We start from the raw sequence: 72,089 nt of genomic DNA on the forward strand, positions 1-72,089 counted from the left end.
CAGCTATACCCAGTGAAAGAACTCTGGGAGATGACTAAGAACCATTACATCGAATGCCCAATCCCTCTATTTTTGTCCACCTGCATTTTTGATTTCCTTCACAGGCTAATTGTACACTATTTCAGAGTCCGATTCTTTTTGTATAGCAAAATAACTGTTTGGATATGTATACTTATTTTGAATTTCATTTATACTTTAACATATTTAATATGTATTGGTCAACCTGCCATCTAGGGGAGGGGTGGGGGGAAGGAGGGCAAACATTGGAACAAAAGTTTGGCAATTGTCAATGCTGTAAAATTACCCATGCATATAGCTTGTAAATAAAAAGCTATAATAAAAAGAAAAAAGAAAAAAACAGTTAATTCACAGTATTTTCTATATTACTTGGAATAGTCCCATTTTATGCCAGGTGGAAAAAGAGTTAAAAATGTTATTAAACAGATCTGTTTAATAATTAATAAATGTTCTGTATTCTGAAAAAATAAATAAACAAAAGAAAAAAAAAGAATTTCCTTCCGGTTCTAGTTATATGTTCCTTGAAAACACATTGTCTTACAAGTTTTTATGGATGAAGAGATTTGTCCACAGGTCAAAGGACACAAATAAAGTTTAAAGTGGAGAGAAATCAATCTGTCATTGGTGTGTCTTAGTCACTCACAGCCTACAATGTACAGCCTGTCTCCTACAAGCCTTCGATAGGGCTCCATCAAAGTATATATTTCTTATGAAAGCTCCTGTGGTCTTTATATATGGCTGTTGTATACTATAGTTCATTCCATCAGAAGGTGCTCTCCCCAGGAGATGTTGTTCTTTGTCCTGCTGTTGTTATATTATCTATTGGGGCTTCTAGTAAAACTCTCCCTGAATTGTTCCCAAGTAGTTGAGTCTCTCATGAAGGTGTTGCAATATTCCCAGAATTCCTTCCTTTCCTGTGTCTATTTTGGATTTTAAACCAACAGGAACCCTATTCTGGTTTTTGTCTCTGCACTTTGTGTGTTCATGTATATGTTGGGAGGTGGGGAGGATTCCAGTACTCCTTCACAATCTCCTCCTTTCCTTCTTAGTGGATTTTAGCTGATCATACCTTCATAGTTTCTGTCTTACTCCTTCCTGCTTTTCTTTTCCCTTGGAAATTGTTTAGATATCTCTGGTGGATACCTTGCTCTTAGGAAATTCATACATAGTGCATTCTTGCCTCGATTTCCATATCTACGATAGGGGAAGGGACCCTTTTTTTTAACTGAAGATTTTCAGTTTTTATTAGATTTAATGTAAGGTAAATATACTGTTGCTGTGGAAAACCACAACTTATTTCTATGTCATATGAACTTATTTGCCATCATTTATACAACTTTTGAATTACAATCAACTTTTCATCAAAAACAAAGATAAATATAAAAAAAAACATTTTGGGAGGTTAGAATATAGAAAGAAATTTGCTTTACACAATATTTTACTTTAAAATTCTGAATGACATGAGTAGAATTTGTAATTTAACCTTTTTTATGCAGAGAATGAGGTCAGAATTTAAGAAAAGTGGGAGAGGAAAAAAGAGGAGGAAAAATAAATGTTTCACCTCTATGGAAGGATAACTTTAATTAGACACATAACATGAAAATTAGCCAACGTGACAAAATATTGAAACAGAAAAGACAAATACCACATTTGTAAATAACTGTATGACCAAACATGCTAATGTTGCTATAAGGAAATGATGGGTAATTTTTATTTGACTCAGAAAAGACATTGCTACTGCATAGATCTCAGAGGGACAAAATATTTTTTTTCAAAGATCTATTTTAAGGTAGACAAATGTTACCTAAATAGAACCAACATTAAGCTGATCATTTAGTTGGTATATCACCTCAAATTTTTATTTCCCTTCTTTTCTGACCCAATCTATGATAGCCAAGACAAGAATTAAATTTAACTTCTTGATAAAACTCCATTTAGAAGTTTGAAGTGAGAGTATGTTGAAGAAATGGTAAACATGAAGTTTTTACGTTATCTAGAAATTCAAATGATCTCTACCATCTCTCTTTGTCCCTTTCCCTCCCCACCCCCCACCTTACCAAGGATAATTGGACATTCTCTTTACTTATCTTTTTAAAAAAATACAAATAACTTTAGACTGGAAAAACAAACTACTTAAGAATTAAAGTTGAATTTTCTTCAATATATAGAATACAACACTTAAAATACTAGTTGATTGTAAACAAGGAAGTAACGGCTCTAAATGGCTCTTTGAATTATGTACCATGTCGTCCAACTAGCATGACCTTCACTTAAGCTAAAGAACTTCTATTTCCCCTTTTACATATGGGTAGTGATGTGGTACAGCAATAACCAGTTGATATCCTGAAATATGACCTGACATCTGTGGATTATTAGCCATGCAGGTGAAATCATGATTTCTCATCCCATCCCATGTAACACGCTTTGAAATATGTTATGAAGATCACTAATCATGGACTGAATCCATTTCAGTAGATTGAAAGATGTATGAAAGTCAAAATGCTTTGGCTAACTGTGCCATTCATAACTCTACAGATATATTCTCTGCCAATTACATTTTGAATATATATACCCTTAAGTTCATCCTTATATCGGTTTCAGCTAGTTAATCAAATTATTTGGAAATGATAACCCTTTCTTTACTTTAAAAAATGAGAAATTTTAGCTTATAGAGTTGTCCTAATAACAGTTGAGTTAAAAATTAGTCTTTAGCATCAAATCATCCTTCATATTTATATCTTTTTTCTCTACATATTTATAACTATATCCCCCCCCCTTCTCTCTCTCTCTCTCTCTCTCTCTCTCTCTCTCTCTCTCTCTCTCTCCCTTTCTCACACACACACACACACACACACATAAATGTCTATGTACCTAAAACACAAGCACATACACAAAATGCATATAACATGAAACTTATTGGGAAGAGAAAATGAAAGGAAAAAAGTCCATTTTATGACCCATTTTAGTCAACAGTTCTGACGTTAAGGTTCTTAGATAAAGGCTCATCTGGAATATAGCTATATAACCAAGCAATCCCAATAAAAGTTTCAATGATCTTTTGGGTATTTTGATGACATAGCAACTATAGCAACCTGTTATATTAAAATTTTTCTTCTCAGAAAATATAAATGCTTTCACAATTTAATAATAATGCCTTATCCACTGGGACTGGCTTTGATGCCAGGTTCGAAGATATCACTAGGTTATAGAAATTTTAAGTGTTCCATGATATTTTATTACTACCTTGAAGTTATTTTTATCTACATGATTGTAGGCAATAGAGAAGATTGAATCATATGCATGTACACATGCACATTCACACACAATTATTTCACTTTAGTTGATGAAAAGTGGCTCCTTTACTCTTTGGGCAAAAGGAGGATGGCGGGCATCCACTCTAGGCTAGACTTGCTTGGAACAGCATCACTCACATCACTGGAATAAAGAGAGAGCTTGATGACTGGATGCTGTTTGCTTTTGCTCCCTTGACCTTCTGGATTTTCTAGTTTTCTTTCCTCGCTTAGTGATTCCTTTCCTTTACCAAGTCCAAGTCTTTCAAGCCAGAATGATGTGTTACATCTGTGAGGAATCCTGCTTCCTTTTCATAGCTTCTTGAATATGTCAAATAAAACCAGCTAGATATGACTGTGGAAGGAATGATCTCTTAAGAGGGATCATTTTCGTTAGCTTTTATTTAAATTTTTAAAAGTTTCTTTTTTTTAGTTTTTATTTAAGTTTTATTTAAGAGATCTGAGAGGCACAAAAGTTCAAAGGTTTCAATCGATGCATATACACAACCATCCTTAATTAAAAACATTTTAACAAGAGACATTGTGCTCATCAGTTCAATAAGATGAGACTAGATTTCTATTCTCTCTCACAAATTCTATATCCTTTCTCAAAGGGGCTGGATTCCAGATCTTTACATCTAGCACAGATCTTTTTACTCTGAACTCCAGAGTCAGGAACTTATCTATAGGTCTTTTCCACCTAAATGTCTCACTTGAAACTGTCCCAAACTGAGTTTATGATGTTTTTCCTAAACCCATTCCTAATTTTGATATCAGTATTTCTATTAGTGACTGCACTATTCATCTAACCTCATGTCTGAAACCAGTGTAATGACCTTTGGTCAGAGGATCTTGTTCAAATCGTCCCTGAGTCTCTCATTATCTATACGACTTAAGAGAAGTCACTTAACCTATCTAGACTTTAGTATCCTCATTTGTAAGAAGAGGAGCATTGGGCTGGATAGACCAATTCTAGTTCTATGATTTTGAGATCTTATGACTTTCTTTCTCCCTCACTGTTCACATCTAAACAGTTAGCAAGTCCTCCTGAATCTTGCATGATAATAACTCTCATTCATCCCTTATTCTCCATACCCATGGACATTGCCCTAACACGGCATGTGTGTTATTATCCACATAGACAGTTGAAAATGGTTCTATCCTTTGTCCTCTCTAATTAATCCTTCATATCACTAGATCTGGTCCTATCATTTCTCTGACCAAATAGCTTGTGTGTACATACATACACATAAAAATTCATGCGTGCACACACTTATATAAAATGTATAATTATAGTAATAATATCTAGTAAATCTACCTATCTATATACCTACCTCTCTGTCCATCCATCCATTTATTCATCTGCCTACCTATCTATTTAACCATCCATCCAATTATCAGTCTATCTATCTATCCATTCATCTTTTTCTTTCTTTCTTTCTTTCTTTCTTTCTTTCTTTCTTTCTTTCTTTCTTTCTTTCTTTCTTTCTTTCTTTCTTTCTTTCTTTCTTTCTTTCCTTCCTTCCTTCCTTCCTTCCTTCCTTCCTCCCTCCCATCCATCTATCTATCATCTACCTGCCCATCTATCCATCTAATTATCAGTCTATCTAAATATCTATCCATCCGTCCATCCATCCATCCATCCATCCTTCCTTCCTTCCATCTATCTATGTAGCTATCCATCCATCTAGCCTTCCTTCCTTCCTTCCATACATGAAATAAAATCATTTAATCTCAGAATTGTAAGCAGTATCAGAGACATCTAGTCTGGCCCAAACCTGAACAAGAATCTCTTATCCATCACATCTTGTGGCCATCCAGTCTTTGTTTGATATAATATATACAGAGATAATTGGAATCCAAGATAAATGCACTAATCAGGTTTTCCCAAAAGGCAATATGTGAGGAGGCAGTGACAAGAGCCCTTTCTTTTTACAAGTTTTTAAGAAAGTACTTTCTGCCCAAGCCTGGCTCTGCAAATTGTATCCATTGCTATTAGTGCTGTCTCCTGGGACTAGGCAGATTGGAATCCATCTTTCATAGAAAAGTGTTTTGAGTCCTTTAGGATACTTCTCACATCCCCTGAATCTTCCCTTCTCCTAGCTAAACATCCCCAGTTACTTGAATTGATTCTCATTTGACATAGACTGGAGATCCTTTGCCGTCTTGGTTATGTTCTCCTGGATATGTTTCTCAACCACTTCCTTAAAACTGTGTCACCCAGAGCCAAGTATAGTACTCCATGTGTTATCTGAACAAGTTATTGTACAAGATGACTATCCCCTCCTTAGTCCTGGACATTCTGCCTCTTTCCATCTAGCCCAAGAGTACATTAGTTTTCTTGGATGCCACGTCATACTCATATTAACTCATAGGGAGTTTGCGCTCCATGGAAATTCCTAGATTTTTGCACTGAAGTATGACTCATGCCTCCTTCATCTTGTACTTTTAAAATATATTTTTTGACCCCAAGGGTAAGACATTTACCCCTATCAAATTTCCTCATTAAATTTGGCTCATTGTTCTAACCCTTCAAAATCTTTTTGGATTCTGCAGACCATTTGCTGTATTAATTATATACTCTAGATTTGGGTTACCTGCAAATCTGATAAACAAGCCATCTATAACTTTATCCAAGCTATCAAAAATAAACTACTGAATGATAAGAAATTATTTATCTTGAAGTACTAAATTATGTGGTTCCCACATTAAATATTGAAGGAATTCAAAGAAAGCAAAGCTCCCTGGAGAATCGAATAGTCAAATATGGCTTTGTGGAGTAAGTGATTTAACGTAGCCCTGGAAGGATGGGTAACATGAAATAGGAAAAGAATAAGGAGGTGATCATCCCAGAAAGGGGGATTGATCTAAGTCATACCCAAATAATGAGAGAGGAAGGACCAGAATAACTGGATTCATCTTTTGGAATAAATACACTTCCCCTCTTCCTAGAAAACAGTTTTTATCTGAAAGCAACCATGGAGAAGATATTAAATATATTTGGAACAAAGGAGTTGGAGAGAAGTCACAACAATTGTCTTCTGGATAAATTTTTAAGAAGAGAGAGAAAATAACTGATGGACAGACTTGATTGTCACCTTGGAGCAAATCAAGAAAAATTATGCAACTCCTCTCTGGGGAGCCAAGCTCTGGGGGGCTGGGGGAAAACAAAGTTTTTTTCTTCCATACCTCCCACTCTCTTGTGTACCATTCAAACATATGTTGTTTAGGAAACTAAAAGAATATAATTTTGCTGGCAAGAGTTCCTACACACACACACACACACACACACACACACACACACACACACACATCCATGAATTGTCTGCTGAATTAATGATCAGTGACTTTAACTGCCTCAAAGATTTTTGTATACATTAACCCAGGCTTAGAATTTTTTCTGCTTTTTCATATTGAGGATTCAAAAAGTAACTTTTCCAAGACTTTTAAGAGCTTGAAAAGATATTCTAAACATGAAGTCAACTCAATTCAACAAATATCTATTATGTGCAAAGTTTGGTATTAAATCCAAGGGATACAAAGAGAAAACAGAAGAGAAAAATGATTCCCTATCTTCAAAGAGATTGTAGACTATTGAGGGGATTTAAGGAAAGCTAGAAAGTCAGCAAGCATTTATTAAGCACCTATTAGGTGCCAGGCATCATGTGAAGCAGCATAAGAACTAAACCTGGTTCTTTCATTGACTTGAGGAACTCTCAGGTGAGGAAACTCAGTACAATTTGGCACTTTGTCTGAAATTTATAGTCTTTTCTTTTTTTAATTGAAGTTTTAAATTTTAAACTGTACTTTTCCCTTAATCCAGTTGCACATTGATTTAATAATTTATTTTTTCATTTTTATTGTTTGTTAAACTGAGTTTATTTTTTCCTTTGTAGCAATATATTCTAGTCTTTCCTTGCCCCTTAAGATACATTTTTACTCTGTAGTGATGGCACTCATCTAAAAACACTCGTGGGAGAAACGAAACACAGCCTGAGGATTATTTGCATTACCATGTGATTATCAGTATATCAAGTTGTCTTAAATAGTATTTTAGAGGACAACGGAGGTGACACAGAGAGGATCCCATCATAATGAGAGTCCTAGAAATTCTAAAAAGAAAAAAACAAGATAAGAGTTGGGGGAAATGCTTCTTATCATGAACAAAGTACAGACAAAATACTAGATGAACTTGAGATTTTACAGAAAGAGCTTAGTCAGACATTAAAGATACCACCGTTATCCCCCCTATCCCAGGCCATCCCCAGTCATCCTGACTGTTGTGTTGTTTTGATCTCTTTGGAAGAGAAATTGAGAGAGAAGAGTTTGTGCAATTCTGGGTATCAGGTGCTAAATTCCAGGCACATAAAAAGAAAGAAAGAAAAAAGAAATAACACTAGCTGGCAAGGATCTGACATTCTATAAGGCTAAATAGTAAAAGCTAGACTGGCAAGACACAGGCCCACTGACTTGAAAGTTGATGTCAGTTTAATGTTGATAAAGAAGAAGAAGAATTCTTTCTATCCAGTTTTACTTTCAGCTCATTCCTAAAGAAGAATTATCTTCAAATAAAAAAGAGAGCAAGAAACATTTTAAAGAAGAAACTGAAATCCAAGTCGGGAGATTAGATTCACAGACATCTACATGCTTTAAAGAAATTCAAGACTCTAGGCCCAGGTTTTTTAAGATGCCAAAAAAGCCATCCAGATATCATTTTAGAACCTCTATGATTATTTGAGACATCATTTAGAATATAAATAGGCTAGAAGCCAGAAGGACAAATGCCTAGATTTTTGTTTAATAAAGCTTTTTATTTTCAAAACAGACACGTGGATAATTTTTCAACATTGACCCTTGCACAACCTTGTGTTTCAATTTTCTCCTTACCCCCACGCCCTCCCCTAGATGATAAGCAATCCAATATATGTTAAACATGTTGAAATATATGTTAAATTCAATGTGTATAAACATATTTATACAATTTTCTTGCTGCACAAGAGAAATCAGATCAAAAAAAAAAAAAGAAAGTAAATGAGTAAAAAAACAAAATGCAAGAGAACAACAACAGAAAGAGTGAGAATGCTCTGTTGTGGTCCACACTCAGTTCCCCCAGTCCTCTCTCTGGTGTATATGGTTCTCTTCATTACTGAACAATTGGAACTGGCCTGAATCACCTCATTGCTGGAAAGAGCCACGTCCATGGAACTGATCATTATATAATCTTGTTGTTTACATGTACAATGATCTCCTGGTCCTGCTCACTTCACTCAGCATCAGTTCATGTAGATCTCTCCAGGCCTCTCTAAAATCCTCCTGCTGGTCATCTCCTACAGAACAATAATGTTCCATAACATTCATATACCACAACTTATTCAGCCATTCTCCAACTGATGGGCATCCACTCAGTTTCCAGTTTCTAGTCACTACAAAGAGGGCTGCCACAAACATTCTTGCACATACACTTCCTTTCCCTTCTTTAAGAAATCTCTGGGATATAAGCCCAGAAGTAGCACTTCTGGATCAAAGGGTATGCACAGTTTGATAACTTTTTGAGCATCGTTCCAAATTGCTCTCCAGAATGGCTGGATGTATTCACTGTTCCACCAACAATGTATCAGGGTCCCAGTTTTCCCACGTCCCCTCCAATATTCATTGTTTATCTTTTCCTGTCTGGAAGGTGTATATCTCAGAGTTGTCTTAATTTGCATTTCTCTGATCAAAAGTGATTTAGAGCATTTTTTCATATAACTAGAAATAGCTTTAATTTCTTTATCTTAAAATTATCTGTTCATATCCTTTGACCATTTATCAATTGGAGAATAATGCCTAGATTTTTAAAAAGAGAAACTGGTGGTTTATTGAAGGTCTACCTTAGTGAGCTTCATAGAATTTCCCACAAAAATGTTGCCTGAGTTAATATATTTTTTGATCACTTAGACAAGAAAGTGGTACTCTAGAACCCAGCAGAGGTTCACTTAGAACAAATCACGCTAAACTAACCTCATTTCCTTTATAAAAATGAGGATGTTGGTAATACTTTGCATCGTGTTGTGTTTTACCAATTACAAAGCATCTCATTGGGTTATTAGACAGGATTAGCAAAAAGCGTACGTAGCATGCTGTGCTGGGAGCAGTTTCCTAGGGTCCTATTTCTTGAAGGTTGATGTTGTTTTCTTTTAAAATTTTTGACATTGTCCTTGAGATTGAATTGATTCAGAGGGGCCAGGCTCTGATCAGTGGCAGGTAGATTACAAGAGACAGATCAGACATGAGGAGCTGGCTTCTGACCTCAAAGCAGCTGAATGACCTACGTTAGCCTAGCCCAGGTGCCCTCAGGCGAGTCGAGTCTGGACTTTATGGAATATTCTTTCCTGGCTTGTTTTGTTGGTTTGTTGATGCTATAGACAGAGTGAAAGGCCTGGAATCAGGAAGACCTGAGACATTACTAACTGCATGATAAATATGGAAATATGTTTAGGAGAATTACACATATTTAACCTTATTGGAATCCTTGCTTTCTTGAAGGAGGAAAAAAAACTGGGAACACAAGGTTTTGCAAGGGCGAATGTTAAAAACTGTCTTTGCATGTATTTTGAAAAATAAAAAGCTATGATTATTTTCTAAAAAATGAAAAATGGCAGAACAGAATGAGGTACGTGAAAGTAATGGAATAGTTTTTTTGCTATTAGAAATGGCAAATATGATGAATGCATAGAAATTTGAGAAGAATTGTATCAATTGATGGGGAGATAAAAATCAAGGAATCATATACACAATTACCACAATAATGTAAATAATGCAAATGAAAACAGCATCATATAGCAACTGAACTCAAAGGCAGTGGCCAATACTGTTTCCTGAGGACGGATAATGACACTTCTCTGTGTGTTAGATCTGGCTGAGGCGGTCAAACCCCATCACTGTGAGAATTGGTTTTCCTTTATTATTTTTCTTAGTAACAAAGGAAGTTTCCGAGACAGAGATGGGTTACCTGGGAATGGCTGTGGTTTGAAGGAAATCCAAGAAGTTATTTATAAATCTTTGGAGAGAAAAAAATGTTTGAGTTGGAGTCAGCCGAAATTTGGGTTTGATTTGTGCCCTAATACTTCCTAGCTGTGAGATATCACTCAACTTCTTTTGTGTGTGTTATCAATCAAGTGATTCCAGTCACTTCTTTGTGACATCATCTGGGGTTTTCTTGGCAGAGATGCTAGGATGGTTTACCATTTCCTTCTCCAGCTCGTTTTTACTGAAGAGGTAACTGAGGCAAACAGAGTAATATGACTTGCCCAGGGTCACACAGCTAGGCTGGATTTGAACTCAGATTTTCTTGACTCTAGTCCCAGAGTTCTAACTAGTATACTAAAGTGTTTGGCAAACTTTGTAAGCATTTAGAAACAGAAACTGTAATGATTGAGTCAAATTGGATTCATTAATCAGGAAAAAAAAGTCATACAAGATTAATCTTATTTTCTTTTTGGGATAGTTATTTTAATTAAATCAAGGGAATGTTATGGCATACATACTTAGGTTTCAGCAAACCATTGAAAAATTCTTTTCCAATATCCTGGTGGAAAAAATGGAAAAGTTTATATTAATGTATACTATAATTAGAAGGATTCAGAAATGATGGAATGGCTAGACCCCAAATGACTATAATTAATGAAAAACATTAATGTGGGGGAAGATCCCTGGTAGAATACACAGAGATCTCTTTGCCCTTTTATTTTCCCTTCTTTTTCTCAATATTTTTATCAAAGATTTGGATAAAGGCTTGCCAAATACATGGATGACAAGAGTCAAGTCAGACCAACAAGCATTTATTAAGCTCCTACTATGTGCCAGGACCATGAGGTAGGAAGAATAGCTAAAAATGCTGAATGCTAGAATAATGACTCTCTGTCTGCCCACCCTCTCAAGCACCTCCTCCCCAAATATTGACAAGTTATACCAATGGCCTGGCTCAGAAGAAATCTAATAAAGATAACACTCAAATTCTTCACTTAGATGAAAAAAAATTTTTTTTCTGGAAATACAGGGGGAGTGTGTGTGTGTGTGTGTGTGTGTATGTGAAGTAATTATTTCACATAAAATAAGTGTCCCCCCAGTAGTTTAAGGGATTGGAAGCTTAATTTAATATTCATTGAAATGGGGGAGAAAGTGAGTATAAAGTTAAGATTCATTAAAAGGGATATTGTGCTAAGAAGGGAGTTTGGAATATCACTGTACTCTGTTCTGGCTAGACTATATCCGCCATGTTTTAGGAAGATTATTGACAAGTTACATCTAATCAGGAGAAGAACAAATGAGGGATTTCACACTATAACCTGCAAGGATTGTTAAGCCTCCAGAAGAGAAGCCGAAGCTTAAGGGAGAGGCAATGGCTTTCTTTTAGTATTTGAAGGCTTATTAGGTCCTGCTTGGATGCAGAGGGCAAGCGCAGTGAGTAGAAGTTTCTGAGAGACATATCAGTTCAATAGAGAATTTTGAATTTACTCGTCCAAGGTCAAGGAAGTAATAAGGATTATAGTTGGGATTTGAGGTTCTTTAACTCCTGGAAAAAAATGCTCTTTCCACCATAGCAGACTGACATATACTCCAAGGGACGGAGGTCATTAAGGCTATTCCACAGGAGTCTGTCCCTGGTTTTCTCTGGTTCAACATTTTTGTTTATCAGCAACTTAGATGAAGATATAGCTGGCATCCTTATTAAATTGCCGTAGACCCCAAAGTTAGGCAGGTTATTTAATACAGTGAAGGATGGAATCAGGATTCAATCAATGCTCTTGATTTACTAGAAAGATTGGACTAAAACCAACAAGATAAAATTACAGTTTCAGGCATAAAATGTAAAGACAGATTTAGGTTTAAAAAAAAAAAAAGGCAAACAAAGTTAATTCTTTTACTTAACTAGGTACAGGAAGAGGGAGATCAGGTTTTATAGAAGTTCGTGCAAAAAGGGCCCCGTCAGTTTGGGGCAATCACAAAATCAACAAGAGCCCACGGTGTGGAGACTTTTTTTTTTTTAATTAAAACTAATACAATCTCAGGCTATATTAATTTTGTTGTTGTGATTTGTTGTTCAGTCATGTCAAATTCTTTGTGACTCCAAAGGGGAGTTTTCTTGGCAGAGATATTAATATAAGTTCATTAGAAAGATCACAAGGAACATGTATTGGTCTACCTGCCATCTGGGGGAGGGGAAGGGGGGAAGGAGGGGAAAAATTGGAATAAAAAGTTTGGCAATTGTCAATGCTGAAAAAAATTACCCATGCATATATTTTGTAAATAAAAGCTATATTTAAAAAAGAAAGAAAGAAAGAGAGAGAGAAAGAGAGAGAAAAGAAAGAAAGAAAAAAAGAAAGAAAGAGAAAGAAAGAAAGAGAGAAAAGAGAGGAAAGAAAGAAAGAAAGAAAGGAAGGAAGAAAGGAAGGAAGAAAGAAAGGAAGAAAGGAAGAAAGGAAGAAAGGAAGAAAGGAAGAAAGAAAGGAAGAAAGGAAGAAAGGAAGAAAGGAAGAAAGGAAGAAAGGAAGAAAGGAAGAAAGGAAGAAAGGAAGAAAGGAAGAAAGAAAGAAAGGAAGAAAGGAAGAAAGGAAGAAAGGAAGAAAGGAAGAAAGGAAGAAAGGAAGAAAGAAAGGAAGAAAGGAAGAAAGGAAGAAAGGAAGAAAGGAAGAAAGGAAGAAAGGAAGAAAGGAAGAAAGAAAGAAAGAAAGAAAGAAAGAAAGAAAGAAAGAAAGAAAGAAAGAAAGAAAGAAAGAAAGGAAGAAAGGAAGAAAGGAAGAAAGGAAGAAAGGAAGAAAGAAAGAAAGAAAAAGATAGATCATGAGGCAGTTGGTAATTCAGCGGATTAGGGCCTGAAATCAAATCAGCCTCAGACACTTAACCCTGGGCAAGTCACTTAACTCTGTTTGCCTCACTTTCCTCATCTGTAAAATGGAACCCCTGCCTCACAAGGTTGTGAAGCTCCAATAAGTTAATATACATAAAGCACTTTGCAAGTCCATGTACTATATACATGCCAGCTATTATTTCTTTTATTATTATTATTTAGAGCTGGGCAGGGACCTTAAAGATAATCTAATCTAATCATCTCATTTCATAGGTGAGGAAATTGAGGTCCCCATGGGAAGTGACTTGTTTAAGGCATCAAGGAGGAGATTTGCTATCTGGACCTGGACTTAGCCCAATTCCACCACAATGGTGTTTCTTGAGCCACAGGGACAGCAGATGTTGGGAACTGGTGAAAGCTACAGGAAAGCAGATTTCAGCTTCATGGAAAGAGAAACTTTCTAACAAATAGAACTGACCCTCAGTTTCACAGTTTCCCGCAAGAATAGTGGTATTATTATGGGAATTGTACATTCTGGGTATTATATGTTATGGGAAATATCTGAGCAAACATTGGCTAACCTTGCATCGGGGACATTGGCGGAGGGACCTAGACTAGCTGACTACCAATCCCCATTTCAAGATTATAGGTATTAGGAACAGGAAGGAAAATGATAATATGCTTCCGGAGCATTTTAAGGTTTACAAAGTATTTGCTGAGTTAAGTAGAACAAATACTATTGTTCTTGGCGTACAGATGTGGAAGCTGAGACTCAGAGGAGTGTATCATTCGGGCCGGGTCACATTGCCAGGAAACTCCAGAGCCAAGATGCAAAGCCAGGTCTCTTAGACCCTGCTCTGTCTCCATTCCCCAAGCTGCCCCTTTAAAGTCAGTCCAGTATCATGGGCACCATGTTCCCCTTGGACTTTATCAGTCCGGTATCACAGGCTCCATGTTTCCCTGGGACTTAAAAGTCAGCGATCAGTCCAATATCTCGGGCACCATGTTCCCCTTGGACATTTTGCTGCATGTGGGGGCTGGCAGGTGGGAGGCAATGGGACTCTCTGCCCCAATTTTCTGGCCTTTTGTGATGTCATTTCCACAGCCCTGCTGGTTTCAAAGCCAGGAGCAGGCAGGGAGCAGAGGCCATCTGCAATCGTTAAGGGCCTGCCGGGGACCACGGCCTTAAATCTCTCACCAGAGAGCCCTGACTTACGGCTGTTAGTGACGGCTCCTTTGGGATAAACCTAGACAAAGGAAGTCTGGGACTTGGCCACGCTTGGAAGTGGCCGGGCTCACCTGGCCCGGGAGGTCCGGCCCTCACACCGGTGGGAGGAGGGGGAGAGGCCAGGTGGGGGAGGCTGGGGGCCTTGGGGCGACCCTCACCGGCCTGCTCCCAGCCCAGAGGCTTCACGGGGGGCTTTTACCAACACGGTAAATGAGCCCGGGACTCCGAGCCAGGATCTTACTCTGCCGCCAGGATCTGACCTCGGGATGGGAAGGCGGCGTTTGGGGGTTTGGGCCCAGTTCTGGGGAAAGAGAAACTGAACACTTGTGACCGACATTGGGGACCAGTGACCGACACCGGGGAGCGGAGCTTTCTTTGCTATGGAGCACTGTGTGTGTGTGTGTGTGTGTGTGTGTGTGTGTGTGTGTGTGTGTGTTTCTATATGTGTGTGTGTTTATGTGTGTCTGCGTGTATATGAGTGTGTGTATCTACATGTGTGTGTATGAGTGTATCTGTGTGTGGGTGTGTATGAGTGTTTCTTCCCTAACTAGGGCCACGGCACCCAAACCTTGTGGCTCTCACTACCATGGGGCACTATTGCCCCGGCCACCTCCGCTGGGGTGGGAGATGGGGGTCCTCCGCCGGCTCTTTTTTCCCGGGCACCCATTGCGGCCCGGGGACAGCTCATCTCCCTTTCTGCTCTGCTTACTCCCGCGGTCCCCCGGAGCTTGGGGAGGCCCGCTTAGCTGAATTAGCCCCGGTCACCAGTTCCCAATTGTCGTTGGGGAGAGGTCAGAGAGGGAGGTCTGGCTGCCAGGCCAGGGGCTAAATGCTAGTTCTTCTAAAGACCCAGATTGTGATCCAAGATTTCATGGCATGGCCTCGGACACTTAACACTTGCTGGCTGCGTGACCCTGGGCAAGTCACTTAACCCCAACTGCCTCAGGAGGAAAAAAAACAGATAGCAGTGGCAGAAGGGAGATAATGGAGCTTCAAGAATTCCGAGGCTGCTGACCCAAGTTCTAGTCCCAGATCTCCTACAAAATATGTGTTCTTAGTCAAGTCACTACTCAGGTCTGAGTCTCCGATTTCTTACTGATACAGCAAAAGGTTTCAATCAATCAACATTTATGAAGCCCTTCAAGGTGTTCCAGACTCTGCGCTAAGGGCAGGGGATGCATTGACTTGGTTTCTCCCAGCGAATCTAAAATCACGTAGCACTTCCCACTTTTGAAAGACAGTGTGAAAATTTAAAAAAAAAAAATCTGTAGTCGATTCATCAAATAAGATATTATCAAATATTGGTTAATAATTGAGTTAGGCTTGTAATTCAAGCCTTGTTTGTAAAAGACTGAGAAAGTTCCTTCCTATTTGATGCTAATTTCCTATGCAACATGGTCTAGCGGTGGGTGTGGGCCTAGGGGTTGGAAGCCCTGGGTTCAAATCCAATCAAAAATACTAGATGTATGCAAATCATGTAGCCGCTCTCTGCAGCAGTTCCTTGACAAGAAAATTTGGACTCTCACCGTTGGTTTTTTCAAGTTCTAAATTTACGTCTCTTGTCTCTCTTGGATACCTCCACACTCCAGATGTCGGAGAGCAAGACATTTCCATTTCCATGGCCTAAAAATTGTTGGAAGGTTGAGGAATAAATGGAGAAGCCATGGTCTTGTCTCTGTTTGCCTCAGTTTCCTCATCTGCAAAATGAGCTGGAAAAGGAAATGACAAATTACTTGGCTCCCCAAAACCCCATAGATGGAATCACCAAGAATGGGACAGGACTAAATGACTTGCCAGCAACATTTATTGTACAACTGAGTGGAATACTGTGTAATAACATTATGTAAGAGCCGTTGAGCCTCTTGGATAAATTTCCCTCCCACAAGAAAAAAAAAAAAAAAAAGCCCAAAGCAAATCACCTGCAGCTAATAGGAAGGGCAGGAGGGTAGTCATGAGTAGAAGTGGGAGGAGGGCAGCTGGGGCTTGGAGGAAGCCATCGGGGTTGGGGTCTCACCCACTGCCTCTCTTTCCTGGCTGCTGCCTTAGTGGGAGCTGTTAATCTTAGCCTTTTCCCTAAGTACTAAATCTTTTTTTTAAGTCACACCCTCCCCCAAACTCCTCTTTTTAGAGGCCTTTCAAGTAGAGCAGAAATGAAATAAACAATAGTGATACTAGCCAGGCTGTCCAGATGTGAATGATGTAGCTGATAAGGGCAGGGCTCACCCAGATGTGAATGATGGAGGTGATAAGGGCAGGGAGGCTGGAGTGGGAGTGGGGAGAGAGAAGGGAGAAGACAAAGAAGGCTGGAGCAACCTCTCCCTCCCCCTTTTTTTTTTTCTTTTTTTCCCCCTTTTTCCTGGTTCCCTTTCTAGGACGTTCAAGGAGATGAATTCTGCCCGGTAAGTTACTGAACCGCATCTCCATCGGTTTTAACTTACGGTTCGTGTGTTCGTGTCTCCGTTTCCCCTTTCAATTACAAAACTATATATCCAGCTGATAGACTGACCACACTGGCTCACTTGGGGAACAGGCCTGCTTGGCAGGTGGGCCAAAGGATAATGAGATTATTAACAGAGATAGCAGCATTTTAGCTATTTCTTCTCAAAACTAGGCGTGGGACAGGAGTGGGACCAATAGTCTTGGGTTACATTTCTCAGACTCAGTCTGGATGATACCCAAAAGCCTCCTAGATCAGCCAACAGTCAACAGTGCAGAAGACAGGGATGTGGTCGGTGCATGAGACCCAGTACTGCCTGGGGATGATGAGGTGCTTCTGGATGAAGTAAGAACTACTAAGAGGCAAGGGGCTGCTAAGAATACAAACAGTGTCTTCCTGGGTGCCCTTCTGAAGTCATCCAGGGTCTGCCACCCCCATTTTTTTTTGCAAAAGTTATTGAATCCTTTTATGAATATTTATATTTTAAAAAAGATTTCCATAGATGAATTGTGAATGTATTTGCCTTATTAATCTAAGAATAATAAATATACAATGGGATCTGATGCCGTATGGCTCAGTCATAGTGAGAATGTTTTTGTATTGCTGTGGAGCACATTCCCCTCCCCTCTTTTTCAGGACTAGGGACTTCCTTGGAATTTAAATCAATGACTTGACAAATATTTATTGAGTACCTACTATGTGCCACAGCCAACTGGGCCTTCTAAGAAGCATGTACAAGCAAATACAATAACGTCTGTCCATGATATTTGCTCAAGGAGCAAATTTGACTCCCTGGATCCTTATAACTTGATGTTCCAAGTCCTCAATGACCTATCCCCCTTCTAGCTTTCCAGTTTTTTTTTAATCCCTTACTCCCTTCCCATTCTCCTCCTCCTTCCCACATACACTAATCCAGCCTCCTAGCTAGTCCTCCAACCAGATGCTAAGAATTCCTAGTATCCTTCTTCTCAGTGTCCTAAATCCCAGTCTCTGACTTGTTTTTCTGGCTTCCTTCAAGTCCAGATAAAATCCTGCCTTCTGCATGAAATCTTTCCCCGATTCCCCTTTAATGCTAGACCATTCCCCTCTGTCTGTCCAATGTATACTGTCTCAGTCTTGTTTGGACATAGTTGTTCTATGTCTATCTTGTCTCCTTGAATAGACTGTGATCTCTTTGAGAGCAGGAATTATCTTTTGCCTTTTGTTGTATATTCTTCCTGCTTGGTATATATTTGGTGTTCAATAAATGCTCATTGACTGGCTGAATATAATAATCCTAAACAATAGTTACTACAAGTGTTATTAATCCCATTTTACAGATGAGGAAACGCAGATTTGGGATATTTAAATGACTTGCCCCAAATTACACGGGCAATGAGTGACAAAGTCAAGAATTGGACGTGGGGTTCCCAACGTGCTTCCTCATGAGTGATAGACACCAGAAAGAGTTCAGAGAGGAACCATCTGTCTCTTCCTTACTGAAAACAAAATAAAAAAAGCCCTTCCCTTCAGAGCCTTTTAAGTAGGGATCATTAAAGAAGTCCACTTGTCAGGCTTTGCACACCCTGACCCCACCCCCAAACCCACCAAGCTATCTGGCTCCTGGGCTCTTGCCCACAGTCCTTTGTTCAGGCCATTTCCAGAAAGTGTGAATTCTGTCCATGGCTTCCCTTAGAAGCTGCTCTTCTATCTGCCCCCTGCCAAATTAAGAATTTTAAGCACACACAGACGCTTCGAACCGAGAGAACATTTCTGAGAATATCACTTATGAGGGGCCGATTATGATCTGTGGAGGGCTACGCCATGCACTCATTCAGAACGAGAAGAAAATTGCTCGAAGCCTCTCTGGGAGAGTTCAGAACTCTCCCAGTGATTGGCAGGCCTCCCGCTTTGAGCTCCCCTCTCCTTAGCTTTGTTCTTCCTAAGTGTTCCAGAGCTAGTCCCTGTCACTAATGGGGTGGGAGGAAAGACTGGTAGTTTCCTTTTAAATTCCATCATCACAGGCCTCTGAGTCCCAAAGAAAGGCAGTAAAGGGAAAAATAATAGCTTCTGAAACCTAAGTTCTAAACCATGGATGCCACTGAAAAGCAAAAGAAAAATCTTTTACGCTGTGAAATTCTAAGTGCTTACATGATCTGAATGTTATCTCAAGTACACAAATGTCCCAGCTATCCTTTCTTTGTTAACTTGAGTCCCCGTCCAGAGTTCATTATTGATTTCAAGCATTTCTGTTCATGAAGCATTATAATTTTCTTTTACTTTTATTAGTCCTTAACTCACGGAAAGCACTATATAAAACCCAGGAGTAAAGCCTGAGACTTCACCATCCATATGTTTTTATGAAATACTTTTGAAGTGACTTGAGTACCTACTTGAGCTATGAAATGAAATATGTCTGAAAACACTTTGTGGTCATGTAAAATAGTATATATATGCTGGCATATATTTCAACTAAGAGCTAGAGACTGATTTTTCTTTTCATTGGAATTCATGAAGTCTACCCGTAGGACCAAAGTGGTTTTGAATTGATTTATATTCGTTTGTCTTTCCAGTGATAAATAAAACCAAATAAATAATTCAATAAAAATAAATTAAAGTATTTATTATTTATTTAATAATAATATTTTAATTTTTGAGAAAAGAAAAGACATCTGGCTATTCAATTCTATTTAATGAGCATTTGCTAAGTAGCTACCATGTGCCAGAAACTGTACTAGGTTCTAGGGATACAAGTGAGAGTTTATTCTCATTTTACTCTTCCACTCTTTGGAGATGGAGATCAACATTTAATTTTGTGAATTCAATAATAATAGCTCATATTGATTTAGCACTTTAAGGTTTGCAAAGTACTTTACAAATATCTCGTTTAAATCTCACAACAGCCCTGGAAGGTAGTTGCTATTATTATTATTATTATTATTTGTATTTTACAGATGGGGCAACTGAGTCACAGGTTAAGTGACTAAATACAGACTTTCTTTGGTTTTCCTCTTTTCCTCTGGTTTATCTCTCATGTAATTTACTGATATCCTAGGATAATAGTTTATAGCCAGCCCAGAAGGAACATCAGTGATTATTATCTTTCCATTCCTTCCTTTTCGAGTCCCTCCTCCCCTTATCTTGTCCTGAACTCTTCCTTAGGTGGAGTTCTGGATTGACCAGCCTCTCCCCACTTAAAACAAACATTAACTTTGCTTAAAGCAGAGGAGCAGGTGTAAAACAGATTAGGGAGGGGGCAGGGAAGAGTAGGGAAAATAATGCTGTGTCCCATGGGGATTGGGGACTAGTTCCATATCTGTCACTAGTCAGCAAAGGGCTTTGGGGCCTCTTCTCTCTGTGCTTTTCTTTCATTATTTAGAAAATAGGAATAATAATGCCTGTCCAGCATGACTTACATGCTTATTGAAATGCTAAAATGCAGCTGGTTTTCAAGTGAATTGGGAAAAGTATTAAATATTTGAAGCAATATCTGAGATAGCACTGATAAGTTACAGATCTCTCTGCTCTCACAACAAGGAATTTAGCCAAATAACAGGGAATTTAATCTGATGTGGTTAGCTCATTTTGTAGCTTTTTTTTTCCGAGACTCCTGGCCCAATGCTTCCTGCTAGGAATAGTGTTTAGCTTTATGTGAAAAGTATGCATTTTCATATACACCAGGTAGGTTGAAAAGGCCACTAAATGAACACACTACAAATGTTAAATACCTACTCCTATTCCCCCCCTTTCCTCCTTGTTACTCTCTTCACTTATGCACAGTCTCTCCTTAAGGACCAGTGGCTCTGGAGATTCTAGAATGGGGGGGGGGGGGTGTCATTGGTCATTCCTTCTGATTGGGGGGTAAAGAGCTCCTCTGAGATCCTCCATTTAAGGATGGCCCCCAGGCAAACGACTTCTTCCAGTTCTGAGATTTCCTGATTCTATACTGTGGATATTTCTTCCCTTTTTCATCTCTTCCCTGTTTCCGGGGTTCTAAAATCTAATTCAATCAGCAGTAATGTTGAAAGCAGCTGTTTTTTTCCCCCTCACATGCTCAAAAATATGTTTTTGCTAAGATGGGTAAAATCATAGTCAACTAAGAAGTCATCAGTTGAGGAAAAAACTGTTATAGCTAGTTTCTCTGATAAAGACCTCATTTCTCAAATATATATAGGCAACGGAACCAAATACATGAAAATAAGAACCAGTTCCTAATTGATACATAGTCCAAGGATATGAATAGATAGTTTTTAGGAGAAACCAAAGCTATCAATAAGCATATAAAAATGCTCTTAATCACTAATAATTAGAGAAATGCAAATTAAAACAATTCTGAGATAGCACTTCATACTTATCAGCTTGGCTAATATGACAGAAAAGTAACATGACAAATGCTAGAAAGAATAAGTTAAAATAGGTACCCTAATGTGCTGTTGATTGGGTTGTCAAATAATCCAAACATTCCATAGACTAATTGGCACTATGTCCAAAGGGTCATAAAACAGAGCATACTCTTTGACCTAGAAATATGGCTACTACTTCTGTATCCTAGAGAGATTAAAAAACAAAACAAAGGAAAAGACTTATGCAAAAATATTTATCACTTGGGGTGTGGCAAAAAATTGGAATTTGAGGTGAATGATTGTGTTGGAATACTATTGTGCTATAAGAAATGATGAGCAGAATGATTTCAGAAAAACCTGGGAAAATATATATAAACTGATTCAAAATACTTCTATGGTTTTCTGAAACAGAACCAAAAGAATATTGTTGAAAGGAATAGCACTATTGGAAGGATGACTAACTGTGAAAGACTTAAATATTCCAGTCACTATAGTGATCCAAGACAATTGCAAAGGATTCATGATGGTGCTATCCACCTCCAGAAAGAGAAGCAGAATGCAGATAAATGCATAATAATTTTTTATACTTTTCTTTTTTTCTTTTTCTTTTTCTTTTTTTTTTTTTTTTTTTTTACTAAGGAGATATGCTTTCCATGACTTCACACATATAATTTACATATAACTATATATATTTCTTGCCTTCTTAGTAGGTGGGGAGGGGTGGGAAGAGAGAATTTAGAACTCAAAATTAAAAAAAAAAAAGAATGTTAAAAGAAATAAAAATATTTTAAAAAATATAAATCATTGGTTAGGGTGAAGAAGACATCAAAGGACTGCAGTAATATAAAGGAAAACATGGAGAAACTTCAGAATCCTGATCAGCGCAGTGTAATCTAATTAGGGAATAGTAGGTTATTGGAGCAGAATGAGATATACGTTTTAGATATGACCAATATGTTGATTTGTTTTGCTTGATTGAATTTATTTGTTATAAGAAAGAGTCTGGGTGGGAATAGGAATGATAAAAGATAGGGAGAAGGATGGGGTAAGGCAAGAAGTCCTCAGGAAATGACAATGATGTAAAAAACAAAAGAGTGTAAACAAAACATCTTACTCCCCCCAAAAAAAATTGATTAAAGAACTAAAATGAGAACAGAAATTTCTATTTAGTGGGGGGTTCGGGATGACGGTCTACAGGGTTTATGCTAGAAATTCTTTAATGTGACCTTAAGCAGCAAATAATTACCCAATTATGTTATAAATATATATTCTTCTGTGACAATAAGCACATATAGGTTTGAAGCATATAAATTTGTTTTTGTAATTTAAAACCATCATGCTAGGCATGTAATAATTTTGGTGTTTGTGCTATCATTACAGCAAACTCTGGCCATTTCTCACTAACTTCCACGGGTTCTTGCAGTTTCTCAATCTGTCATTATATTGTTTCCAAACTACCACAAGGTTTGACATTTGAACTTAACTTGATTCCCAAATGATCGTCAGATACACACATATATCCCCATTTGTATTCTGTACATCGAGCCAGAATAGCTCCCTCATTTCCCTCTGTTATCTCATAATTGTACACGTATAATGATGTGATCAAGGTGTTAAGAATGTTTGCGTTCTTGTAACACAAATGTCAGGCTCTTTGGAAACCGCCATTATGGGGGATATGTATAACAGGCCATCTTGAAACGATCACAGATGATTACAAATGTTCTTCAGAAATAAAATTTGCAGTATTGAATTTCTAGTTTGAACTTATCTTTTACTTTTGTTACTATTCTTCTACCTGGTAGATTGCCAAATGAACTGATCGGTAACAGTCATCAGTCAGTTCAATAGAGTTTTTGTGAGAATAGAGTTGGGGAACCAGCGCTGAAAGATCAGAAAGTCATGTCTGAAATGATTCCTTAGAAACCTTAGAAAGGTTAGTTTATGTATAAGCATTATTAAAAATGAAGTAACATATGATGTTGAACTCTAAGTTCACTTATCATTTAATACTGCGCTCATCTTTAGCTGGTAGAAAAGCAAATGTTCTATATTATTACTAACTATTCATTTTAGTGAACCTAATGGTGGCTAAAAATAATAAAATAAAATAAATTTTCATCTTATAGCCAATGAGTTTGTAAAATTCCCCTACCATATTCCCCTCGATATTTATGTGTAAGCATTTTTACTTTATTATTTGTTCTAATTAAAATAAAGAAATAAACTTGATGTGGAACTATATTTAAACCTAAATTTGGATAGTATTGGACTAAATATTGTAAACTTTGTTCAAATTAAAAAGTCAAATATTGAAAATTAAGTTTATATGTAATTATATTTTGTTAAACAACTTCAAGTTGTAATTTTTTTTGTTAAATAAAATATCATTTGTATTTAATAAAATTTACAAAAGGAAGATATGAAATATGAAATCTTACAGATAATAATGAGTATACAAGGTCCTATGGTATTTCTCTTTTAATTCCTCCTTTAAATCATATAGAATGTTTCACATGACTTAGTCACAATTATTTTATGCTTAGAGTTTTATAATTTTATAATTTGCTTTTCATAATTGTAATTAAAATAAAATTTATATTTTATAATTATACAACATAAATTTAATTAGGAGCTTTTGGGGACAAAATCATCGTCATGATTAGAAAGATTTATTGAATAAATCTAGAATCTTATGAGTTTGTTCAGTTTTTTCAATTGTATCCAACTCTTTGTGACCACACTTGGGGTTTTCCTGGCAAAGATACTGGATTAGCTTGCCATTGCTATTGCCTTCTCCAGCTCATTTTTCAGATGAGGAAACTAAGGCAAACAGTTTCCAGGGTCATATAACTAGTAGGTGTCTATGGTTGGATTTGAACTCAGGAGAAGTCTTTTTGATTCCAGGCCCGGAGCTCTATACATTGTGCCAAGTAATATTTTAAATTACTCTAGTAATTTATGACTCACAATACAATGCTTTTAATCAAAAGAAATTCAGAAACAAAAACATGGGGAACCACTGGCCTAGTAGATGACTTCTGTGGTCCCTTTTAACTTTGAAGAGCCTATGATTATAAAGAGTTTCATTGTGGGAATTTCTTGTAAAGTAGTAATATCAGTCTATCTTCAAAATAGAAATAAAAATTTGCTAATTTTATTAAAAATGTCATTTAAAAATTTTGTTTATTTGGCATTTGCCTTTCACTGACTATTTGTGATTGGAATTTAATGAATGCTTCCATTTTGATTTTTCTAGATTTTTTTCTGGATTTTCTCCAAATTCCATTCAAAAATCAAGGACAAAAGGCTACAAAAACTCAGAAACTCAAGGCTCGGCGAAGGTCGGTAAGTTTGTCAATAAAGCCAAGTCTGGGATTATGTCGGTTTCAGCCATAAAACTGATCATTCTGAGATGAATGTCATACCAGGTTTTATGTCAGGAAATGCTTGCGCTACTTAGTGTGGAGTTCAGTGTATTGAACTGTTGTCTTTCACGACAAGGTTGCGTGTCGGGAAATGCTTGTGCTACTTAGTGGCGAGTTCAGTGTATCGAACTGTTGTCTTTTCTCCAGGAAGTAAGGCAAGGTGGAAGGAGCAATGTACTCTGTTTGGAGTCAGACAATTTCAATTTAAATCTTATCTCTACCATTTATTCCCCATGTGACTTTGGGCAAATCTTTTTATCTCTCTAGGCTTCAGTTTCCACTTAAAGGCTCTTCAGAGCTAAAATTATAATTTTATGAACTATGAGACTACTACTAGCAGTATAATACTCTCTGTTCAGTAATCTTCAAAAATTCCCTATTGTCTGCCAAAAAAAATTCCAATTCCTCTGCCTATTCTCCCACAATCTGGTGCTTCCTTCCCCTCCACACACTCTACATTTAAACCAATAAGGACAACTCTCTTCCCAAGCATATTTCCTGTGTTTTTCTTTCTATTCATGCCTTATGCCTGGAATATTCTCCTCAAGAATAATATAAATATCACTGGATCCATCGATTCTTCCCCATCTGGTCTGTCAGTAATGACCTCTTCCCTAGAATCTCATGGCATTCTTTATTGCTTATTTTTAACTCGCTGATTGCCTATTATTGTGTATTGTTGCAGCCACGCTGATTACCCCAAGTTGTGAGCTGCTGTTCTCTTTGTGGGATTCAGTAGAAAGGACATAGTTCAGTGCTAGCTGAGCAAGATCTTTCCCCCACCCAACTGGTAGATAATTAACTTCACTTCTTTGGGACTCAATTTCATAGAATAAGAGACTTTCTAATTGGGGGTGGTGGTGGTGGTGGGGAAAGCCTTCAAGATCTATTAGTCCAGCTTTTTCTTTTTTATAGATGAACCAACAGTTCCATTAAAGGGCAGTGATTTTTCTGAAGTCATATAAGCTGTGATTAGCAAAACTAGTATTTGAACCGAGACTGACTCCAAATCCAAGACTAATACCCTTGCTTCTTTCCTCTCCTGTAAAATGATTACTACCCAGAGTTGTTACAAGGAACAGATGAAACGCTGCATGTGAAAACTCAGCAGAGCTAGATAAATGACAGCTATAATGATAAGACCGTCCCCATCAACAAATAAAACGTGTGGTAATAGGGTGAGACGGAGCATTCCTATGATCCTCTCTGTTATTGGAATCATTTCAAAAGATGCTTTTAGTGAATTTATAAGAGATAAATTTTCCTATCGATGCCTTTCTTGGATGACTATAAAAACAACCTTAGCCATTGGTATAAGAGTCTATAGAATATTCAACATGCTACAGTAATAGTGGAACAATAAGACAACCTCAGATTGTTTGTATGTTGACTCCATCAAAAAGGATGAAAAGAATGATGATGATGATGATATAGTGGTGGTAGTGATAGTAGTAGTAATAACAGTAGTGTTAATGGTGGAATAGTGGTAATAGTACTAGTAGCAGTGGTAATAGTAGTAGTAATAGTAGTGAGAGAAGTAGTGATAGTAATAGTGGTAGAAGTAATGATGGTGATAGTAATAATAGTAGTGAGAGAAGTATTAATAGTAATAGTGGTACTGCAGTGGTAGAAGTAATAGTGGTGATAATAAAAATAGCAGTAGAGATAGTAAGAGTAGTAGTGGTAGTTGTGGTGATGATAATATTAGTAAATCTCAAAATACACACTTCAAGTTCTAGTTGAAGGAAATGGAGAAATTTCAGTTGAAAGAAGAAATATTGGTGGTGAAGTTGGAATTTGGGTTGAAAAACAATCTCATGTATTAGAGATTTGGAAGAAAGGTCACTTCCTGAACTTGCCAAAGTGAGCAGAAATAGGAACAACAGGCGAAAGATGGAAGAGAGCTTGTGTAATTTAAAAACAACCAGCAAAAAACCCTCCTAATGACAGAGAGTTTCCCCCAAAATGGGAAGGACTCTGGGATGAGGTCTTTGGGCAGAGACTGCTTACTAGCAATCTTGCAGCGGGTACCCTTGCTCCCAGCAGTCTCCCTCTAGTTCCAAGGTTTGGACCACTCTAGATGCTTCTGCATCTAGGACCTGCTCTTAGTCACCAGTCAGAACCTAAGCAGGAGCTGTCAGTCAAGGGGCAGCCTCCCATGTCTGGGTGGATGTGCCCAGGAGAGGCAGGAGCTCCCTGGTCTGCCTCGGGCCGGCAGCCTGGGTTCACACTCTCTGCAGTCTGGTCATTCTTCCTGCTGGCAGCAGGGGTGGTGGGTGGTCTGTTGGAAGGGGAGAACGCCAGGTGGGCTCTGGGTGAACTATTGTCCTTTTGGAGCTGGCTTTGTCTGGTGACTCCATTTCCCTTTGAAAGACTGGCTTGCCACCTGCGAGGCCTTCCTAATGAAATCAAACAGATGGCAATGACCACGCCCTAGTATCACCCTAATAAAACTCCCTAATTAGGGCAGCACCTCTCCTATCATCAGTCTGGGGCCCCACCCATACTCCAATTAACTGGCTGGACCGGGCTGGGTCCTGAGTGGAACAAGTCGAGCCATCTTGTTTTTGCTTTTTGCTACTCGTTCCTTCCACCTCCTGCCAGGTTATGGTGTTGCACTGTCCCTTCTTGCTAAACAAACCGTGTTGTGGTTTTGGAATGAATAGCCACCCCACTTTCTGCTGTTTCGAGGCTCCTGCGTATCCCAGTGTTTGCAGAGGTCACGCCTCCAGCGTGGTAAAGTTCAGAAGCTGTGGAGCCCCGTGGGGTACAGGCCCTGAGGGAACCCAGCTGTTTGCAGACATTCTGTATATGTATTACCGAAGCACAAACAAACCATCAGCGAAGATGGATGAGTTGGCTTTGGACACTTTCCAGCTCCTCTCAGCAGTGTGGTAGGCCCTCCTGAAAGTGACCCTTCCAACTTCCAGGGAACGGACCCAGGACGGCCTGGGCCCCTTATCCTCCAGGAAGGGCGTCCAGCCCGCGTGTCCATGGCTTTTACCACAGGCCCGCTCTTGGCATGAGTTCTCGAGCATGAAAAGCGCTCAAGCAGGACATCATGGCCCCGCCAACCACGAGACGGTGGGCTGAAACTGTGAGTTCTGAGAGGACTTGGAGACCCTGCCTGATGGTACTTATGGATTGTGGACCTCCTCGGGAGAGAGTTTCTTTTTTTAATGAAAAATGTCTTTCAGGGTAGTTTAAGATAGGGAAATGAACCAGCTAATATTATCTGAAGTCCCATGAGTCTGTGAAATTCACTGAGATTTTTCTCTCACCAACATGCTTTAATACCATTTTTGTATCAGTCCCTTCTTGGCCATCATACAAAGGACTTCTGGAAACCCATAAAGCCCTTCCTAAAAAAACTGAAAATAGACCCCAACATCTCTTTTGCCAGACACACATACACATGGACAACATTTTTGTCTTGGGTATCTGATCAGTCTGCATGTCTTTGTACTTTTTCAATTCAACAAATATTTATCAAAGGTCTACTGAATTATATGCTAGGTACTCTAGTAGGAGTTGTGGGGCTTTCCATCCAAGAGAGAAACAACAAAAACGCAGCCGGGAGCTATTGTCAGTGGCCATCGCTGCGGTCTTGTAGTTGCTACTTCCAATATGGCGCTCCTGTAAAATGTGGCTGCGTTGCATGATCAGTCAGGTATGAGGCGGCCAGGTGGGCTAGTGGATAGAAAATGGCATTGGAGCTAGCTGTAGGATCTGGACGCACTCATCGACTTCCTCAGTTTCTTCCCCTATTAAAAGGGAATAATAATGGCACCTACGTCATAGGGCTGTTGAGGGGATCAAATATGATAATATAGGTAAAGTGCTTTGCAAATATGTTATATATTGTATATATACATATTATATATAAATATATGCCTCCCTGATCTGCCTAGTATTAGTAGCAGTGGTAGTAATAGTAGTAGTATATAAATATATATATATATATAAATATAAATATTATATATATAATGTTACATAAATATATGATTCTTAGCAGTCCATAAAGACCATTTAGATTTCCAAGGATCCCGATGACTAAAGCTTTTAATGAAGAATCTAGGAAAGGACAAGGTCTCCCACTTCTGATCTATATCTGGCCACTGGACCCAGATGGCTCTGGAGGGAAAACTGAGGTAGATGACCTCACCCAGACCTCCCTCACTTCAATCCAATGCACCTTCATCACCTCCCTAATATCATGTCCTCTTCGAGAACCAAGGACAAACAACCACAACAAATCAACTCTTATCTTGCTCCATCTATCCCACTGCATTCAACAATAGCTTGAACCTTTTAAAACCTGTTCAGAAACTGATCCAGATATGGGAAAACCTGAATTCAAATCTGGCTTTAAACAATTACGAGCTGGGCAACCCTGGGCAAGTCCCTTAATTCCATCTGCCTCGGTTTCCCCTTCTGTAGAATGTACCTAATATTATTATTAAATAGTTAAAAAGTTTAAAAGGATTGTTATGAGGATCGAATGTGATTATCTATGATATATTTGTATATATAAATATTCAATCAATATAAATATGGTTCAATCATTCAATCACATCTGACTCTTTGTCTTTGACAGAAATAAGGAAATTAGAGGTGGAGCTGGTCTAGGGGGAGAGATAATGAGTTCCATTTGGGACACAGTATTGAGTTCAAGATAAAATCTCATCTCCATCAATTGCTTTCTTAATAAACTGATGAGTGTAGTGCTCTCTGACTAATAATAGTGATGACACTTTAGATCTGTACTTATCTCATCTGATTATCTCAGGTATCCTGAGAGATTGAAAGAGGAAGCAGCCCCACCCTCCTCTTACAGATGGGGAAACTGAGGCTCACGGATCACAACCAGTAGTAGAATTCAGAACCTGGACTATAATCCAATATTTCTGATGTTCATTCTTACAAGTAGGGAAACTGAGGCTCACAGCTCACAACTGATAATAGATTGCAGAACCTAGACGATGAGGCTCAGTCTTACAGGTGGAAGAACTGAGGCTCACAGATCATAACCAGTAGTAGAATGTAGAACCTGGATTACAATCCAGAATTTCTGATGTTCACTCTGACAGGTAGGGAAACTGAGGTTCACAGATCACAATCCATAATGGAATGCAGAACCTGGACTACAGTCCAGAATTTCTGACCCCAGTCTTCGGTTCCTTCTGCTCTGCATCCATTAGGCTGACCCTTCCTGAGACCAGAGGTGGGGGCTGTTGCCTCTCTCTGTGTCCCCTCGGGCACGGATGATTACAAGAAAACCCCACTTCCTGCCATTGTACGATTGGTTCCCACGACTGCGGCACCTGGAGACCCACCCTGCCAGGCTAGGAAGTCCCATCTTTATTTACCCAGCCTCCGCAGGCCTCCCTGGGGCCCCACAAGGTAGGGCCAAGAGCCAGGCTTCTCCCGAAGCCCTGACACATCCTTCAGAGCTACGGGCAGGAGTGGGACTGCCAGAACCCCTTGTGAGGAAAGGGGCCGGAGTAGGAGGAGCTCCCTTTCCCTTTACCTGCTGGTTCTTAGAACCTCGGCAGAAGACTTGGAAATTCTAAGTAAATGAGCAGTGACTGTATTTGTCAGGGTCACGTTGCCACCCACCCGAATGCAAGTTTTCCTGGTCCTGAGGCTAGTTCTTCCTCCACCTGCTGCTTCCGAGCACACAGTAGGCACTTCATAAATGTGTGTGGTTGAGCACCAAACTTTTTATAAAGAGCTGATGGGTTCGTTTGACTATGTTTTTGTCACCTCTGAGAGAGGAGAGGTCAGTGCCGACCAAACTCTCAAGAAATGACTTTCCAGATCCAGAAAAAATAATAACAAAGTTCAAATGGAACAAACAAAAGGTCGAGAATCTCAAGGGAATTAAGGGAAAAAATGCAAATGAGAGAGTACGATAGAGTAGAGCTCTGGGACCAGACCGATGAGTTCAGAGAGAGAGAAAGGGAGAACGTGAGAGTCTAGACCACCAGCCCTGGGGGGGGGAACAGCCCTACTACAGTGGGAGCCAAGGACAGAATGAGGGAACTTAAGATGCCTTGGACGGGGGGGGGGGGGGGGGGGGGGGGGCCGGAGGTGGGGCGGGCTGGGCCGCATTGGGGGGGAGTGATAAGCAGAAGCTCAAGACCAAATGGATCAGTTTTTCTAGAATAAGCTTGCAGCATTGGAGTTAGGGGATCTGGGCCCAATTCTCACTTCTGGTACTTGCTTACCCTTTCTGGGCCTCAGTTTCCCCATCTGTAAAATGGGGATGATAATAGCATCTGCTTCCCAGGGTGGTTGTGAAGACATATGAGGTAATAATTGAAAAGCACTTAACATGTGGTACATAATCAGCACTATAGTTATTATTATTAATAATATTATTATCAAAGTGGCTTTTTCCAAAGCCATAGAGAGTGCTGTTGAGCTAGTGTTCCATCCAAGAACAGCCCACAAAAATGTGGCCGAGGTGCCACAAGCACGTGCTCCCCAATTTCTGTTGGGACGGCTGGTGATCCCTGAAGAGGGGCCAGCCAGTGCAAGGTCAGGGGCCCAGCTAACAGAAGGTCCACCGAGGCGTGGCCCGGACCTTCGGTCTCCCTGCCTCCATTGCAGGGGTTGAAAGTGGGCCAGGCTGGGGCCGCGCCTTTCTGCCTCAGTGCCTTGTGGGTTAATTCCTATTAGAATACCCCAACTGACTCTCTGGTGCAGGTGTCAAAAACACATGGAGAGTGAAATTGTTTTTAAATACCTGACTCATAACTCGCTCATAGCTTGAGAGGTTTCTGAGTCTCCTTCAGCCTTTACCTTACAGAATGGGTGGGGTGGAAATAGGATCTTTTTATTACAGAACACTTTCCCGAGGGGGTTATTTTCCTGTATGTTAATCCAGGTCCAAGTTGTTATTCTAAATGTGCACTGGAGCTGAAACTGCAGTATCGGGGTTTGGTTGTTAACTCATTCCTGACTCACCCAACAAGAGCAGCCGGTGCTGTGTTTATTGGCGGAGTCACTGGAGCGCTGGCCCCGTGAGGGACCAGGAAAAGGGCTGCCTCCTGCCCGTGTGAACTCCCTGCTTAGAACTGCCCTGGGAGTCCCTGCCTGTCTTGGGGGGGGGAGGGTCCCCTCCATCCCATGCACCTCTCCCGGGTCTCCAGAGGTGACCTAACTGTTACCCAGAAGCCAGTTTCATCCAAAGTTAGGATGGCACTAAAATTTATAGTCGTTTTCGTTGGGTGGATGGCGTCTGTGTTTGGTGCCAAACACAATTTAAGAGGGAAAAAAAAGCAAGCTGGGACCAGTGCTCGGTGAGCAGTTAGAATGGACCCTCCCAGAACAAGACCTTTTCCAACTTCCCGCTCCATCAGGAAAGGCTTTCTCCTACCATCACTAGCATCCATTTTCAGCTGGAAGAACCATTTAATTTCTTTGGACCTCAGTCTTTCCATTTCTGTATGAGGGTGCTGTCTGCCTAATACTAAGAGGATTTAGAATAGAAAGGGACCTTAGAGATCATCTCATCCAAAACTTCCCATTTTACAGATGTAGAAAGTGAGGTCAAGAGTAACAAGAGTATAAAGAGCAGTAGATCTCCATCTGGGTTCAAATCTTAAGATCATACACTCATAGATTCATAACTGAAAGTCAGCCAGTTGACCAACATTTTTTTCCTCAAGTGTATTTATTTTTCTCAATAGTATTTTATTTTTTTCAAATGCATGTGAAGATAGTTTTCAACATTCATTTTTTGTAAGATTTTGTGTTCTAATTTTTCTCCTTTCCCCCTTCCCAAGACAGCAAATAATCCAATATAGGTTAAACATGTGCAATCCTTTTAAACATATTTCCATATATTTCATGTTGTAGAAGAAAAATTGGACCAAAAGGGAAAAGAAAAAAAAAAAAGCAAACAAATGAACAAAAAAAGATTAAAAAACTATGCTTGGATCCACATTCTGTCTCCATAGTTCTCTTAGGATGCTGAAGGCATTTTCCATTGGAAATTATATTTTACTTGCTATGTACAGAGCACCTTGCTAAGCACTGGGGGATACATCCCTGTCCCATAGGTGTTTATGTTCTAATGGGAACACAACTATGTTCGAACAAGATCTCCTGAGAGCAGATGGGATGTAATCTGAGGGAAAGAAGCAGGGGAGAGGTGGGAGAAATGGGGACTAGGAAAGACCTTTTAGAAAGAAGGTGGGATTTGAGCTGAGTCTTGAAGGAAGCCAGAAAGAGGCTGAAATACTTTAAAACCTAAAGGCTCAAGTCCAGCAAAGCTTCAGGACAAACTTCTCCTTCAGGGCCTTATCTGGATTCAATTCAGTTCAAACAAGCAATTATTAAACACTAACTAGTTGCCAAGATGCAAGACCAAAAAAAAAAAAAGGCATTTTTTCCCAAAGAACTTACACGTGGTTGGATCAGAGAAGCTAATTTGGGGGAAGGGGCCAAAAAAAAAGGTTTTTGAAATCATCTCATTTATTGTGCCATCCCTGGCTTTTTCTACCAGTGAAGTTACTGAGAGTGCACATGATGATGGAAGAAAAGGGTATTGATTGTGCAAAGGTCTTCTCCTTTTCCCCAGAGGAGCTTAAACCTCTAAACCAGAAAGAAGCTGGTACCAGAAGTCCCTTAGGAGCCTGATAGATTAATCAATCAATCAATCAGCCATTGCTTAAGTGAATTCATTCACTTGGATTGGTTCCCAGAACACAATGGAAAAAAAGGAATAAGAGAGATTATATGAATTGCTCATTGTCACACAGGACTATGGGCAGAGGGGACTTTTACAGACCCAAAGGCTTAATTTCTATCTGTTGTAGCGCATAAGTGCTCATTATGTGGTTAAGTCACCTAGCATCATTTCCCCTCCTATCTTGAGAGATGCTCAGAGCCAGGTTTTGTTAGAACTACAATTGGTTCAGGGTGCTCTGACATCTTATAGCAATCCCATGAGTCTTCAGCAGTACTGGGCTCCCTTTCCCCAAACCTCTGCTTTTTTGTCCCAGTTTTTCTGGATGAGGTGAGGCAGTAGGAATGATTGAGAGTCAGCAGTTGGGTATGGATCTCTCCATCAAAGCCCAAGCCAGAGAATCAGAGATGAATGGAAGTCCATCTTCTAATTATCTGGTTTGTTTGAGGAAACCCATGTAGCTACAGACAGGGAGCTGTCTGCAAACATCCCTAGTATGGATTCCTCTTCCTTCTTTTTGGGTAAATGTTCCATGGCCTCCAGGCATATATTACTCTGCTCCTGTGGTCCTAGAACAACAGTAAAGAACTTCAAAGTCTTTGGGTGAGCCATGGACATGGGATCCACCTTTTCTTAGGAGGAGCCGTGTTACCAGCTTGCTGGGGCTTCAGTCAGGGTGACCTCAGTTCCCTTTGCAACTCCACCCTAAGTCAGGGCTCCCATAAAGGCAGCTTGTTACATCACTGGTGATTAAGCTGACCTAATTTGTCCTTGTTAACTGAGGTCCAGAAAAGCAATCAGTACAGAAGCCTACCTTGTAGGCTCGCGGCTAAATCAGCTAGAAAGGAAAATATGACTTATAGGAAAGACTCAGAAAAAATAATGACCACTTGCATCGTATCTGCTGTCAAACTTTTTACTTGCAAACAAAATCAGAACTTGAGACATTTTTACATGGGATATTTGTCAAATGCTCAGCACAACGTCTGGCACTTAATAAATATTTGTTTCCTTCCTTCTTCCCTGTTATCCTGCATTAACACTCTCTGGGGGACCGTCCACTGGAAAAGTAATCATGCGGTTACATAGCACTTCAAAGCTTTACCAAGTGCTTTTCTCTCCTAGTTCAGGTAGGGTTCGCCATGCTTTACAGGGAGGGATTCAGGCTCAAAGAAATTGGCTGCGTGACCCCAGGCGAGCCACCAAACGTCATCTGCAAAGGGTGTGATTGTACCTGGGACTCATGTGTGCACTAGCACACCTTCCAGAGTCATTAGGAGGCTCGGATGCACGTAGAAGGCTTTGCAAACCTTAAAGCTCGACTTGGATGTTTACTATGATTACTATTAGTTATTATTACTTATTATTACCTCGTTCTTCTGGTTTGAGATGTATAGGAACGGTTCAAGGACAGATTCCTGACCTATCCTCATTCCTCCATGTTTAATGTTCTGTGGACACTCGCCTCGGTGCATAAAAGGACCACTTTATGAACTGAGTAAGAGAATGTGGTTAGAGGCTCTGGTTATTATGGAATATAGGCTCAGTCTTCTCCTCTAATGCATTAATCAGGTAGCTGGGTGGCACAGTGGATAGAGTGCCAGAATCAGGAAAACTTGCCTTCCTGAGTTCAAATCCAACCTCAGATCCTAAGTTGTGTAATCTTGAGCAACTTAACCCGGTTTGTCTCAGTTTCCTTATCTGTAAAATGAGTTGGAGAAGGAAATAGTCAACCATTCCAGTGTAATTGCCAAGAAAATCCCAAATGGAGTCAAGGAGAGTCAGACATGACTGAAATAAATGAACGATAATGAAATGCAGCCCTGAATATAACACGAGCATGAGAGGTGCCAAATGGAGGATTTTAGGAAGAACAGGACGCCTTGACTGAGTGGATAAGGAGAGGCAACAAGATTGGATTTGAGAAGGAGATGATATGGGAGTTGAGCATTAAGGCATTGGAAAGATGGATGGGTGGAGACGTCGGGGGAGTGCATTCTCCCTATTAAAGAGCCCTGAAAGTCTTTTGATTCTACTTAGCCAGCACTCCCTCCCCAGAGTCCTCCTTGGGATGGTGGCCAAGATTTGCTCACCCTAGAAGGACCAGGAATTTCTCAGTGGCCTGCAGGGTAGCATACTGGTTTCCAGGGCAGAGAGAGAGCTCTGGCAGCCCACCAAATTCTACCTCTCCTGCACCTGTAACCCCACCCCGTCATGATGTCATGGGAGGTATCACGGATCCAGAAGGCCCAGCCTTGGAAATTCTGCCAACATGGTCCACAAAGAAGAGCGAGTTAATTAAAATAGATGACCTTAAGGCTTACAAGCCTCTCTCCTCTCCCCCAATTTTCCCTGCACAAGTCCATTCTCCTTTATTCTCTTTATAGTTTTACACTGTGTCTCTTTAGTGGTGATCCCACTAGTCCAGAGACTGATTTTTAGAGGCAATCTAAGCCTGGATGGTTTAAGGGATTACCTGAGAAGGTAATTGGGGGAGAGGGGGGAGATAATGTTTACAGGAGGGTCTCCTTTGTCTGCTTTTGATCCTGACTCTTATTTACTCCCCTCCAGCTTGTTTGCTCCCAAGTGATGGAACCCACTCAGTTCTGGAATTGTTTCTGCTTTAGCCACTCACTTGTTTTGAATAAATGACTTGATTTCCTCTTGACATTTTTCTCATCTGATCAAATGGAATTTAAAAAAAAATCCCCAAACAAAAACAAAACCCCCAAACCCTTACACCTTCCTTCTCTGAGGGCACGGTGGAAAGAACTCTCTACCTGGAGTCGCCATCTCTTTGGGTAACCAATCTTATTACAGTAGCCTAAGTTCCCTCATGTTTTTGGGTCAACATTTTCTTGCTGTAAAATGAAAATATATTGACCTGGATGACTTCTGGGGTGCATTGGAGCTTCAAATCTTTCTGATCCTGTGATAAGAAATATTCTGAATGGACGTGGAATTGCCAAGAATGGGCTGGCCCACTCCTGCTCTCCAGATTTCCTCACTTAGTTGGATTCGGTGGTAGAACCGCGCTGGACTGACATAGTCAAGCCTCTTTGCTCTCCAGTCATCTGCAAGTGAAGAAATACATTATACAAAACGAGGCAATATTATAGCCTTAGGACCCTGACGTTGCAGGAGGCAGAACCAGCCCTACTTCTATCTTTCCAGCAAAACCAGTTTGGCGCAGGGCATTTTTCCCCTCTCTGGGCGTAGCACTCATTATAAGATTAAGTTGTCTGGAATCACCTTCCCTAATCTCTCCAAATATTCTTGGAGCCAGGTATCTCCACCGCTCCAGCCAATTGGAGCTTTCCCGAGTTAATACGCTCTGCTGGGTTACCCAGTTTTTTACCTTAGAATAACTTGGGCCCAGGGGACTCTCTGCCTTATTATGCTTTTTAAAACACTCTGTACATAGTAAACTCTAAATGACTCAGGCTTTGCCGGTCCGATTTGTCCTGTGTACGGGCCGCACGGGTAGGGCTTCCTCTTACACATTACTTATCCTTTTGACAGATCTCTCTCTTTGCTTGCTAGCTCCCTTCACCAAAGATGAATTTAGGGTTTTGAGGAGCAAAGGAAGCGATTACTCCTGGTCCTTCTTCCATCCTAGATTCCCAAGGGGTGAAAGGAAATTCAGATTTTTCTTAGTTGGGATTCTTAACTGTTTATGTCATGGATCCCTTGGGCAGACCCTCTTAGAATAATGGGATTAAATAATTGAAGTAAATGCTAAACATTAGTTCCATGTTAGTGAAAATAAAGATAAAATTTAAAAAATGTTTTTCCTGTCAAAGTTCATGGATCTTCTGAAATTTATCCATGGCCCCCCAGGTTAATAAATCCTCTTCTAAGTGCTTTATTGGCTCATCCATCTGACTAGAAGAGAAAGAGAATGACCTTGCAGTGAATATACATGGGTAAAATTCTTCCCTTCCCCTCCTCCCTTCCAACAGTATTGGGCTTCCTATTCATCAAGGAACAGCCTTTCTTCTCTTCTCCATGATGTTTGTGGGTGTTCCTCTCCAACTATTTCCTGTCCAAATGTCATTCAAAAAAATCATCCAGAATGTTTCTATAGTTTACCCTTATTAGAATATCATTGTTATCCAGTGACGTGGCCCTTCTCATGTCTAACGCAGGCTTTGGAGAATGGACTGTTCTGTTAACCTGACAACAATCTCATTTCCCTTGTAGACAGGGGCTTTGGTTTCTTACCTGATTATCCTGTCATGGGTCCTATCCATGAGTCAATGTTCCTCTAATCTTTTAGAACAGGGCTCCTCAGCAGCAGATAATATTCATAGGGGACTTTAAGTTTTATAAAATAAATTTTATAAAATCTCATTCCTCTACTTGATAGAAGAGGAAATCTAAACTCAGAAACATTTAGTAGCTTACTCATGGTTACTTCACTCAGAAATATCAGAAACTGGATTCAAATCCAATTCTCTGCTCTTTTGAAAACTCATATTCTTTCCACTCTACCATGATGAATGTAGCACCAGGACCACAGAAAGAATATGATTTTAGAGTTAGAGAAATTGGGTTCAAATCTTCCTTCTGATACTTAAGTGACTTAGATGAGTTCCTGACATTTCCTGAGCTTTAGTTTCTTCTGTAAAATGAAGAGAATGGACCAAATGACTTCTGAGGTTGTTCTATGATTTTATGATCTGGTCTCTAAGACAAGCTACCAAAGTTGTTTCTAAAACCAGAGGACATAAATCAGCTGCTGTCCGATTCTTCCATCCTTGTGAGTTTTATTTTTTTTTTTCCTACAGACAGATCCCTTGACTAACATAACAGAAAGGGAGTGAATTGAAACTCAAATCCATGAGTTTCATTCTTATTTATGGCTCAGTTAAAAGTTCATGCAGAAAAATGGAAATAACTAAAACATGTTTGGGGACTGACCTTGTATTTCTAGTAATCACCTTGCTGGTTGCTCCCTTTGCCATCAGTAATGGAGAATTGGATGCATTTGAACTGTTGGGCTCTTGGGTTGCTTCTATGTCACAGCTTCTCAATTTGGGGGAAACGAGACTCCATAAGGTAGCCTGGTATCCTATAGGCAAAACAAACAAGTCACAAGCTGAATTTTTCACTTTTCAACCAGTTGTTTTGGCTTTGGCTGAATGCTAGTTTAGCATTATTACCATGTAATTTAAAATTTTGACAATGGCAGAGATAATGGGAAAAAGAAAAGTTCAAATGGGTTATCTTCCTTATCTTCCTGGCCTTCTATCTATTCCAGTGTTCCAAAATACTTTGATAGTTGTAGCGTATCTTATAAACCAGATCATAAAATCATAGATATAAATCCGGAAACAATCTCAAAAACCATCAAGTTGACTCAACCACAATAAAATAAAACTGCTAGGGTTTTCTTTGTAATAATTAGCCTTACCTTTAATTGACCCTATCTTTTCACCTTAAGTATTATGTACTTAAAGTTAGATCTTTTTTTTTTTAGCCCCAACACTGTTGTCATCATTAATTTTATTGTGATAAATCAAACTATTACTGAAAATAATTATGTACTTTAAAAAAAAAAACAAAAAAACCCAGTTTCTAAGCCCCCAGCCAATGGACCTATTTTTCTAAACTTAGTCAATTCCACAAAATCCCAGTATTAAAAAAAAAAAAAAAAGATAATTTGGGTTGCCTCTTGAAGATCATTGTAATGAAATTTAGCTCGAATGTTATTTGAGATTTGTACTCCTTCTTACATATAAACAACTTTTCTAATGTAGGTAATTACCTCTTCCAGGCAACTAGCAGCAGCCAGCCAGACCAATCTGACCAGGAGTATAATTAAAACAAAGTTGGCTGGTTTTGAACAACTGCAGTGGGGGGATCTCTTGCTAACAAAGACACAGCAGTAAATAGGGGCAGTCAGCAAGAAGGTTTAGGACGTTTCGTCAGGATAGTTCTCACATTCACCAAATGAATGCTAGTTATCTGTACGTCCATCTTGTTGGGTCTTCCAGGAATAAAGATGACAATAAAGATGGCAATATTGTGCACTATCTTCCCAGATGAAAATCCTTGGTCTTAATTTTGATCTGGTATCATTCTATAATTTTCTCTGTGAAAAAGTTTAAGCCACATAACCCATTTTTTTCTCTTGCCTTTTAAAAAATATTATTTTATTTTCCCAAATACATACAAAGATAGTTTTCAACACTCACTTTTGCAAAACCTTGTGTTCCAAATTTTTCTCCCTTTCTTTCTCCCCTTCTCCTAGTAAGTAATTCAATATAGGTGCAATTCTTCTAAACATATTTTCATATTCATCCTGCTGCACACACACACACACACACACACACACACAAATCAGATCAAAAGGAAAAAAAAAACACGAGAAAGGAAAAAAAAAAAACAAGCAAACAACAACAAAAGGGTGCAAATACTATACTTTGATCCACATTCAGTCCCCATAGTCCTCTCTCTGGATACAGATGGCTCTCTCCATCACAAGTCTATTGGAATTGCCTTGATTGTTGAAAAGAACCATATCCATCAAAATTGATCATCATTTAATCCTGCTATTGCTGTGTACAGCATTTCTGGTTCTGCTCATTTCCCTCAGCATCAGTTCCTATAAGTCTCTCCAGGCCTTTCTGAAATCATCCTGCTGGTCATTTCTTACAGAACAGTAATATCCCATCACATTCATATACCATAACTTATTCTGCCATTCCCCACCTGATGGGCATCCATTCAGTTTCCAATTTTTTGCCATTACACAAAGGGCTGCCACAAACATTTTTGCACACGTGGGTCCTTTTCACTCTTTTATGATCTCTTTGGGATACAAATCTAATTCTCTTACCTTTTTTACTCTAAAAGAGAGAACCACCCCGCCCCCCCAAAAAAACACCCAAAAGACAAAAAGAGAAAGCCCAAACAACATTCTTGAGTTTTTGGATGAAAATACATTGGCCAACAACATGTTGATTTGAGCCCCTTTTTTATTATTATAGAGAAAAAAGTTGAAAATCATTTTGTTTGATTAGGATAATATCTCTGTTGGATGAGCATAGTTTTGCCTTGGGTCTCTGCCTTGAGGAGCTGATATTTTGGAAACCCCTCTCCTCACTGTTTCCTCTATGAAAAGCACTATAGCATAGAGGTATGCTGCAGAGAGAAATGTAGTTAGATCTGTCCCTGATACCAAATCAGCTAGGGATTCTGGGTGTCCCTTAACTTCTCTGAGCCTGGGTTCTCTCATCTACATAGTGGGGGTGCTATAGATGGTTTGTACATATATAGGGTAGTGTGCAAATATTATCTAGGTCATAGGAGCACAGATTTAGGGCTAAAAGGGAAATTTTGTAAACTTTAAGTTGCTATATAAATGAAGCTCTTTATTCTTATGATTTCAGAGAAACTTTTGTAAAGAGGAAAAACTTTTAAGGATACATATATATGTCATTATCTTTCAGTAGCCACACCATCTTCAGGAGTTCTTAACCTGGAGTAGGCAAACTTGTTTTTAAGATTTTTTTTCATAATCATATTTCAATATAAGTGTTTTTTCTTTTTCTTTTCTTTTTTTTTTAATGTCGAGGCATTTGGGTTTAAATAACTTGCCCAGAGTTACTCAACCAGGAAGAGTGAAGTGTCTGAGACAAGATTTGAACTCAGGTCCTCCTGACTTCAGGGCTGGTACTCTATCCACTGCATCACCTAGCTTCCCCACAAGTGGTTTTTCTTTGTAATCCCATGTAATTTATTTTATACATTAAAAATACATTTTTTTCTCCAAAAAATAGGACCATAAGCTTTATTGGACAACTGTTAAAGGGGTCCATGATGAGTGAAAACAGGGTTTTTTTTTTCTTGAATTTCCCCTGAAATCTATCCATAAACCTCTTATGGTAATGAATTCCTGAGACATAAGTGAACTTCAAAGCATCACAAAGACAATTCATGTGAGAGGCAGCCTTGAGTTCTAATTCTCTGACTCCAGATCCATTGCTCTTTTCCCTTCACTATCCTATATGATCACAGGAGAACAGGATTTTTTGTTCTTATCCTTCATTTTTGAAGAGGATCAATGATGACACAAGGTGATGATTTGACTTGCTCAAGAATTGGCTGTAAGTGAGATAGAGCTATATAAGTCACTAGACCCACTCTGTCTTCCAGAGTCATCAGAGATCATCGGCAAGGCAGAAGTCAGGAAGACCAGTGATGGACTCGGTAGAATGGATGATCTTGGGATCTTGGATGGCTGACCTTAGGGTCTTGGATGGCTCACCAAACACTCTACAGCCTTGCTTTGTGGCCATTGCAGCAATTTGTTCTCATTCGCTTACTCAGCTGGGGGAAATCTTCACATGCTTGGGGTAGACATCCCCCTAACTGGCCACCAACTTTGAGGTGTCCCTCAGCCTGATTTAGCCCAGATAGTATACCGGCATTGAGCGGGCTACGGCTTCAGTGCTGAATGCCAGATGGACACCAAAGATGGACGAATCCTCACACTGAGGGGTTCTGGTCTTTCCTGAACAGCCCACATGCGGAGTTCCTCAATACAACCCTTTCACTTTACAGGTAACAAAACAGAGAGAAATTGTGCTTTATCCAGGATGGTTCACAAAGTAAAGCACATGAGGGAGGGATTTGTATTTTGATCTTCCTGACTCCAAGCATAATATTTTATTCCCTGGATCACTTAGCTGTTTCTTATCTTAAAGTGGTTTCTACTTTTCAGCTTTTTCCTTGGAAAGAAGCAGTCCAATATAAACAAGAATCCTGCAGTCGGTTTTACCCAAACACCCAAGGACTCAGTGGAACTCTCTGAATCAATTGGTTCTACGGGGGTGAATTGATGCCTTCAGCAATAATCTTTAATGAGATTGTTTACATCATTAGGGAGCACTGATTTCTACTCAATTATATTGACAGTACTGAGACCTCAGGGATGCAAAAAAAAAAAAAAAAAAAAAGGAGAAGTAACCTCAGAGTTTCCTTCTCACTCTGGGTATGGCAAACCACCAGCTGAAAGGTCTTTCTGTTAATTAGTCATTCATCATTCCAGGAGCAGGGGAAGTATTTACTGAAGTGTTAGATGTGTGAGGGAGGGGAGGAGACAGAGCAAAAGGCTGAATGTAAATGGGAGGAAAGGCCAGGGCTGACACTTAAACTTCCCACAGAGGTGGTTGGTGGGCAGGCAAGGGGTCACCGAACAGGAGAGAGGAGGAGGACAGAGTCTTGGCCAGTGTTCAAATCGGAGTTAAAGAAGGGAGGAATCCCAGGACAGGAAAAACTTTGAGAGTCCCTGTGGGTGAAATCAAGCTAGGGGGCCCAGAAAGCAGGAGGGAGATGGCAGGAGGCGAGGAAGATTTCCATTTTTATGCCTTTGTGCTCTCAGTATCTAGTACAGCGCCCAGCACATATGAGGCTCTTAATATTTGCTGAATTGAAGATAGATGGTCAGGAAAAGCTAGAATAAATAATCACTCATAGGTCAGCTCTTACAGATCTGGTGGAAGAACACTGGACCAGGGTTCCAATTCTGCCTTTGTTACAGAACGAATATAGCCAAGTCATTAACCCTCTGAAACTGTTTTCTCATCTGTAAAATGAGAGGATTGGACATGATGGTCTTTAAGGTCCCTTCTAGGCTATGATCCTAAGACTTTTGTGGCTATAAATCCCAGCCCCTCATTTTATGCACAAGGAAAGTGGGGTACAGAGAAGCTGTGACTCAAACTCAGGTCTTCTTGACATTAGGATTGGGCTCTCCCCACTGCACTGCTTTTCACGCAAGGTCACAAGGGTAAGAAGTCTTAGACTCAGGATGTGAACTCAGGTCCTAAATCTAGTCATTCTTTCCACTATTCCATGAATAAATCTCAGCCCCTTATCCCCTGGTTAGTAAATTGGCTGTACACGAGCAACAGAGAAGAACTCACGATAATTTAGTGCAGCTTCCTCCTTACTATAACATAAATGATGAATGCTTGACCAGATCCATTTCAATTTATTTGCTATTTTCTTACAGAGACTAGTTTTCTACACTCAGTAGGTGCTCAATAAATGTTGAGTGATTGTCAATTATTCTGGATTAATTGTTCAAAATTACCTGATTCTTCCTTTAATGACTTCCCACGCTTATTCCCCAGACACACATTGATTTTATAAATGTACACAGTAGATGAAGAAAGTGGTAAGCAGTAGCAGTGGGCATGAAAATGAATAGTAACTGCCCCCCCCCCCTCCCCCCCAGGAGTTAATTGCTATGAATGTTATCTTTTACTTCCTACTTAATTTAAGCAGGCGCTCTTTGGGAATTACTGATAGAATGAGAGTCAGAGAAATCCTAACACAGCCTAGAGTTTCTAAAGTGAATTAAAAGGGAGAGAAATATTGCATTTTCTATAAAAGCCCTGCTTGCCTAGAAATGTAGTATATAATAGTGCTCTTAGAGTGAAGACTGGAGTTTGATTTCTGGCTTTTGGTGGACAAGTCATGTTAACCTTCTCTTAAAATTCAGTTTCTTTGTTGACAAAATGGAAAAATCACATTTGATAATTTCATATCCTCAGAGGATATGGAAAAAATATTTTGTAAACCCTAAAATTCTATGAAATATATTATTATAAGTACCCTAAATTGTCTCATTAATAGGATCCCACAAAGGGTGAATGAATTGAATTTAGCCATTGTCCCTGAATGATTAATTAGCGGACAGCCTCTGCACTGTCCCTTAAAGAGTGTTTAGGTCTGATCTTTCTTTTTAAAAAAATTTTTTATTTGATTTATCTGGATCTTAAAAGGGATAAATCAAAGTTCCCCACTACTTTGGTTTTATTATGTATTTCTCCCTGGAATTCATTTAACTTTTCCTTTAAGTATTTAGACGATATGCCATTTGTGCATATAGAATTGATATTAAAACAGTATCTATGATACCTTTCAGCAAAATATGCTTTTCCTGTTTATCTCTTTCAATGAAAACAATTTTTGCTTGGTTTGAGATCATAATGGCACCCCCGCTTTCTTACTGCAGTTAAGCCAAATAGATTTGCTTCTGGGCCTATTCTTGATGTTCAGAAGGTCACCAGCTCAGCCAGCCTGACCTTGTGGAACCCTCTCCCTCTGTACCAAGGAGAAACCCAAACTAGAGAAATGACTTGTTTAATTATGGCAGACCTCATTAAGATCCATGTCCTTGAGTTTTTCAACTCTTGGTTTGTTTTGCAAAGTGGATGTCAGAACTGGGATTTGGTCAGCAAACAGGAACGGACTGAACCGGTCACAGCTGGGCCCCACAGACTGGAGAATCCCTGCTGACCATCCATTCTCTAGGTCATCCTCCCTACAGCTGCCAAAATAGCCTTCCTAATGCACACAATAAGCACATGGCTCTCTTACTCAAAAAACTTGAGAAGCAGCGAATTGTATGAAAGCAATCAGAAAAGAGACTCAGACACTCTGCTCACAGCTTCACAAAAAATAGCCAGATCTCTTCCTTCCTTCTCCTGCTTTTGGGCATTTGTGCAGCCATCACCATTCATTTCCATGGACTGAAAATCCTTCTCTTCCTTCAAGGAAAGTTGATCCTCTAGTCACTTTATTTATGAAGCCTTCCTTCATTCTCCCAGCTGAAACTCTTTCCCCCATTCTCAATTTTTCCTATAGCAGATTTCTTCATTGTACTCTGTCTTTATCCTACTTATTTGTTACATATACAGCTCTCCTTAGTAGATTGTAAACTCCTGGAGGGCAAGATTCTCATTATCCAGAATGCATTGTGTGGGGACTTTAATCTAGCTAAACCCCTAAAAGTATTGAATTGAAGGTGGGGGTTGTGATAGGAACTGGGCCTAGAATTTCACTTATATAGGGCAGGGCTTAAACTTTCCACTCGTGACCCCTTTTCACCCAAGAAATTTTTGCACAACTCTGGGTATATTTTTAAAAAATATACAAATTAAATTACTGATACAAAACAAACATTACTGATAGTAAACCACCATTTACAACCCCCAGATTCAATGATAAGACCCCATTTGGAGTCACAACCCATAGTTTAAGAAGTTTTGATATAGGGAATTCCCCAGAGACGCTCTCTCTACCGATATAGGTCAGTGCTTTGTGGGAAACATAGTTTTAGACCGAGGGCTCTTAATTTTCTACAATGGACACCTTTGGCAGACTATTGACTCTTTTTCAGAACAATTTTTTGTTATCTTTATAATTGAAGTAAATTCTAAATTTCAGTTAGAAGTTAGTGAAAATAAAGATGCGTTGTTGGACTCCAGTGGGGTTCGTGGACTTCCCAAAGAGCTTCACGGAGCATTCACAAATTGAATGAATTGAACTTGAATCCAAGTGTGCAAGGCTGTCTCTCTCTATCCATTACTCCAGGGGGAATTGAGGGTGGGACAGGAAATTGGGGTGAGTAGGACTAAGACCAGCCAGACAGGCAATCAGCATCATTAGGGAGCCTCAACAGGGAGGGAGCAAAGGCTGGGTGTTCTTTTTGGCAGCAGCTGGTGCAAGGCAGCAAGGGGATTTGGCAACAGGCAGTAGGCAGAGGTCCAGGCAGGCTCTTTGGGGAGATTTGGCATTGCATGGCAAAAGGAACTAGGAGTGAGGTTCAGGCTTCCCCCTCCATGCTAGGTGGGGAGTTAAAACATGGCAGATGGGAGGAGACAGGAAGCTGTTCTTGCAAGGATGGGCGCCAGAATGTCAAGTAACAAGGATAAGACAAATCAATTAATGAATCAACACGTACCGTGTATCGGGCACAGTGGTAAGTGGCGGTAGTAAAAGCCACAGAAGTCATTTCTGCTCTTAGGGAACTCATGTTCAACTGATAGAGAAAACACGTAAATCCCCTGTAATTACAGACTGTGAATATACAGCACAGGAGGAAGGGGACGAGTTCAAATGGCTGAGGGTCCTGAGAAAGTCCACCTACAGGATCCATCACGGGATCACAGTGTTCAGAGGAAACAGGGCTCTAGAGAGAAGAAGGGCAGAGGGAAAGCCTTCGGGCTTGCAAAGCATGGAGTTTGCAGATGAAAATTCCTGTCGAGGAACAGCAAGCAGACTGGTGGTCCATGTTGTTAGTGTATGTTGGGAGATGCTTGGGGGGGGGGGGGGGGGGGGGGGAGTAAACTCTGAGAAGATTGGAAAGGCAGAAAGGAACCAAGCTATGAAAGAAAAGCTTCATATGCCAGGTAGAAGAGTTTATATTTGATCCTGGAGTTAATGGGGAGCTACAGAGATTAGGAAGGGTAGCCAAGTGGTACAGTGGAGAGAGTGCTGGGGGACTAGTCAGGAAAACTTGGGTTCTAGCCTCAGAAGCTTAGCTGGGTGACCCTGGGCAGAGTGACTTGCCTAGGTTTGCCTCAGTTTCCCCATCTGCAAAATGAGCTGGAGAAGAAAATAGCAAACGACTTCTAGTGCCAAGAAAACTCCACATGGGGTCACAAAGAATTGGATGTAACCGAAAATGACTCAACAACTAAGAGTTTATGAAGCAGGGAAGTGACAGAAAATCCCTTTGACAGCTGAGGATTGGATTACTGAGGAGAGATTTGAGACAGAAAAATCATTGAGAAGGTATAGGAGTAAGGCAGGTGAGAGGTGGTAAGGGCTTCTAATGACCAGGGTCCCAGGTCAGTGTCTGTCTAGTACTGGGGCTGACCTCAGATCAGTGCTGTCTAGTACCAGGACTGACCACACTGAGCTATAGATGAAAAAGCTCCTTTGTTTTCCTTCTCTCATCAGAATATTAGTCCCAGGGGTCAGGGTGGGGCTCACGCTACAGATGAGGGCAAAGTGGCTCCCACTGGGAGTGGGCAGGTGTTAGATCCCAGCTGGGCAGGGAGCCCAGCCAGTCATTGCTCTTTGGGTACTTGCACATGTCTCCCTTCCCCCCAAATCAGCCTACAGGACTGATCCTGCAATTCAAACCCTGGCTACAAATAAGTACACAGTCTTTAAAGGCAGGTTTACTTCAAGGCTCTGAAGTGGTTCCCAAATGTGTGATACAACCAGAAACTCGAAAGCTGACTGATGCTTATTATTGCAGCAAAAGCCACTACCTGGGGCCCACAGCCTTGCTTTGGAGCATATTTTAGGACGTGGAGTACAAGCTTTTGGGAACTGCAGATCCTCAGGGCTAAATCTTACTTCCCAACCAAGCACTAATCAGTCAATTAATTTATTTCTTCCCTTCCCAAGTTTCCCTCCTTCTTAAAAAAACAACCCAACAAAACCCTTTCCTAGACTCTATACTTCTCTCAAGCTATTGCCTCTACCCTTTCTCTGCCAAGCCCCTTGAAGAAGCTGCCTACAGTTGTGGCTTCTGCTTCCTCTCTTCTCATTTCTTGACCCTTCGCAATCTAGTTTTTGACTTCATCTCAATTGAAACTACTCTCTCTAAAGATACCAATATGTTCTCTGTCTCTGTTCTCTCTATCTCTCTGTCTCTCTCTTTGACTCGCTTCTTTGAATTTCTCTCTGTATATCTCTGTCTCTCTTCTCTGAGCCTCTCTGTCTCTGTCTCTCTCTGTCTTTGACTCTCTTCTTTGAGTTTCTGTCAAATAAAGATTGTGCAGTGATTAACTATGAAAGACTTGGTTCTTCTCCATGGTTTAGGGATCCAATAAACTTTGGATAGAAAACACCAACTGCCTCCAGAAAGAGAATTAACAGAGATTGAACGTAAATCGACACATGCTACATTCACTTCTTTTTTCTGTAGTTTCTTTCCTCTCTTGTGGTTTTTCTTTTTGTTCTGATTTTTCTCTCCCAACGTGATTCAGAAAGAATCAAATAATAATAAAAAAAAGAAAATTCAGTAAGGAAGTATTAAATGTCTTTTATATGCCATGTACTATTCTAGGCACTGAGAACACAAAGTTTAGGAATTTATTTTTTTTTCTTGAATTATTTTGTTTTCAAATGAAGATCCACCTTCTCTCCCAATCCCTACTCCCTAAGAAAAGCAAGAAATACCAGATCCCCTCTTACAAACATGTATAGTTGAGTAAAATAATTGGCATTGGCCATGAAGGATGTTACATTCTATTGATAACTAACAACATCAGCACAGATACATTTAAAAGAAAAAGATACATAACAAAAATAACTAATTATGAGGAAGTCTATCTATTGAAAGTAAAAACATCCCAAATTACATAGATACTCGGATTTAAAAAGGTTAGGATGTGCTGATAACTTTAGTATTCCCTGGAAGGCAGGAAAGTCTCAGTATCTTGAGCTCAGTAGGTGGGGACATGAACTCCATTGGGGACACTATTACACGTTATAACATGATAGAGCTTCGTGCCATCGGCTGTGTGTCTACAACTCTGGCAACACAGAGTTGTAATCGCCCAATGCAAATCGCCAATAGCAAAACCGTGAATCATGTTTTCCTGTATTTCCAAAGACTCAGATAATGAGTATCACACAAACCTATCAGTTGATATTTGCCCATAGCTTTTAGTCATTATCCAGATACTTTATGGAGACAGAGAATGAGGTTAAATCAAATAAAATGAAATTCACCCCACAGGACCCGAGGTCCTTTACCATCTTTATTGTCTTTCTTTATGGAGTTTGCAGATTATCAATGTATTTCTTAAATTCTAGTATCCAGTGTTAAAAACAGTACTCCCCCGTAGGTCTGATAAGGACAGACCATAGTTATTATTATTCATTGATAATGGAAATGCCCAACTATGGGTATTTAAGTTTTTTGCTTTGGATTTAAGATGTCATCTGTGAAAATCTCCCTATGGATGAGCAGCTGCCTAATATACAGTAGGCACTTAATAAAATTTTATTGATTGACCAATTATAGGTTTAGGGGAGTTGCCTGAGGCACAAAGAGATTGAGGTATTTATCCAGGGATTCATAACTAATATGTATCAAGGGCAGTTCTTGAGCTAGGCTTATATGCCTATTATTTCATTTCTTGTTCAGTCTTGTCTGACACTTTGTGACCCCATTGGGGGCTTCTTGGAACAGTTTGCCATTTCCTTCTCCATCTCATTTTTACAGATGAGGAAAATGAAACAAATAGGACTGACTGCCCAGAGTCACACAGCTATGGCTGCATTTGAACTCAGGTCTTCTTGACTACAAACCTGGTGTTTTATGCACTATGGTGCCATCTGGCTTCCTCAATGCCATCCTATATAAAACATTGCACATAATTATTTTTATGTTGTTCCCCTTCTTCCCCCTCCATTGAACCGTGAGCTCTTTGAGAATAGGAACTACATTTTGTCTTTCTTTGTGCACTTAGCATAGTACCAGGCACATAGTAGATACTTAATAAATGCTTATTGATTAATGGATTATAAAATTATTTATTATCAAAGAGATAGAAAAGTAAAAAAGATGAGCTAGTCAAATGGTAAACATGACAGATAATCAATGGAAAACTTGGCCATTCCACTGGCATCCACATACACACACACACACACACACACATACATAAAATTCAAGAGAGCTAATGCAGAAAGAGACTCCCATAACATTGAATGGGTCCCTGGTGAGGGATTTTGGGGAGAATACCCACAGGAGCTGTATGCAATGAGAAGTTACAGATGGGTTGTGATCTAAACAGATGAAGGGAATATCCACATTGATGAGATTGTCAGTTTAAGAACTGAAGTGTCAACTGTCTATGAGCAAAGTCTCTTAAACTTTTTACAAGATCCATTTTTTCAGTAAAGTGAAGGATTTGGACTCAGTTTCTGAGCCTCCTTCTAGTTCTAAATTCTACAATTTTATTTTTGGAAAAAGCCAAAAGGGATTCAGAACCAAGTCAAAGGAGGATGGATGATTAAACTGAGGAAGAGAATTTTTGGTTAAAAGGCAAACAAACAAATAGCAAGGTGTGGTTATAAAGTAATGAGGCTGGTTTTCCTGTGTGGTTGCTGAGTTTTCTTTGAAGGTAATGCCAGGAGAGGAGATCCAGACGTATCCTGAGCAATGGCAGCTTCTTTGGATGGCTAGACACTTGTCTAGCCTCTCCCAAGGTGACTCCTTGGAAGAATAACATTCATTTGGTGCATTAGTTTAAAAAAAAAATCATTCTCCTTCCTCATGCCCATAAGTTATATGATTTCATTCTTGGTTTAGAGTCACATTAAACTTTCCTTGATTCTTAACTGACCATTTTTTAAAATAATAACAACAATTCTTAAAATAGCTTTTGGGATGCTGATTAATCAATCATTCACTGCTTCCCCCTCTCCTGCCCCTACAAACCCAAACATTTGGAATTATGAGATATAGAGTGGAAAGAGAACTTCAAGTTCATCTAATTCAAACTTTCTGAGTGAATAAATCAACCAATAAACATTTATTAAATTTCAATGACAACAAAATACTCCTGTCTGGCCCTCAAGGAATTTATGTTCAGGAAATATGTGTGTGATCTTTCCCTAAAGCATCTCTGCTAACTGACCTTCTGGCCAAAATTCGTACACCTTTAAATTTGGGAAACTGACTGTCAGGAGGCAGTTCTATTGGACAATTCAAATTGTTTAAAAAAAATTTCTTTCTTGAAAAATTAAAAGACCATTTTAAAAAGTGCAGCTGAAAATAACACAAAAAGACAAGTTAACTCAGATTGTCTCTTTTGTCTCCTCAGAGATATGGATCATATAATGTTAGATAAAAACAATTGTTTTATCAGACTGGTTTAACACCCCCCCCCCTCTTTTTTTTCCTAAGAAAGGATTTAATGGGATCAGGGAATAAGTAAGGAGAAATAGATTTGGAAATGACATTTTAAAAAAGAACAATAAAACTTGTGAAAGAGAAGGGAAAAAATTTCTTATACTGAATTGGATTCATTTTCTACCTTCCATACACTAGTTCCAACATTTATTCTAGATGTTAGCTCCCAAATGTGTAGCCGATCATGTGCATTTATTTCCAGCATCGGGATAATTTTCTCTCACAGAAGGTGGATGATTAAACGTTGCAAATATTTGAGCAAAAAGTTGTCTTTTTGCGTATCTTAGGGGCACTAACTACTCTCTTACTTCCAGATGGCACGTTGTGATTCATTTCTTGATGGTTTTCTCAAGTCGATTCTTTGATTCTTTCAAAAACTGTTATAATTGTGAATAATGTGTTAGTGAGGATTTAAGGGTGGGATTTAGAACTGAAAGACTACATGCTAACTCAAATTAGGAAGCCTGTGATTTTGAGTCACTAAGGATGAGATGTTTGCATATTATATTATATGCAAATGAAAAAACCCATATAATGTTATATACACATACACACGGAGACATATAAAAGTCACTCCATTGAACAACATAACAAGATGTTTGATCTATTTATGGAATTTAAAAAGATTGCATTTCTATTTCAGTTTTGTTTGTATTTTGAAGATTGTGAGAGAGACATTACATTTCCCTGGGGAGCCATTGAGAGGCTTTTGAGGTGTAGTGTCTGTTTCTTCCCTAGGAAGCAGAACTTCCTCCCTGGTGACCACTGTCCCTTTGGCTTATGCTCTTCCCCTTATATGGAGCACAATTATCACTGGGAAGATCCGGTCACCATGGAACGCTTCTTTTTGTGTACCCCCTAATGCCTGGGAGGACCCCAGTATCTGTGCTCCCAGACTGTCCCCTTCCCCAACACACCTTTCTTCCCCATCTTTGCATTAAACTACAAATCTCTGATGGGATCTCTAATTATCAACTCCTACTGACTAATCTCAGAAAATCTAGCCTTAGCTTCTCCATAATATGAGCCCCACAAATGGTACAGTTTATCCTGCTCTTAATCAGCTCTTGGTGAGGTCTTTTTTTTTCTTCATCTTGTCATCTCTTCTTAACTTAGTGCGTGACGCAGTGAATGTGTCAAGTAGGGTTCTCAGACTCTTAGGGTTAAAAATAAAATTCACCTCCATTCTTTTATTGGAACCAGATTGGATGATCTTATTCTTCCCCAATCTCTGGATCAGTCCAGTGATGTGAATGGAAACCAACTAGCCTAATTTGGTTAGAAAAACAAGTGACAGCTCATTTTGAAGACTGAATGTCATGATTGTACCTCTTAAGACATAGATTTAGAGTGGCAATAGACTCTTATCCAGGGCCCTCCTTTTACAGAAGGAAAACCAAGGCCCAGGATATTTGAGTGACCAGATTCAAAGCCCGGTCCCTGCTTCCTGACCCAGCATTTTTTCTACTGAACCACTTTGCTTTTTGCACAGTCTTTGCTTTAAATGTCCTACAGCCTTGGAGTCCTGAGGGATCCATTCCTAATTCCAGATTCTCAAGCATGAGTTCCAGTACTGCTCAGATATGTCAGCACACCCAATGATTAAACTAGACATGCTGAAGAGAGGAAGAAAAATCACCTCTTAAGAGAGGAAGAAAAAAGATCATTTTTACTTGTATCTAGAATTGAGGTTGTAGGTGATCTTTTTTTTTTTTTTCCTTAAGTCCAGCATACTACTACAATGATTTGTCCATAATAAACATTCAATAAGTATTTGTTGATGTAACTGGCTAACCATAAAGATGAATAGTTCCTTGAAATGTTGATTAGCTTTTTAGCACAGAAGCTAGAGATGATTGGTTGCTGAGGGCCCTACCATTGGCTAAGGCCAGCCCTGTACCTGTCATTGTGGTCTGCCCAGGTTCAGATCTGAGGAAGTCCGTGTGGTTTGGGGGTTCAGCTCTAAGGGGCCTGGGTAGTCCCCAAGGGATTGAGTTTCCTTTTCTCACGTTCATTGGCTTATCATCTCCACCTCAGCTTCCTGAGGAAAGTAATGTTACCTGGGGAAAATAAACCTACCAAATGCTAGTCCAGGGTTTCCCCAAGAAGGGGAAGAAATGAAAAGATACCCAGAATGCAAAGGTGAATCAGGTATGGAACAGTTTTATTCCCACAGAGTAAAGAAAGAGCAACGTATATTAGAGTGTGATTCACTTATCACTACTAGTACAATCAATTGAGAGGTTAATAGTGGAGCCTTGTTGGAACATAAACAAGCTTTTGCAAAGCTGCTAATTAGCCACTTTACATTTCACCTCCACTGAGAGTTGACAATGACTTCTCTATTTCTGTGTCTCTATTTCTTTCCATCTCTGTCTCTGAATTTCTTTCTATCTCTGTCTCTCTATCTGTGTCTCTCTTGTTCCCCTTTCTCTCCTCTTTCTTCTTTCCCTCTCTCTCATCTTTCTTCCCTCCTATATAACTTTACTTGGAGGGAAGAGGGCCAAGGGGTGGATGGTCCCTTTAATAGATCCATGGAGTTCTGGTTTAGTAGGCAATGAAAGGGTCTCAACCCAGGGAGAAGTCATACATGGCCAGGAGCTAGTTCCCAAACACCTTTTCTCTTCCTCTCTCCCCCAACTTCCAATAGGAATGAGAACTTAGCATTCTCTAAAATGGAGGCAGGGAGTTTCCCTGCCCCTCCTGGAGAGGGAATCCTTTAGAGCTTGTTAAATGTAGTACCAGATCTATCTGTAAAGTTGAGCTTATTTTTTCTCTCAGACTGAAAGGTATCCCCTCAGATGTACCAAATCTCATAGGATCACAGATCTATGGCTGGAAGAAAAAATCAGAGGTTGTCTAGTCTGAAATCCTTATTTTATAGTAGAATAAAATACTAGTCTTAAGGCAGGGTCTTTGTGTACCCTAAGTCTAGAAAAGCAGTGCGGGCTAATATAAAGAGAGCAGTCCTCAGTGGTCATGAAGATGCGGGGTCAAGTCTCTTCAAAATATTGGCCACGTGAGTCTAGGTAAGTCACTTAAACTCCCAGCTCCACAAGGAATCTCTCTAAAACTATAAGCTACAGAGAAGAAAGTATAGATCTGTATTGGTGGAAGGAATTTCCACACCAGAGATCTTGACACAAATGAGCTCACAGGCCCGAGTCAAAGAGAAAAATCTTTATCTCTAGCATTTTTTAGGTGTTTAACAAATACTTATTTATGTGAATTATGGAGGAGGATTTAAGTAACTTGTCTAGTGTCCCCTAGGAAAGAAATCTCAGGTTTTAAGCATGTATTTAATGTAGAGAATCTCTGCTCATCTCAGGTTTTGCTGTTACTCTAACACTGTTTCCACTTTAGCTTCTAGAGAACTTTCAAAATATTGTTTTCTGTCTCTTTTGTACATAGAACCAAGAACTGGAGATGGGGTTGGGGACAGGGCAGTGTAATGATATACAACCTGATTAGGTATTTGTCACTGAGGAATTATTTGAACTGGATGGCCCCAGCAAGATCAATAATCCAACAGGGGTAAAAAATCCACTGGATTGTCCCTGCCAGGATCATAAATATTGCACATTTGTATGTGGAAAGTCCCTTTCATGCCTATAAAAACACTGATCCCAAAGGAGTTACTTAGTCAGCATTGGCTAGGAGCTGAGAAAGAAGCTTTGATGGGAGGCTTGAAAAATCCTTAGCTAATGACTGAGGAGCGCCATATTGTTTTCCTGACTGATACAAAGAAAGGGAAAGGGCTGACTCTCCAGGCGGCACTGGGAAATCCATCAATTGAGAAAAGTTTGCCAGTTTGCTCTGCAGAGCAGGTTAGCATCCGGCCTTTAGTTTTATTTCTTTGGAGTGAATTTTGTTTAGCTAAGAACTGGGCTACAATGAAGAACTCATGACTCCCTGAAAGGTGAGTGTTTATGTGATTGGGCAGGCTACAGTGGAAGGAGCTGGAGTCTAGGATCAGCTGTTCCTCTGGGCTGTGTCCCAAGATTTGGGACTCCCCTAAGGGTCCAAGCACCCAGAAGCTTGTGTCGGAGCCAAAGGGGCATAATTCAGCCCTCAGCCATAGGAACCTTCTGAAGCAATCCACACTAAAGAAGGGCCCCTGAGTCAAAATGACTTTTCTGTATGAAAACACAAACTCTGAAGAGCTCACCATCACACCCTTGAATCACAGCCAGGGCATGCTCCCGGTACAATCACCGAGTCAACTGACATTGGGGGCTTCTCAAATAAGGAAAACTAATAGCTGCTAAGGACCTGTCTCCCTTCCTCTCCCCTTGGGGAAAAGCTGTGAGTGAACTGAACATTTTGAAGCCCACAGACCTGAATGGATCATGGAGATGGTAATAAACAGCATGGTTTCCGAGATGCAGTTTGGTTAAAATCCCACAGAGCCGAAGCGGGGTGACGAGGAACCCCCCTCTTTGGGTTGAGAGGTGGCTGGGGCTAAGTCTTGTCTTTTTTTTGCTCAGGAATTTCCACTGAGAAAAGGTATCCCTGATGTCACCATTTGCATATTGATTTAGAAGGAAATGCAGGTTTAATCATTTTGGTTTCTGTATAACTCTGCAGTCAGACTGAAACTAGGCTGTAAAGATTAGCATATGCGGGTTTCTTTCTGGGGTGAGTTTGGTTTCCCTTATGGCTGTAGGAGGAGATATGAGATCTGTTGGGGGAGGAGAATGAGAAAACATGTTCTCTGATTCCTGTAAAATGGGCTCTTTGTGTTAGCTGGAGGGAGGAAGGCAACAGTGGTTGCCTTCTCTCTATCTCTCCTCTCTGTCTCTTTCATTTCTCTTTCTCTATCTCTCTCTCTTTTTCTCCTTTTTTCTCTCTTTGTCTCTGCCTCTCTGTCTGTCTCTCTGTCTTTCTCCTCTCTGTCTCTATCTTTCATCTCTCTTTCTCTGTCTCTCTGATTCTCTGGCTCTCTCTTCTCTCTGTCTCTGTTTCTGTGTCTCTCCTTTTTCTGTCTCTGTCTCTGTCACTCTGTGTCTGTCTCTGTGTCTCTTTCTTTTTCCTTCTGTCTCTCCCCCCCATCTTTGTCTCTCTTTCTCTTCTATCTCTCTGTTTGTCTCTCTCCTGTCTCTGTGTTTCTCCTCTCTCTGTGTCTCTGTCACTCTTCTCTCTATCTCTGTGTCTCTGTCACTCTTCTTTCTCTCTATCTCTCTGTCTTTGTCTCTCTCTGGGTATCTCTTTCTCCTTTCTGTCCCTATGTTTCTGTTTCTGTCTCTACCTCTCTGTCTCTCTCTGTCTCTGTTTCTGTCTCTCTCTCCTCTCTGTCTCTCTCCCCATCTCTCTCTGTATCTCTTCTCTCTCAGTGTCTCTGCCTTTCTCAATGTCTCTGTCACTCTTTTTTTCTCTCTGTGTCTCTGTCTCCCCCTTCTCTTTCTCCTTTCTGTCTCTCTGTCTCTGTCTCTCTCCATCTCTGTCTTTCTTCCCTCCTCCCCCAACCAAGCTATTAAAAGCCCCAAATTGAGAGTTTGTTGGATATTGTGGCCAGTCTGACTTAGGCAGAATGCCTTATGTCAATCTAACAACCCAGTTCTGGGCACACTGACTCCTGGGAGCTCTGTAGCCTGGGATGTTTGGGATCAGTAGGCAATGATTGGTACACTAGCCAACTGGGTATTTGTGTGTGTTTGTGGGAGGGGGGGGAGATCAGAGGATGTGGACCTGTGATGTCATCAATATCAATAACTCACAGTTACCCTCCCCCCCCACACCTAAATAAGGAGGCAGCCTCTGCCATGGGGCAATGGGAGGTTCAGCAGTTTGTCCTTCGTCACACAACTGGTACATCTCACGGTCAGGGCTTTGGATCCGAGGCTGACTGGGAGGCGCGGGGAACAGCATCCTGAGTTCATATCCAGTCTGGCACTTACTAGCTGTGGGACTCCAGCAAGACACTGCACCTCCGTCTGCCTCAATTTCCTCATCTGCAAATTGGGGATAATCAATCTCTTACCTCTCAGGACTGCTGGAGGATAAAGTGAGGTGATATCTGTAAAGTGCTATTATAGAAATGCCAGCTATTAGATTGAATCTATCCTGCCATATTGAACCTCAACTTAGTAATTAATAATTAACTAACTAATGAATGCTAAATCCACGAGGACACATATTATCTACACATGTAGATAAATGGCAATTATTGCAATTATTAAGACTGATGAAAAATTAGTGAATCCCTTGTGGGGGAACAAGCATGTCCCAGGAGGCCTTTCCTGCAGCCCCAACCCCATCCCCTACTAGTTGCTCCTACCTTCCCCTCTTAGATTTCCTTCCATATATATTGTATTTATCTAGTATATACCTAGTTATTCATCTGTTGTTTCCCACACATGAATGTAATCCTGGAGAGTCTGGACTTTTGGGGGGCCTTTTTTGTATCCCTAAGACTTAACAGAGTGCCTGGCACATAGTAGGTGCTTAACAAATGCTCTGGGACCAACAGGGAGAAGGACTTTGAACTTCTCAGTTGCTAAGTCATTGAAGAGCCTTAGGAGAATCTTGCTAATTTTCTAGTTATGAAATTGGCTTAAATGATTTCTGGTGATGACTGAATGAACAAGTTTGGAGAGACCAGTGCACATTACTGTTGCTTTGATATTTCAGCTTCAGGGACCCCTGATTTCATCAGTAAGATGATTTTTCACTGATATAGATTAGATTCCTCTACATTTTAATCAAACTATTTAATCATCTGCTATGAAGAAAAAAGCATAACATAAATGCTCATCCCCTTCTGGTCAGCCTTCTGGTGATGAACCTGTTGAGTGCTCAATACAAAGCTTTGCTCAGTTTATCCTTTGTGATTGTGAGGGTCGGAGAGATTTGGCTGGGAAGGAATAGCTATTCCTTATATCCAGCGATGTCGAACAGTTGGGTTTGGGGGCAAAGGGTTTCCCCTATTGCACATCTCCGGAAAAGGAATAATCCTGTCCCCCTCCACCACCTCAGAGACACATAACTGTGTCCTCCCTCTCCATCAGGTGTTCCATTCACTTAGAGCCTGCTTGGATGAGATAGAATGGTGGAACTCTTCTTAGCCATCCAATTTACGCCATTTTAAATTTCCAGTTAAAATGAGTTACACAATTCACTTCAGTCAACTGGCTTTCCTGATTAGATGGAAAAAGGTAGAGGCTGGTTGGCCGGTTCCTGCTTCTAAGTGGTTTTCCAGTTACTGTAAATGGCCCACGGCAGATAGCCGTGCCATCTCTGTCAGTTATCAGGAGGCAAAGATAAAATGCGTGTAAAGAGGAGATGTAAATTTTTAGACATCTTTCCTTTGTCTTTCTCTAGAGGAAGCAACATAGTATAGTGGACCTGATGTCAGGAAGATATAAATCTGGGCTCTGACACCGACTATCTGGGTGACCCTAGGGAAATCACTTAATCTCTGCCTCAATTTTCTGAATTGCAAAATGGGATTCGGTAAAGTAATTTTTATAATAATATTTGTAAAATGCTCGTCACAGTGCCGGGCACACAGGAGGTGCTTAATAAATGCTTGCTCCCTTCCCCTTCTCTCCCTAAAAATGGGACTGGACTGGCAATGAAAGAATACCTGAAGTAGTCTCCTGAGACACAGATAAGTACAGTGTGGGATGGTAGAAAGACATTGGATTTGGACCGAAAGAAAGAAGGCTTGAATCTCACTTTTGCTACTTGATCCCTGGTCTAGTCATTTAATATATGAGTCTGAATCCCTCACCTACAAAACTGGAATAGATGGTTATCTACTACAAGATTCTTTCAAGTGGTAAACCTTAGGAAACTGAAATTCAGGCTCTCAATCTGTCCTATTTTAACCTGAATGCAGGGAGTCTCCAGTACTGCTGCCATGTTACTCTCAGAAGGTTTTAATTTCTTCTAAGTTTCATTTCCCATTGCCCCTCAGAGCATCCATGTGTTTTACCTGTGAGCCTGGACTCATTTTTTCAAAGGTCAGTTGGATACGCCCATAAAATGATGAGGATATTTATGATATATATTTTTAAATCTTTTCATTCATTATTTGGTTATTAATTATTCCTACCGCACAATACTCGAGTTCCAGGATTGATTAAAAGGTGGAAACTGAAGATGGAGGAGATTTAGTATTCATCTTCCTTCTGTGTGTGCACAGATATATAAGAAAAACCTCGAGGAATCAGGTTGCAGCACTATGAGAATGTAGTATGAGGTACTTACGGATCTTTCAAGACGTTGTACTGAAGAATTGAAGTGTTGGCCCTCAGTTGCACAGACCAGATCTGGTCATTTCCTTTCTGAGATGACCCCCAGATCTGTATCCAGCCTGATCCTTTCTCCTAAGCTCCACCATCAGCTGCCTTTTAGACATTTTCGAACTGAGATGTCCCGAAGATATCTCAAACTCCATAAGCCTGACACAGGACTCGTATTTTCCTTCTAAACCACTCATCGTCTGTATTTTTTCTATTTTTTTATTTTTGTTGAGGGCAGTCTCCCAGGTTATGCTAGGTCTTCATTTTGCATCTCCCCACATACCTAATCAGTTGCTAAATCCACCATTTCTAGCTTTCTCACATTCTTTTCTCCCTCACTTTTCACATAGCCCCCACCTTCGCTTAGTCCATCGTCACCTATCCCCTGGAGAATTGCAATGATCTCCTGATATTTCTCTCTGCCACAATTTTTTCTCACTACAATCTGTTTTCTGCTGAGTTGTTAAGGCAATCTATGGAGTTATGATTATGTTATTCCCTTACTCGATAAACATCGGTGGCCCCCTATTGCCTCCAAGATCTCATTTAATCTCCACTGTTTAGCTTTTAATAACCTTAACAATCTGATCCCAAACTACCTTTCCAACCTCGATAAATCCCAGTCCTTTTTTATTTCTCTCTATATTGTGACCAAATTGACCTTCCTGGGGCTTCCTCATATAGCACTTCATCTCTTCTGTCTGTGCCTTTGTCATCGCCATATCCCATGTCTGATCACACATCTTATCACCTCCATTTCATAGAATTATTTACTTCTTTCAAGACTCAAATCCAGCCCTACCAATTGCATGAGGCCTTTTCTCAGTTCTTCCCCTCTGTCAATCCCAATCCTCACCCCAAACTAAATTGATAGGGTCTTCTCTCCTTAAATAGCCCAGTATTATTCTGCATATACTTATATGCACATATCTCCCTTGATTGACTGTGAACAGAGATTTTTTGTCTTTTTTTTTTCTTTATTGTCTTTTTATCCTGAGCACCTAGTAGAGTAGGTGATATTTAGGGGGCAATTAATAAATATTTTTTAACTGACTGATGAATGAATTAAGCCTACAGAGCTCATCCTGAGTTCCAAGTACCCAAAGTGAAATTTCTGGGTAGCTCTATATTGGATATATATATATTTACCATGTTTAACAACAAAAACAACAAAATGAATTTTTAATCATGGTCCGTGTGTAAATTTATTTTGATTATACTTTTGGAAAGGTGGAAGCCCATCAATAGATCAATTGTCCCACTTAAAGAGAAAACCCTGCTGCTGAAGCAACCAATCAAGGGCACTAAACTGGCTACAAGAATTCCCTAATCAATTTGAAAGGGATGAAAGCCATGAAATGAAGTGATGTTACCCAGGAAGAGTATTAGTATCGGCTGAAGAGGCTCAGTCTTGCCCGTGGGGCTTCTGCAAAGTGGCCAGCCAGACTGGAGAGAGCAGCTTGAACCCAACCTCACAAAGGGAATAAGTTGAAGGAAGAGCAGGAGAGCTTTTCTTCCCCCACCCCCCACCCCCTGCAACTTCTAAAGAGATAAAGGACTTGGACTTCTTATCAACAGCCTCACAGGATCTCTGATGCAGCAATGGCTCTTGGCAGGCTTGCAAAGGTTAGCCAAAAGGCGGAGTCGATAAAGACTTTATAAGAAGCTCAACGGAAAGCCCGGCTGGACCAAAGTGAAAAATGGACTGAGAGGAATGGCGACTCATGCCTTCTGCTTTAAGGCTTGGTGCACTTTTCTACGGATTCTGTATGTCTGCTGTCTGGACAGTATGCTACTGGCTGGGGATAATGCTTATTCCAACTGTTTTTAGGATACCACCCCAGGAAATCTGTATTTCTAAAAAACTACTTATGTATAGTTAATGTCAACTGATAATCCATGGAAGGAAGTATGCTAGAGTAGGGGAGTGCTCAGGGTTACTCCTATAAACAAAGTAGTGACCGCCATTGTCTGGGACCCCACCTACTAGTATAAATTGGGGTATAAAGCGCAGCTCCATTTCAGCTGTTTCTATACATCATTTTAATTTTTTAACTAAAAAAATTTTGAGTACAGTGTTCCTTGTTTAAAACAAATAAGTGCTGATCCTTCTGTACTGGAATAAGATTGGGGTGGAGATAGGGAGAAAAAAAAAGTCAAATAGTTTCTTTGTTACTCCATCCTACCGAGTGAGAAAATCAACCTCTCCCAAAAGACCAGTGACAGGTGTTCAAAAGGAATACCATATGGAACTTGGAGTTTTTCTTCAGTCCATTCAAGAAAACAAATAATCCTGCCCTTCGCTCCTCCCAAATATCAGATAAAAGAAGCCTAAGGACTTAACCCTAACCAGAGAGCTTCCCCACCCCTGGGTACCTGGGAGTGGTTCTTCCTGCCTAACTGGGGACAAAGACTATCCCCAAAGCCTTATTGCACTGGAGTAAACCCTTATTATTGAGTAAACCCAAGAAAAATGGAAAACAGAGATAAAATGAGCCAAGGGGTAATAATTGCTGTTGCAACAACCTTATAGAAAACAGGTCCAGGTTTCACAGAGGGGTTGGGCACAGTGGACTTTTCAGAGGGCACTTGCATCCAGTGCAGCTCAGTAGTCACCTTGTATCACCAATCAGAGTAGCAAGGAGCCACTGGAGCTGGGGATTGCTTTCTTGAAAAGAAAATTACTTATATACTTAGATATGCATATACTCATGCTTTAGAGGCTTGTATAACTTAGAGAATAAAGCATCCTCCCTGGAATTGGACCCAGCATCAATTCTGTGCTGGCCCAATACTGGCTGTGAGAGCCTGTGACTGACTCTTTAAGATTCCAGGGGCTCCAGGCAAGTCTTTAAGACTAAGTTGAACTTACTTAACTAATATGTGTTAGAGGCAAGACTTGAATCCAACTCTCTCTGATCCTGAACCCATATATGTTTGTAAGAGCCAGATGGGTAACTCAGTGTGTAAACTTGGACCCAGAATCAAAAAATCCTGAGCTTAAACTCCACCTCAGACAGTTACTAGCTGTGTGATCCTAGACGAGTCCCTTACTTTCCAATTTGCCTCAGTTTCCTCATCTGTAAAATGGAGTAAAAATAGCACCTACCTCCCAGAGTTGTTGTGAGGAAAAAAAAGGATAACTGTAAAACATTTTGCAAACTTTAAGTCTCTATATAAATGCTAGATATTCTTGTGTGTGTGTATGTGCATGCATGAAAACTAGGAAATACTACAGGATCTGGATTGTGAGGTGACCCAAAGGGCAACGGGAAGATTTCATTAGCTATGCTTGGATGGTAGCCTTGTTGGATATAGCACTGTACTGGGAGTCAGAAAGCCCTGGGTTAGAATTCTATCTAGGATACCAAATGTGAGGCCCTGATCTCTAAATCTCTTTCAGCCTCAGTTTCCTCATCTGTAACTTGGGGATAATAATAACACTTATCTCACAGGGTTATTGTTGAGATTATATAATATAATATGAAAAAATGAAAAATGCTTTGTAAACCACAAAGTAGTATGCAAAGTTTCTCTAAGTAGACTGTATCATATTACTAATATAAATTACGTGGAAGGGGCAGCTAGGTAGCCCAGTAGTTAGAGCACCATCCCTGAAGTCAGAAGACCTGAGTTTAAATCTGGCCTCTGACACTTAACACTTCCTGGCTATATGACCCTGGGCAAGTCACTTAACCCAATTGCCTCAGCAAAAAAAAAAATAATAATAATAATACATGAAAGAAATTTAAAAATATATTATTCAGGAAATGTACAATCAGAAAAGAATGAGGTAAGACTTAAGTCTTGAGCCTTAATGCCTCGTAGATTTTCCTGCAATGTCAATGTTCTATTCAACAAACTCTAGTTTCTAATACACTCTAGATTTCCAAAGTTCTTCATAGCCTAGTCTCTTCCTATATTTCCAGTCTTAACTCTTGGACCCTATATATAACATTTGCTTCCTTACTGTTCCATGAATAAGACACTCCATCTCTCAGCTCCAGACACTCTCTGTGTCCTCCATGTCTACCATGCTCTCCATCTTTATCACTTTTTAAAAGCTTCTCTGGCTTTCTTCAAGAGCCAATTAAAACTCCTCTAAATTCTAGTGCCTTCCCTCTGTTAATTAATTATCCTGTATACAGCTCACTTTGTATATATTTCTTTGCTTGTCATGTCCCCTGTTAAATTGTCTAAGGGCTCTCTTTGTTTAGCTTAGCACAATGCCTGTCACATAGTAGGTGCTTAAAAAATGTTTATTGCTTGCTTGATGACTGGGGGGGAAAGCCCTAACAATCCAGAGGCGGGCTTCTAACTAAACTTTCTGCACATGAGAAGACAAGAATTAGGATGAGTTGTGATCTCCATTGTTCCAGGGACTACCTCATTCATTAATACAATTATTTTCTCAGCATACCTGAAATAGATATATGGCGATCTGGGAATGCGACTGATCCCTTGAACTCCAAGTATAACGCAAGATAGGAAATGATATTGGCCACTTGGCAACTTTCGGCTCAGGGTGTCCCAGCATCACGTCAAATGAACCCCACATTTTTCATCCATCAGGGACAAAGTATGCCCTGAATGCCAAGAATATTGGTCCCTGCTTCAAAATAAGATGGTAAGTGCCGACTTATTCAAAACAAAACATGGAGCTTCCAACCCTCAATCAAAAAGAGTAGTGAGCCTCTGGATTTTAGCATCCCATCACGGGCACTAAAAAAAAAAATCTTGCTATTACTCATCAGCAATATCTGCCCAGTTTTCATAAATAAAATGGCCATTACTAAATCCGCTCAGCCAACCACCACTCCGGACCCTTTATAACTGATCAATCTCCATGATCAGCTGTTCAATGTTCAATAGCCTAAGTGGCTGCATACATTATGGCAGCTAGAAATGAAAGCCATTTTATTGAATTATCCAATATCCAAGTGGTAAAAAGACTTCCTGAATTGGGAATTGAAGCTCCATTCAATTTTATGGTTTTGAGCGTAGCCATAACCTTTATCAAGCATCATGTAAATTTGTGCCCTTGGCCACACAGAGAACTGAGATGATAGAATTCATAGTCCAGCAGACTTCCCATTACTATGCTTGGGAAAACTATGCAAAATGTTTTTAGATAAATAACATATAGGATCCTTAAGGACAGGGACTGTATTGTTTTATCTTTATATTGCTAGGGTCTGGCACAAGGAGGTACTTGATAAATGATTGATGAATGAGAGAATGAAAATATAATCCTCATTGATGGAGAAGTGTCTGTAGAATCAATTTTGTTTACAAAATTCAGCTTATATTTTTACTTTAGATAGTTTAAAATTTTTTCTTTTAAAATACATTTTAATGCCTTTTGTCTTTATATCAAAATTATAACAGCCCTTATATCAAGATCAAAGACTGGGGACAAAGAAAAACTAAGAAAAGTATCAAATATAGAAACCTTCTCTGACAATATATTCTCTGTGGGGGAAGAAGTACGTTTCATTCTCTCTCTTATAAGTTCTTCATTGGTTTTTCCATTAGGATGATAAATTTTGAGCTGGAAGTGACCTTAAGGTCATTGAGTCCAGTCTTTTCATTTCACAGATGAGGAAACTGAAATTGAGGAAAATTAAGCAGTTTGCCTAGAGTCCCTCAACCAGGAAGTGTTTGAGACAGAATTCAAACTCAATACTTCTTGATAGCAAATGCTGTTCATCTTGTTACAGATTTTAACTCTGTCTGATAACCTTTTCATTTGTTTTTGTCTTCCCATTTGGTTCTCTCTGTATTAGTTCATACAAATCATCCCTTGTTTTTCTAATTCCTCATGCTTGTCATTTTTTACTGCTCAATAATATTCTATCTCTTTCATATGCCGTAGTTTGTTCAGTCATTTTCCAACCAACAGACTCCATTTTGCTTCTGGTTCTTTGCTACCGATGAGAATATAATGATTTGATGTATATGACCAATAATGAGATGGCTGGGTCAAAAATAATTTGATCCCTTTTCTTGTATAATTCCCAAATGAAATCCAGACAGATCACTTCATTGCTCCACCAACAGTGCCTTAGTCCTCCGAAAGCCCCTCCACCATTGTCTGTTGCCATCTTTTGTCATCTTGCCAATTTGCATGGAGTGACCTGAAACTTCAAGGTTCTTTAGATTTACATTTTTCTCACTTTAAAAGGTGATGAGGACCATGTTTTCATGTAGTCATTCATTTATAATTTGCAAACTTTTTTGGAGAACTGTTTGTCTCTAGCCTTTGACCATTGATCTATTAGGGAAGGACTCTTAGTGATATATTTTTGTCAATTCACTGCACATTTTGCATAGGGACTGGAACTATGGCTGTGATTTCTTTGCTATAGGGAAATCCCAGCAAGGATTCCTCCCAGGAAGGAAACTCCCCATATCGATGCAGGTCAACTTCTTCTATGCAATTTAGAGTTTGAGAGAGTAGTCTAGAACCCAGCTTCTTAAACTGTGGATCACAACCCACTATCATGACATTATGATTTATTATCAGCAAATGTTTGGTTTGTATACCTATTTTCTATACTTATATACCCAGGGCCACATAAAAATTGCTTGGGCATAAAGGGGTTATGAAGAGAAAAAGTTTAAGAAGTGCTGGTCTGGAGCACTGAAAACTAAGGGACTTACCCAGAATCACATCGTTTATGTCTCAGAGGTGAGACTGGATCCAGGTTTTCCTGGTTTTTGCAGTCAGTTCTCCATTTACTGTGACACACTGGATATTATACTTTATCTGGTAAAGTTTAAAACAAATATTTTCTCCATTCTGTCATTTCTCTGTCTGCGCTGATTTTATTTGTGCAAAAGCTTTTAAACTTTCTGCATCCAGAATTGTTTATTTTATCTTTAATATACTTTATCCATTGTTTGGTTAAGAATTCCCCACCCTCACCCCTCACCTTCAGCTCTAACTAACCTGGTTTGAAAAATATTGGTCATTCTATTCTTAACATTATCCTCAAACTATTTCTTACATCTGATAGCTTCAAAATCGAAAGGAACTTTTTGGTGGATGTGGGCAATAAAAATTAGGAAATGGATCATATGATTAACTTTTTGCCAAGAAAGTCGTACGTGTTATTTGCATAGAGGACTTACAGAACGCTTCTGTCTTACACCTTGTTCTACCATCATTCAACTTTGGTGAAACCATGCTATTTCTTTGCCCCTCACTTTCCTTATCTAGTAAGATGGTCCTACTCTACATTTGCTGTGAAGCCAAATGAAATAAGGCGTAGGGAAACTTTTGAAAATGGATTACATTTAAAGTTTGCATTTATCTCAAAGATCCTGAGAGTATGTCTATCCTGATGCCTATTTTATAAAGGATGAAACTAAGTCTCTGACAAATTAGGTCCTATGTAAGGGCACACAGTAACCGGTGGAGACAGAATTCAAGCCCACTCCAGAGCCAACCTTTTATCAAGTCCCACAATTTCTGAGTAACAGCCCGGTTTAGGAAAAAGTGAAATAAACCTGCCATTAAAAGCCCTGGGCCAAGACCCAGCTCTACTTATGGCATGCCTATTTAACTTCTCTGAACCTCAATTTCTCTATCTGTTACATGGGAATAATAACATTCCATAATATAAACTTATCATAAAGAAAATATTCTGCAAATCACAAAACCTGATTTAATGTATGGCATATCATGTAACATATACCTTTAATAATAATATATATATATATCAATATTTATGACTAAGACTCATTATATATATATTCATCTATATGTTTATTTAAAGATTCATTATATATGTATAGATTCATCTGCAGGTTTACTTAGACTCATTATATAGGTATATATCTATATGTTTACTTAAAAGATTTAGCATATATTTATATATACATCTGTATATTCAATTACTTAGACTATGTATAGTATAGGGTCAAATGTATGTATCATATATGTATCATATGTATCATATATGTGTGAATGTGAATTTTTAATATTTTTGACTCAAGAGTATTACAAATATATATATTATATATGTATATACCCACAATATATAATTGCAATCTCTAGAGTATATGTTGCTAATACTCTAGAGATTGCATTATATTATATATTGTGTGTATATATATATATATATATATTTGCAATTATGTTATATTTTTATTATACTATGTTATCCATTATACTATAATGCAGAACTGAGATGGGAGTGGGGCAACCTCAGAGGTGAGACATGAGGGACTCGACGTGCCAGATGCTCAGAAGGAGGAGAGCACTAGGGACGCCATTTACTGAAAGAGCAAAGTAGTTTTGAGGAATTAAGGGCCAGTTCCATTCATCAGCTGATTTCTTTGGGTGACCAGAGCAGAAAATTCTCCGCACCCAGAGAAGCTGTGGTTTGTGGCTATCTTAAAGCTGCCTGTTAAAAGCCATCAGAATGATGGATGATGATAGTTTATCTCAGGTACTTCTGTGCTCCTCGGCACCTCTCTACCCCGCCCCCCCCCCCAACACAAACGCATCTTAAATAGACAAGTAAATATGGGGTTTTCATCATTTTTTGGTAGAAGCGAGGAGGAAGGGGAGAAAGCAAGACACTCAGAGACAGAGGAGGGGGAGAAGAGAGGAAAGAGGAGGAAAGGAAGGGAAGAAAGGGAGGGAGAGAGAAAGGGAGGGAGAGGGAGAGAGACAGAGACAAGGAAGAAGCAAAGAGACAGAGAGAGACACAGAGACAGAGACAGAGACACACAGAGAATGAGGGGAGCAGTTAGGACAGAGTGAAGAGAGAGAATGGGAAGAGTGAGGGAGGAGAGGGAAAAAGAGAAACAAAAAAGAAAAGAAAAGAGAGGGAGGAGAAGGGAGGATCTGGTCTCCTTTGAGCAGAAATGCGGGGCGCTACAAGTGCTCCCCAGCCCTGGGCCAGGGTTCCCCAGGCCCCTGTCCCAGGCTGCGGGCCCCGCCGACCGCCTAAAAGCCCTGCAGGTTGTGTAATGTCTGATCTCTGGGAGGAGCCGCTTCCCCTCCCTTCGTTAATTCCTGGCCCTTCCTGATGCCACAGGGAAAAGGGAGGGGAGACCTAAATCTGAAACTTCTACAATCCGGGCCATTATTGGGCTCCTGCTCAGGCGGCTGTTTATTTTCCTTTGGGAGGTCAGGTGGGGGGCAGAGCGTGCACAGGCCCGCCTCAGAAGGCCCCTCATTTAGGGGAGGGAGTACGTGGCCCCTCATTTAGGGGAGGGGGTGCGTGCTGAGCCTTGGAAGACCCCTCATTTAGGGAAGGAGGCATGTGGCCCCTCATTTAGGGCAGAGCATGCACAGACCCACCTCGGAAGGCCCCTCCTTTAGGGGAGGGGTGCGTGCTGAGCGAGGCTAGGCAAGCACCCGAAGGCTTCCACGATATAAGACCGCCGGAAAGCTTGCTCCACAAAAGCTCTCCCAGAAGCCTTTTGCCTACACCAATTTTGTGGTGACATCTCTTTGACTTCCTGTTTGCGACTAGACTTTCCTTCCCCGATTTCCTTTTTTTGGGAGGGCGGAGGGTGGGGTACGCATCTCTTTTTTGTTTTCTACCTGCCCTTCTGAAGAGTATTTTGGGAGGAAGGGAGGGTAGGGAAGTTGGAGGCTGGGAGGAGAAAACTAAGGGACAAGGTTAATCTGGAATGGGAAAAGCTGATCTGACGATTCTTAACTTGGGGGGCTGCGAATCGGTTGGCTTTTAAAATCCCCTATTTTTATAAGATAAGTTTCCTTTGAGATCTTATATATTTTATTTTAAGCGTTTAAGAATATTATTCTGGGGGCAGCTGGGTGGTGCAGTGGATAGAGCCCCAGCCCTGAAGTCAGGAGGACCTGAGTTCAAATCTGGCCTCAGACACTTAACAATTCCTAGTGTATGACCATGGGCAAGTCACTGAACCCCAATTGCCTCAGGCGGGGAAAAAAGAACATTATTCTGAGAAGAGCCATCGATTTCCCCTGATTGACCCCAAAAGGTTTAGAACCCTTCTGGGATGGTTGACTTTTTGAGCCCTAGATTGAATTTCATTTCCATCAACCACAGGTGACTTGGCAGTCACCAAGTATTGATTTAACCTGTGCTGAGGATTCATGGAGACTGTACAGGGTAAGGAAGAGATCGGATCTGGCCACCCACTGGTGGAGTGGAAGAGATCCCAGTGACATGTTCCTCTCTAAGTTCAGAACTTCCCAACTTGGTCTTCCCACTGGGAATCATGGAGGAACCATTCTCTACAAGCTCCAGCCAAGCTCAGGTGGCGCATTCCCCCATTCGGCCAGGAGGGGGTGCAGCTGGTCAGTAGTAGTGGCCATTGTCTCAAGCGGAGTAATTAATTTTTGAGACCCCCTTGGGATCCGCAGCCCCACGGGGGAGCAGGGCTGGGGTCGGGGGCCAGAGGGGCTCTGGGTACCGAGGCAGCAGAAAATGGAAACAGAAGGGATGGGGGGGAAGGGGAGCGAAAGCTTGCTTGGCTGGGTCTCACCGGTACTTGTTGCAGATTAAAATAACACCCCCTGTACTCCCATAGCACTTGGTAAACTTTCATTTCTATTTAATTTGAGCCTCAATGTAAACCGTGAGGTGGCCTTGGAGCCAGGAAGATGAGGGAAAAGTCAATGGCTGACGCATCCTTGCCGGGTGACTCCGTCAAATCATTCCACTTTCCGATGCTCTGGGCAGTTCTGTGTGACCCGATGTCAGCTTTTTTTTTTTTTTCTTGGGCAGCCCCATAATTATATAAATGTGTTTACATATATTGAATTTAACATATATATATATAAAGACCATATATCAGTTGAAAAGAAGGTGCAGATCTGCCCCATCAAATGGACTTTCCTTATCCTGGAGTATATTCCCAGACAAATGAAATCACAGCTCTAATCCCGGTACCTAGCCTCATTATGAATTTATCATCAATAAATATAAACATCTCAATATACAGAAAAATAAGAGAAAGATTTATTTTGAAATATTACAAAGTTGTTTTTGATATCTATACACATGCATATATAATAGAACAAGGTAGAAAAAGCGATCTAGTCTTCTCTGTGCCTTTCTGCACTTTTTAGTTTTCTTCTATGGGTTTAGGAAAAAAAAAACCACTTTATTTTAATGGTATCTGTTACAACCCACCTAAGCTCCCTACCCACTAGAAGCTCTCCCTTTTAAGAAATAAATGTTTGTACATACTATATATGTAAATGTATATATAATGTATATCCATATATGTTTATGTATATATAGTGATTTTTATATAGTGTGCTTCTACACAAACCTGTACCTAACCACCAATACACACACATATATATATACATATCTGTACAGTATATATTCATACATATGGATGTGTATATACATCAATGCACACATGAATATACATATGTATACAGTGTGTATATGATATGTATACACACACACATTCCAGAAAAACAAATCAACATGTTGGCAAAGTGAATAGAATGTGGTCTGAATTCAAATCCATTTTCAAGTTACTTTTCCAACTTTGGTTTCCTCATTTGTAAAAAAGGGCCAACAATAGCACCAACCTCCCAGGGCTGATGTGAGAACCAAGTGAGGCAATCTTTATAAAGCATTTTACAAGCCTTAAAACCCTATGTAAATAAATGCTAGCTATCATATCTATGAATACATATTTGATTTTACATCAGTTTTATTAAATGTTTCCTCATCATCACCATCAATTAACCTGAAGTTACGATACTTTATTCAGAATTCTTTCCAAAGTTGAGTTTTTTGTCGTCCACAGTTGTTTTCTCTCACGTTCATTATTGGGGTTATCTTTACATAAATTATTTTTCTGTTTCTGTTTACTTTGCGCCACATCAATTCACATAAGTTTTCCCATACTTCTGTGAAGCTGTCACATACATAATTTATCACGGATCTGTAATATTCCGTTATATATATCAATTCAAATTTTATTCAGCTATTCCCCAAGTGATGGACATTTAAAGTGCTGCTATAAATATTCTTATGTAGAAGGAACCTTTCTGTCTCTCCTCTCTCCCCACAGGATATCTGCCTAATTATGGTATTGTTGGGTCAAAGGGCATGCTTAATTTAGTGACTTTCGGGGATTAGTTCCAAACTTTTCCAGAATGACTGGACCGATTCAAGGCTCCACCAACAATGCATAAGTGTGACTCTTCCTGAAACTCCTCCAACAACTTCTGTTTCTTGTTTGTCATCTTTGGTGTGGTGGGTGCGAGCTGGATCCTCAGAGTTGCTTTAATTTGCAATTCTCTAATAATTAGTGGGTCCGGTTTTGCTCCCGATACTTTCCAGCCATCGCTAAATAGCCGCATGAGGTACCTCTCTTCTCAACTTGGAGAAGAGGGACTTTGGGTACAGAATGTTTGTATACTGTGAGATGTGGTCCCTCACTGATTTTACTTATTGGTTGGTTGGGTGATGGGGGAGGGAGGGTATATCCAGAAGAGACTGTAATGCAAATTCACAATGGATTGATAAAACTTTTATTTTATTTTTGTCATGTTACTGTGGGAAAGAAACCTTCTGGGTCTCCATTTTCTCACCTGTTAAAAAAAAAAAAAAAAAAAAAAAAAAAAAAAAAAACACGCCAAAACCCAAACAAAAACAACAAAGGCCTAACAGCTCTCCAAGATCCCTGCCAGATTTGGGGCTCAATGACACATACAGTTTGTTGTGATCCCAGGGCTCTGGGATCACAGTCCCACAAACATACCACCCTCATCTTGTACTTAGTTTTTTCTCTCACTTGGAAGATCTTCAGTCTTCTCCCCTTCCAAATCGGGCCCATTCTTCAAAGCCCAGTCCCTCCGGCCCTTCTCCATCTCGCCACT

General features: G+C 39.9%; 1 long non-coding RNA gene across 1 annotated transcript; it reads left to right on the forward strand.

Moving 5' to 3' along the window:
- The first annotated feature begins 16,695 nt into the window (after positions 1-16,695).
- On the forward strand, positions 16,696-42,216 carry LOC116419880. The gene is made up of 3 exons (XR_004230216.1): positions 16,696-16,764; positions 24,384-24,472; positions 41,414-42,216. It is a non-coding gene; the product is annotated as an uncharacterized LOC116419880 (long non-coding RNA).
- Positions 42,217-72,089: the final 29,873 nt, after the last annotated feature.

The sequence above is a fragment of the Sarcophilus harrisii genome, chromosome 6 (assembly GCF_902635505.1).
Source record: "Sarcophilus harrisii chromosome 6, mSarHar1.11, whole genome shotgun sequence".
Taxonomy (NCBI): domain Eukaryota; kingdom Metazoa; phylum Chordata; class Mammalia; order Dasyuromorphia; family Dasyuridae; genus Sarcophilus; species Sarcophilus harrisii.